This window comes from Zophobas morio, unplaced genomic scaffold (genome assembly GCF_036711695.1).
Source record: "Zophobas morio isolate AGI-343-1 ecotype UQ-CSIRO unplaced genomic scaffold, CSIRO_AGI_Zmor_V1 ptg000021l, whole genome shotgun sequence".
NCBI classification, from domain to species: Eukaryota; Metazoa; Arthropoda; class Insecta; order Coleoptera; family Tenebrionidae; genus Zophobas; species Zophobas morio.
The window spans coordinates 3,389,554-3,461,402 of NW_026972126.1; the positions used below are offsets into that span (position 1 = coordinate 3,389,554).

Below are 71,849 nucleotides of genomic sequence, written 5' to 3' on the forward strand. Positions count from 1 at the left end.
GCCCTAGACAACATCAACCAATGACAAGTGAGAAGATGGTGACCGTCCCGCGTTGTGTATTATCAGGTCGCAACATACCTGAAACGAGTTTCAACTTGTGCATTTTCTCCATAACTTGAACTAATCTAACTCTAATAATTTTCCATTAGTTTATACTTCATATCAGCTGATCAACTTTATCATTCAATGATCCCGGGTAAAAACTCTGATGACCAGATCAGTTTAAAAGTTTAACAAAAGTAAACTCACACCAAACTGACAGTATAGACGTCACTGATTTAACACAGAGAAGTGTATAACCAAAAATGAACAACTAATACGAGACAAAAAGTATCAAATATAATCGTTTCAACCTCAATAAATTTAAAGTTAAATTGGTTTCTAAGTAGATCCAGTTCAATGAAAGTCAATCACTCACCGAGCCCACCTCTGGGACCAATAATAAGGTCACCATGATAAATTCACAGGTTCACCATTAATTTGTACTCATCAATTGTGTAGATTTCTAGACAATCGCTCTGCACATTAAGTGCATGCATCCATAAGAGAGATTTTAGCAGACATTAAAATTATTTTCAATGGGTTTTGTTTTTGAGACTTAGGGACATCTTCGTTTTTTTAAATGGTACGAAGATAGAACTCTTTAATTGTGCGTGTGTAACCATGAATTCCAAAAATTGTAAAAAAAAATAATTAAAATAAAATTTTAAACTAGTTGTCACGCTTAATTTGAAGTAATGATTTTATAAACTGAAACTGTTGAATATGATAGAGACTTCACCAGAAACAATGAAATTATGGCATCAGGAAATTTAACCAGCATTCCAAATTTTAATTTTACTTTGGCTGTGTGACCGTCAACGTGAATATTTTTAATAAAAAGAATGATAATGAAAATTTAAATTACATTACAATTAATGCTTCAATGTTCGTGTTTTCTTAATATTTGAATGTTATGATCCAAATTTATGGTTATTAAAAAAAAATAAAAATTTTCAAATATCGTTGAAGGAATTATGCACATAACTCATAATTGAAATAATGTTAAGGTCGTAGAAAAAGTATGGTTTGCACTCTCTGATCTGTCTAACTCGCCGTCATCTCATAATAGGATCATAGGAAACTTTCCTTTCATGTTCAATATAATGATGTTACGGAATATACTATTTTAAATCAGGATGTTGTAAAACGAGACTTATTATGTCTAGTGCAAAAAGCATTTGTTATTTTATAATTTTAGTCTAGAAATGTTCTGCACGTTAACGTTTTTCATCGAATAATTTCTGCTTACAACACAAATCTTACCTAGAACTATTCCACTCTTGTTATAATGATTGAGAACCTTTTAAATATGCAAATTAAAGTCTCAGTTCTTGATACATATATTTTATTGTAAAACTAATACTGATTTTTAATTTTATTCTTATTACAAAAACAAACACATAAATATTCAGTTTTTATGAGTAAGCTTTTTTTTACACTTACATGTTTAAAAACAATACATGCAATGATGAATGCACTAACATCCAAGTTGAAAATTTAATTACAACATGTGAAAAATGAGTGAAGGAAAATAAATAATTTTTAGAGTCATTGTGATTTTCTCTTTTAATTTAAGGCCCTGACCAAATTCCATGCGTTCTTTCATTGCAAAAAATACGTAAAGAACAAAAGTAGATGATTTCAAGTAACGAAATCAACGAAAATCCTGTAAATAAACCTAAGAGACCTCCGAAGTTGGATATTAAATCAGAAGTGCCATATAATTCGTTTCTTTCCATTGTTTTAAATTGCTCTTCTTTGAAATAAACCTGAAGAATTGACCAATATGAGCTAAAAACAATTAATTTTTATTTACGCTATAACGTAAAAAAGTTATCATACCCATCTTGCGCAAATTTCATTTGCAAATGCGTTTCAAAATACTCCTCAAAGTAAAAATCACTATGTGAAGTTTCCACACTAAATTTCATATTTGTGCAAGAAGGTCTACAATTGCAAAAGTGATTTCCTTCTAATTTATACTCTAATTCCTTCACTTTTAATTCACCTAAAAACTAATAAAATGAAGATATTTACAATTATTGTAAACTTATTCTTACTTTCAGCCTGTTCTACACATTCGGATAAACCGTTGCCACATATTGCCGTTTTGTTATTTCCTGTTGTCGAAAACGATACAAAGACTTTTCGTAAAATATATGTAATGTACTTACTTGGCATAAAATATTCAACACAACCACATTTTTTCAACGTATAATTCGTTTGACATTCAAGTAAACAATTACGCTGACTATAAAATTTGAAGTGTTGCAAGGGACGTTCATCCTGCATGAAACACTTTCTTTTTTCAGGTTTGAATTTTCTGACAGTGTCAGAAGTAATAATAATTTCAGGTTCCATAGCTGCTACGACAACTTTACTGAAAGGTACACGAAAGAAATGTTTTGTGAGGCGAGGTACATCCCAAGGGTTATGAATTAGAACCTACAAAGTGCAGAAAAGCAGAAAGAAAAATTGATAAGTAGTGATTTCGATGTGACCTTCAATAAATAGGTACGTGCTAATATTACACAGTCAAATGACACTCTGACCTGTAACAGTTATTGCTAAAATTTAACTTTCAATTTCACATAGAGATAGCCGCTTTAAAAATCAGCAAAATGGTTCGTCTTAAATAAGGTGATAAGAAAACATATATGGTACATTAAATCACTGCGAATACTTACTCGAAATCCTCTATAAAGACCATTACATATGGAGTCAGTATAATTTGTATCAAAGTTAAAAAATATATGCAACGCATTGTCAATGCCAGACATCAATGCTCTTCTAGGATACGTGTTCACACCAGCGTTCTGGTTGTACCCGGTTTCAATATTAAAATTATCTGCAGATTTGTTAGGAACGTGGTAATATTGTGCATAATTATAGCTACAAATAGTCGTTAAAACAAAAGTTTGAAATAAATGCAACTTACACGTGATCTTTAAATATTTCATCTCGCCCTAAAATGTTAAACGAATAACATATTCCCCCATCTATTATGACAGGCGTAAAAAAATCTTCACACTCAATACTTTGTTTGTAATATATACAAACTATAAACGTTTGATTGGCCTTAAATTTCACCTAAAATTTAAAAATAATAAAATTAAGATGTACTTATTAACAATTATCGCAGCTCAACAAAAACCATTCTAACCTACCAAAATATTTCATTTCATAGTAACGTATCTTACGTCACATTTTTTGAATAGTCCTGATTGTCTTGCTAGCATTACACTAATTTATATATTTTTATCAAATTTAATAAAAAAAAAATCATGATAACACTGAAAGTCAAGCACTTTGGCTTCTCAGGGAATCCTCTGTACCTAGATACTGATAAAATGGAAGAATGTAACATCACATGTCTAGCAGAAGAATATTTATTACATACTTACCTACAATTTTCAACATGGAAAAATTCAAAAGCAAACACAATTGTAGTTGCAAACAGCAAAGAGGGTAATAATGGACCCACAATGTTTCCATTTCAAGTGAAAATAAAGAAAGTAGCCAGCAATAGTTTCCATAGCTTTGTAATTTTTTCTGTCTATATTATGCAACGCAACTTCGTTAATTATTGTAAGTGCTAAAATGTATTGCGTAGTTGTTTCATTAAAATCCGAAAAAGCATGTTTTTCATTTTCTTTGTTGTTGGTCAATTTATTAGCGATTTTTGGAAGTTTTCTACACGTAATAACACAATGAATGCTGTGTTTATCGTATAATAAGTTTCAGCAATGTCGACCCAGTTTCTTTTAACGACGTTGGTTACACTTAATTTTTCCTTATTTATTTGTCCTCATAAAGCGCTGTGGGTGTTACAAATGTATAACAAATCCAATTTGACAGATCCACACTAGTAGAGGAAGGCGGGGTAAAGTGAACATAGATATGAAAAAATGAACTTTTATATGCATTATAATGATATATCCACTCTCCACGGTGGCCGTTAAAGACCGCTAGTTGTGACGTCATCAAATTGAACTAGTTATATGAAGTAGGTACTACTTAATTTTATTTCAGATACACTCCTTAATAATAATGAATGAATAAAAAATGAATACACAATAGTCAATAAACTTTTACATTCAGATTGAAGTTTTATGTAATTTGCTAATTTTACAATTATGATTATAAAGAAATTTTCTTGAATATGTGTTTGCTTTATTTACGGGTTTTTAAATATAATAACTTTAACAGTCAAAAACAATAAACAAACGCATCATATCCAGCCCTTCTCTGACGCCACAGTCTCCATTTTTCCTGTAAGAAATGGTATGATCGGTCTATTAAACCTCAAATTATTATCAGACGTAACCTACGCCATACGCTCACAAAATATTTGAGTATCGAAAGGTAACTAGAGGTTTTTTTATTTGATCACTCGTTATCGTGGGTTCGAAAATAAAATTAATTCGAGTATGTAAACTGTGCTTCACTGAAAATAGTTCGTTCTTTTAATATGATATTTATGAATTAAGATATACTCAGGGCTAGGTTCAAAAGCATGGTAACGATAGTCTCAACTGACGATTGTTGCTCTGTTTGGGACTTGCTTATTTTTAGTTTTCAGACTTTGTTTTTAGGATTTTTTTTCCCCATTATTCTTTCATTTATTTGTTGTACACACGACTTAAGTTCACAGAATTACGTCAACAAAAATATTAAATTTAACGTAAAAGGGTAATTTATCAACTTAAAAATAATAAGTAGGTAACAGTGGTGATCATCGTTTCAAATTTTTAAAACACTTTTCTGGCTTCTATGCCGTTGTAGTTGAAACAAATCTGCGCCAAGTAAAAATTTAATGTAAACTATTATGAAATAAGTTAAAAATTTCCACCATTTCTTGTCCTGTGTATTATTTCCGTGGTTTCATATTTTTAAGTATCTAGGTACGTATTGTATTTAAGAATTTGGAATTTTGTAGTTGGCTTTTCAGTAAAAGACAAATAAAAAAATGAATTGCTGTTAATTTAAAATATTATTCACAAAGTACAAAGATTAGATTTGTCTAGAATGGTAATAATTTTTGTATAATTTGTAATATTGTTACTCATACATAATGCCGACTTACTTCTTCTAGGGTTTCAAAAAATTCGTGGCCCACCGTTTTGTTGGCAGTTTTTGAAATAATATTAAGGTCTTTGCAGACAAGACGCAAATGTGAAAACTTTGTAAAGCTGCAAACAAGATTGATATTCTTCACTAATTTACCGGACGTGTCTAAAAAAAGCCCAGGCCTGTAGTTGTCCTGTAAGCTAGGGAAGTATTTTAATCTAATCATCGGGCGATTGGTTACTTCTGTTTTCTCGACCTTTCGTGATCCTTAGAGTACGAAAAAATAGAGCTTCCGTTTCCATCTGTCTGTCTGTCTATGTCGATTTTTATTAGACAGATAAAATTACTGGGCCGATTGTTGGTCAGATTTTATTTGTATGTTAAAAATATTGTGTAGATGGTAAAACGCTAACCAAAATTTGGCTAATCATCCCTATTAGCAAATTTACAACAATAAATCTTATTTAAATTTTATAAAATAAAAAATTCCTACACCTATGGTTTATGGATCCGTCTTGCGTCGTTCCTCTAGGCATCCAAAGATGTTTTTGAAAAAAAAATCAAAACTACATTCTGCAATTAAATTTTGAAACTGCAAAACCGAATGCTCTGAAATCTTGCAAACGTTTTAATGTTATCGCAAACATCGTTAATTGTTAATCAAATCCTTTTATCCGCTCCAAAAAATTTGACGACGCTATTTCAAAATTTTACATGTGTGGTTTATCACTGCACTCATATTTTGTAGAATTGTTTACACAGGCGTCTCAAAAAACTAATCAATTAGGCAACATATTTTATTGTTCTAATCAAAAACGGTTCACTCCATTTGCTCGAAAATTTTAGTACACGATATTCTTATTATTAGTATTATACGGTACCTATTTAAAGTGATATATGTAGTTGAAACGTATTCACAGCATGTTCCTTGACCTGTACTTCAATAGTTCCCACATATTTTTATTTTAACTTATACGGACTATCATAAAAAAATAAAATTTGCAAAATTTGCTTTTATAATTTTTCGAAGAATCTGTATTTGTTCCCCTGTACTTCAGGGGGGAGGGAGATTCTGACTGAATAACTTTAGACTCATGTTTTCGAGTATAGCAGTGTATATTACGTAAAATCAAATTGTTTTAAATATACTATGACCAGTTTTGAAAAATTAATGTTTAGAGTTTTTGAAGTAACCTATATGTTTTTAAAAATTCTTCTTGAAATTTTCTGAATCAATTGATATATCACACTGTAGTATTTTTAAACATCCATAATTTTACAATTGCAATATTTTTTCTTTACTTAATTACTGTTTTCGGGTAAAAGAAATTTTATTTTCAAATTTAAATGTTTCTGTACCTAGATTAAAAAAGTTACAAAAGGTCTCAAGCTTGCTAGCATAAATTTTGGCATAATAACCAGGATCTTATGCGCAAATACTTATGTTAATAAATTCATGGCAACCGTCGTGGCACAAAAATGAAATTAACTTTTACTACAACTTTTTAACAGAATATGATATAATATAGCGTTTTAATTAAAAAAAAGCTAAATGTAGACAAAAACAAATGGAACCTAAAAATTAATTTTTCAAATCAGATCGTAGTATATTTAATTTGACATCACATAAAGCTATATACTCCAAAAAATAAGACAGCTACGGGCTTGGGCTTTTTTTTGAAACACACGCTATAAGTAAATTAACAGATTGTATTTAAAAACTCCCTCGCAGTTAGCATGTATTTGGAAACAGCAATGAAAACAATAAAAAAATTTCAGTAAACCAAATATTACAAGAATAATTAAAAAAATTACCCGTGGAAAAATAAAGTATGATTGAACTACTTTGAAATGGTAGCTAACTGCGAAAGAGTTTCTTACCTGTAATCTTCAATCTACGCACTTCGTTTCATCTACTTCTTCGTTTCTGACTATTTGAAAGTGGATATCCCTATAGTCGAACACTCGTTTATTATATTTTGCTTCCGGACAAATAGTAATAGCAGGAAACGGAATCTGATACAATGGGGTATCTTCAGTTGCAAAACTGACAACCACTGGACTATTCTCATATTTATACATAATTTTACAAATCATATAGATACAACCACCTAATGAAAGGATAAGAAGCAAAGCCCAAACAACCCTTAAATGTGTAATAAAGTAAACAAAAATTATGTAAGGAACTCACGCACTTTTCCGTTCTTGATCGTTTTTCGGTGACATACCGAAGTCCGTGGATGCCTGTTAATTGAGTATATTCCCTTAAATACTTTCTCAGATTGTGCCAAAATCCTCTTTGTTTTGTTGTACGCACGCTTGAAATTTCTTCATTCGCTCGTTCATTATTTACGAATGCCATTATTTGTGAAGCACAAAACACACTTCCGATTGTGAATTTATGACATGTGCGACTAGTTACATGCTAGTGGAACGGATAGACAAGGCCACCGGCGTCGTATTTAGGTGTATGTAAAGTTGAAGCGATTTCATCCACTTGTTACATGACAGCGATTTATTTCACTAAAGGTGTATACCTGAAATGAAAACTAAGCGTACGTAGGTGCGCCTGAAACAAATAAGTTTTGTGTCTGATCTACTATAATATAATTCTTACACTAAAATTTGCTACACTTTAAGATTTATGACGTGCTAGGTATGTACCTATTGATTATGTGAGTAATGCGTTCGTGTTCCTTGCAAATTAGTTTAAATAAATGGGAGTGGTTGGATTCGCCACAGTGTTAAGATAAGAAAGAATACAGCAATGTGATAAAAGCATTTACAACCCTGATGAATCCTACTTTATTTCATTTTTTCTCAAATGTGTTTTTTTTACAAACATTAACTTAGATTATTAAAAAAACATAGGTTTGAAATTATGCTGAATTTTTGTTTAAAAAATTGGTCTAAGTAAATTCGGCAGAACTTCCCTCGCACTTAAAAATTATATCCAATAAATCCGGCCTCTTTGAAAAATTATCAAATTTGATTTTGCGATTTTTGTTTGGTGATAACCCGTATAAAGTAAAAACCAGCGGCATAATTAACACCCTGCGCCATAGGGACACAAATTCCAAGGGGACACGGTCTGCACGAGTAGGGACAATATTAAAGCAGATAACCAGCAGGAAAAATTCCCTCTCAGTAATAATAACATGCTTAACTTCGTGTGTTTATGTTGATACATCGAAAGAACATAATGTTGAAATTTGTTTGATTTGAATGAGTTTGTCTCCTCACAACAGAGGACTATAATTATTGCTTAAGCAGTTGAACAAAATTGTCGGATATTATTATTATTCTTATTTTGTTATTATTAAATAAAAACGTGCGTATTCTCACATTTTCGAGAAAATGGGGTGACGCGTTCTTAAGTGGACCAATGCAAAATTAGAAAGTGACTGATTTTATTAAATTTATTTCATCTAATGAAAAAAGAGGTGCCGTCTACCAGCTCCCAACGTTCGACCTTAGAATGCGAGGGGGGGGTTTCATACAAATGAGCCATGTTAGCTGTAACACGATTGCGTACTATTTCCAATTACAGGAAACAATTAAATAAAATCAATGAACAAACCGATAATCTAAGCATTAGTACAGCAATAAAGAAAAAAAAAACAAAGAAAATAATTTAAAAATAAACAAACATTATATATCTCCATATCAAGATAACTGCTTAATTTTCTAACATATCTAACAAAATCAAAATTTATAGCGCATGCATTAGTGATTATATTAAAGTGATTGCACATTAAGTTTAAGGGCGATCTGCTTAATTATGGACAGTCAATATTGTTATTAAGTACATTATATAAAAAATTTAGTCTCAATATTACGCGCCTACTCGTAGTACTTAACAAATTACAATTGAATCTACGTAATAAAGTAGAATGATTACAACTTCTAGGTGCATAGGTCTTATCGATTAAATAACAGACGACTTTTAAAAATTTTCTCTGAACAGCTTCAATTTGTTGCATGTGGATAGCATAAATAGGAAACCAGATTAAAGCACAATATTCCAGTCGAGAGCTAATAAGTGACTTAAATAATAGAATCAGTGAACTTGCATTCGTAAAATCGCGACAGTTTCGGAAAATAAAACCATATATTTTATAAGGTTTTGAAATACAGTCCGATATATGATATGTAAAATACGAGTAAAACTTATTGTCGAAGATTACAGCAAAGTCTTTAAAGCGATCTAATCGAATTAAGTGTTTGCCTTCTATACTATAATTGTAAATAATGTTAATTTCTTTTCTAGAATAAGTTACAACGTAACATTTATCTTTATTTAGACATAGCCGGTTGTTGTAACCTTAGTTGGTGAGAATTTTTGCATCATTTTTGCAATTTTATGCAATCACTTAGCGATTTTACATCGAGGAAAAGTTTCAAATCGTCTGCAAAAAGTAACTTATTACTTGATATAACATCAACTACGTCATTAATAAAGATTAAGAACAATAGCGGACCTAAATTTGACTCCCGATATCGGCGAGAAAGAATTAGAAACGAAATTATTGTATTTAATACTCAAATTTCGTACAATAAGGTATGATTCCATTAATGATAATAATGGTTTAGTAAAGTATATAATGAATTCAAAAACTTTGGCAAAGTTGCACAACAAGCAGATAATAATAGGTCTATAAATTTTCTATACAAGTTACATCTCCCTTCTTAAAAATTGGTGTAATTGATGTTGTCTTCCACACATCAGGAACAACAGATGAAGTCAATATTAGATTGAAGAAATAAAATAGAGGTTTGGCGAAAACATAGGACAATCTTTTAGCAGGAAACTTGGTATCATATCAGTACCGGACGTGGAAGAGTTTTTTAGAACATGGAGAATTTCGTCTTCAGATATATGGGAGACTCATACAATTATTAAGTTCGATATTTCTTGACCCGGAATTGAAATGGACTATTGGGATTTGTTGCTATGTCTACGCTGCTGAAGAAGGTGCTAAAGCCATTGATAATATCAACTGGTGAGGTTAATTCAGAGTTTTCATACTTCATAGAACTTGGGATTCTCGAGCGGTCTCTCTTATTTTGTATACCTACCAGGACCAAAACTTTTTCGGTTCAGTAGAAATTTGGGCTTGAATATTATCAATATAGTATTTATGAGCATTAATATGTAGTTAGAACTTTGCATAATGATCTGAAAAATTTGAATTTATTAAGGAAGGACTGGCTTTTGCATTATTTGAATTTCCTGTGAAAATAAGTTTTCGACAAATACAATTAATTAATTCTTGGTTGAACCAACATGGACATCGACGATTACTCTTATTAAATTTAAAAGTAGGACCTCAAGCTTCAAATATTTTATATACTTAAGATGTCGTAAAAAGTAATGCATGCGTCATTAACCATATTTGAGTTATAGATGGCCGACCAGTCCGTGGATAGAAGAGTGTTATATAAATATAAAAAATCTGCTTTTTTGAAATTGAACTGTTTGGAGTTTGGGTTCATCTGGAAATTATTTACTGGTTTTACTTCAATTTGATACTGAATTTCCAAAGCTGGATTATAACGATCTTCAGCAACTAGAGGGTTGTGTGACTTATAAACAAGAACTGTTGAATTAGTAAATATTAGATCAAGAGTACGGTTAAGGATATTAAGAATGTGATTAAATTGAAATAAGTTTAGGAAGATCGCAAAATTGTTTAAAAGTGATGAAAACCGATCATTGGAATTTGCAGAAAATGGTGGAATATTAAAGTCTCCAACGATGAATACTTATTATTATGAAATTCTTCCAAACTACTTAAGAGATCTAAAAGCGGTTCATAGTCTTCTTATGAAGAAGTGGAAGGTGGAATATAGATCACAAATACATAGAAGAAACTTTTAGAAGTTGAAGAAATTTTCACACAAATAATATCAATAGTAGGCAGTGTATCAGTAATTGAAGAAAGGTTTACCATTGAAGCATTCAGCACATTATAATTTCTATCTTTACGGAAGACAACATAATCTTGTGTGAAAAGTTCATTACTCGATATACTCTCAGACAATCACGTTTCTATGAAATCGAAGTTGCAGGCAAAAATATTTCTATAAAACATATTGACTTTAGAACGTAAACCTCGTACATTTTGGTAAAATAATAGAGCCCGATGTTGGTAATTGGGTGAATTAATTAGTTTAAACGAATGATACGTGGTGAACAGTTGTAGTACCGAATTTTCAGCTTATTTTCACCTTGTTTAATTCTGTCATTCATGTCTCCTGTTTGAGTTATTTGTAAAAATCTAACTCTTTTGGGGTACGATTATAGGATAAACGAATATATTTGTATTGTTCGGTCGTAATAAGATTTTTAGCCTTTGGAATAATATTTGATACATCTTGCTCACTCCTTAAAAACACTTTAATAGGTCTAATACGTGATGCATTGAACTTGCCCCATCTCTGACAATGAAAATTAGTCATACTCGTGATCGACAGAATTTAAGACTTCTGAAACAAATCTTATGTTCTTATCAAGTCGTTCAAATTTAGGTATGGATTCCGAATGTTCAGGTACGTTGAAAACTATAATATTGAAACTGCGTTAGTGTCGTTTTAACACTTCTTGAACAATATCTTGAAATGATTGTGACGCTGGAGGCTGTTGATTGATGATAGATTTTGCGCTATTGATTTGCTCTTCCAACTCACGTTTAAGATCCTCTATAGATGACGTAAATTCAGTACGAAGATCAGTAGTCAACATTTTGAGATTTTTAGAAAAAGACATATTACGTTCACAAGAATTACATACTAGCTTGAACGCTTTCGATTTGGAACATGTAACTGCGATATCTTATTCACACACGCAGTGTGTGTCAATAGTGTTACGGGACCGGCTTCTGGACGTGGTGAAACTCCTCCACGACGACGTGCTCCGTCTTGAGAAAGACGTGCGCTCGAAGGTTGCGAAATTAGGAGCGGGAAAAAAGGTGGTGAAATAAAATGCAGATCTAGCGTAACGAGTCACGGGGGCCCCTGGAGTCGATTCTGGGGTCGCCGGCCGGCTGCACCAGCGCCGGAGTGGTCTTCCTCCAGGTCCCCGAGGTGGTTGGATGGCTTCTTCTTGCTCTAGTCCTCGCTGTTGACTGCCACGAGTCTTTTTTTTTTTTTTTTTGGTGGAGGGGAAATGTCTACGCAGACCACCGTAATGGTTCTTGGCCTCTTCTGCGGCCTACGGTGGTACTGGGGGAATGGTTACCGCCCTAAAACCCCTCCTTCTTCTGCTCGGGTACCAGGACATTGTCCCTTACACCCACAACGCGCATCCCGGTAGACACAGCGGGAGCTGCGCTACCGAGCTCGGTTGAGCTATTGATTGCCTAGGAGTTGGCCCCCATCATCGGCTCTTCCTCGCGGTCCTGCGGCCGGTGGAGAGATCTGAAACAGAAAAAATGCGCTATGCGCTGGCGTTAGATGTGCAACACCTTGGAGGCGATGCGGTCGGGAAGTTGGGAAGGCCGGGAAAGGCCGGTCGGTGGAGACGGCAGGTGGTGTTACTTGCCGATTCGGTCTTCAAGCAGCGCCCTGCGGGGCCGCTTGCGACTAGGGGGGGCTTCCTCGTCGAACTCGTAGTCGACGGCTTCTCGCACCAGGGGGTTGGGGTGCTCTTCAGCTTTCCTGAAGGCTCGGAGGGCGACTTCGTGCAGGAACTCCTTCAGCGGCGGGAGGTTGGCCTCTCGGAGCAGTTGGGCGTTTCTGACGAACCATGGGGCTTTGAAAACCTGTCGGAGAATTTTCGTCTGGATGACTTCCAGACGGTGACACTGGGTTTTGGAGGCTTCATAGCTCCAGGCCACTGAAGCATAGGACATGGTGGGGCGAATGATGGCGCGATACAGCAACAACTTGTTCCTGATCGACACCTTACTGCGCCTTCCGATCAGCGCAGACAACGAACCCTTTATCTTGTTCGTATTGGCCACGATGTAGTCAATATGAGGGATAAAGGACAGCCGTTTGTCGACGATGACACCTAGGTATTTTGCTTGGCTCCGCCAAGGGATGACCCGGTTAAACATCGTGACGTTTCCTTCAGGCCCAGTACGTCTTTTCGAGATAAGAAGCGCAGTGCTCTTTTCTGGATTGACTGTAATGAGCCATCGTTTGCACCACTCCTCCAGCGCATCCACGGCCTCCTGTAAGTAGGAGGTTACGAGGTGCGGCATTTTGGAGCGCGTAAGGATTGCCGTGTCGTCTGCGTAGATTGCAAGGCTAGTTCGGGGGGGTTTGGGTATGTCCGCGGTGAAAACCGCGTACAGGAGCGGGGAGAGCGCCGAGCCCTGGGGGACTCCTGCGCTAATTGGATGCTCCGCAGATAAAGCGTGCCCAATGCGCGCTTTAAACGTGCGGGAATCCAGGAAAGATTGGATGAGCTGCACCATCGCCAACGGCATGCCTGCTTGGTGAAGCTTGTAAACAAGTCCATCATGCCAGACGGTGTCGAAAGCCTTCGCAACGTCGAGGAACACCGCGCCAGTCAATTGTTTCCATTCAATTGATTTTGCGGCGAATTCGACTACTCGGAGGAGTTGTTCGGAGGTTGAGTGTTGGGGGCGAAAACCGAACTGTTCATCGGGGACTACGCCTCGTTCGTTGACGAACTCAGCTAGCCGTTTCCGAATCACACGTTCAGCGATCTTCCCCACGGAAGAGAGGAGACTGATGGGTCGATGATTTTCCGGGAAAATGTGATTTTTCCCCGGTTTCGGGATGAAAATGACGTGGGCTTCTTTCCACCTAGCTGGAAAAATACGGAATTTAAACATTGCATTAATGATACCTGCTAGTGCGACGATGGCTTCGTCGGAGAGGTTCTTCAATGCTTTGTTCGGGATGCCATCTGGGCCTGGGGCTTTCCTGGGTTTGAGGAGTCGGATGATTTCGCGGATTTCGTCGGGATGGACTTCGCGGATCTGGTCGTCTTCGTCGGGTTCTGCCATTCGAATTTCTTCGACGGTTTCCTCGACGAGGTCCAGGTGCTCGTCATCTGCATCAGGGTCGATGTTCGTCTGGCATTGGTTCTCCAGACTGTGAGCGAAGGCGGCGGCTTTGTCCTCTTCTGTGAAGACGATGCCGTTGTTCGCGCTGTGGATCGGTGGAAGTGGCCGCTTGTCGCTTCTCAGCGCTTGGGCCATTTTCCATGTCGATCCGTCCACGGTGTTCAGGGATTCTAGTCGTTGTTCCCACTGCTCGTTCCTAAGATTGAGCAGTGCTCGCCGGACTTCCCATTGGAGGCGGTTCGCTGCAGTCCGGTCGTCCTGTTCTCCAGTTCGTCGTGCTGTTCGCCTGGCTCTGTTCTTTTCCCTGATGAGATTCGCGATACGCTGGGGTATCGCGGGCCGTTTGAATGGCCGCACAGGGCGTCGAATTGAGGTCGCGTCGATGGAGGCCCGGATACGATTTTCGTAGTCCAGGGTTGCTCTTTCGACTTGCTCGCTGTCCTGGAAATTCGTTACAAACTCACCAAAGTTGCCCTTGATATGTTCGGCGAATTTCGTCCAGTCCGTGGTCGTGATTATGTTGGCCGCGGGATCGTTGGGTTCGTTCCCGATGCGCATAATCACCGGGAGGTGGTCGGAGTGGAGCTCGTCGACGACGTTGACGTCCACTTCGTGTCGGAGATTCTTGACGAGGGCAATGTCCAAGACATCACCTGGTGCATCTGGTCGGGCTCGGTGGTAGAACGTCGGTTCTTCGGTGGAGATGACGTCTACTTCCGCGGTGTTATGGAGGAAGGTTAGGAGACGCCTTCCGTTCGCGTTGTTCTGGCGGCTGTGCCAGTCCGAATGCTTGGCGTTGAAATCGCCAGCTGCGATAGTGGCCTCTTCGCCTGCGACGAGGTCAGCGATGTCTTCAACCTGGAGCGTGTTGGAGTTGTTGTAACAAGCGATTAGGCGCAGAGGCCCTCTCGCAGTCACAACGGTTACCGCCGTCGCTTCTAGTTGTCGGAGATCGGGGACGTAAGAAGAAGAGTGTTTAATCTCTTTTCTTACGTAGATGGCCGTTCCTCTCCCGTTTCCGTCCCGGCGTTCCGTTCGGTGCAGGGTGTAACCCGGCATCTTGGGATCTCGGGAGTCCCACAGGAGGTTCGTCTCGTTGACGAGGATGGCATCGAGCTGATGGTCTTCCATGAACTCTTCGAGTTCATAACGCCCGCTCCGGAGTCCATTGGCATTCCAGAAGGCGATCTGTAATGAATTTACAATTAGTGGCGTACTACCCATCTAATTTTTGAAAAGGAGGGGAAGGAATGCCGCCATTTTCTCCGCCATGGACTGCGAGTCCTTGGCGGCGGCGATGGCGGTCATGAGTTGGGTCTTCTGGAGCTGAAGGTCGGCCTGTTGGCGAGCCGTGAGGGCGACCTTCTTGGGGACGGGAGCGGGTTTGGGTTTTGGGGTGGCCTTGGGGAGGGCACCGCGTTTGGGGGCGGCGGTCCTGGGGCGGTCGTCTTGGACGATGTGGAAGGCTTCTTGGAGGCCTTCTGTTGCTGCGGTTTGGGGAACTTGGGACACCCCTTGTAGCTGGCCGGGTGTGGCCCGCTACAATTGGCGCATTTCGCCGGCTGCCTGCGTTGCTTCTCGCAGTCGCTGGTCTGGTGATCAGCACCGCACTTGACGCAACGGTGTGCGGCCCTGCAGTGCCGCTGGGAGTGGTGGAATCGCTGGCAGCGGTGGCACTGGGCAGCATCCTTCCTCTTGTGGGGCTTCTCCACCTTGACGGAGAGGTGTGTCTTCACCTCGAAGACTTCGGCCTTCTTGGCCATGGGCATCTCGGCGAGGACGAGGGGCATCGGGCGGTCGTTTCGGTTCATCCGACTGACCTGAATTGGTTGGAGACCCAGAGACTCCAGGTCTTCCAACACCTCCTGGCTGGCAACTCCTACGGCGATGCCGCGGATGACGACGCGGAGAGTTTTCTCCTCCGGGAGCGTGAAGGTGTGATACTGCACCTTCATGTTGTCCAGAAGTCTTACCAGGCTTCTGAAGTCGCTCACCTCGACCGGCTGAATCCGCACCCCTTCCGGGGTGGATTTCGCCTTCGAATACCGGATGGAGTTATCCGTCATCCGACGCGAAACTTCTGACCATCTCTGGCCGTCCCGCAGGATTATGGGCGGAATCCTGCTTTTCGGGGTGGTTGGGGGACGTGGTGTCACCACGGGGACCTCCGTCTCCATGGTCTCCTCCTGGGGCTCGGGCCGGGGCTCGGCGGGGGTCTCGTCGACGACCGGGGTGGTCTCGGCGGTGGTGGCGGGCTTGGCCCTGGCGGTGTCCCGGCTTGGGCCTGCCGGGGGCTGGGGCTGGGGCTTCTTTTGCTGCTTGGCAGCAAGGGGGGCCCTCTGGGGCTTGGGGTTGACCTGCTGCTTCTTGCCAGCAGCAGATGGAGCTGGCTTCTCCGTGGCCGCGGGCTTGGCTGGTGGCTTGGGCTTCACGGTCGGGGGCGGAGACGCAATTTTCGGCTTTTTGGCCGAAGTGGAAGGCGTGGGGGCTTGCTCCTCGCCGCTAAGGGCGGAGAACATATTGCCAGTCGTGAAGACTGGCTGGGGGGTGGGGGTGGCTGGCCTCTTTGCGCCAGCTCTGGCGGTGGGGACCTCCTCGAAGGGGGACTCCAGGGGGGCCTCTTCGGACGTGATGTCCATGGACTCGTCCGAGTCCGAGGTGTCATCGTCGGTGGAAGTCTCGGCCGGGGTGTAGACCTCCTCCATCTTCTTCTCGATCCTCGAGATCCTTCTGGCATGCTTCTTCAATGCTGCCTCCATCCTGGTCACGACGGCCAAGATTCTCGACAGCATGGCATCTCCTGGGGCCCCTGCCTGCGCCATGGTGGCACTGACAGAGCCTGGGACGTGTTGTGGTTGCGAAATTATTTGTGCCACATCGGCCACTAAACGCTTTGAAAAAAGCAGCGTAGCCGATGAAAAACGTTGCGAAACGTTCCACAAGGGATGCTAGCGATAGCGCGCTGAAAAGCACAGTAACGCAGCGAACTCGGTGAACTTCACTGGAGCGTTGGGTCACAGCACGGCGGCGAATTCACAAAAGCAAGTAAACAAGCAAAAGCAAACTCACCACTGGAACAGACAACCTTCCTCTCCAACTGACGACTCCCGAACCGCGCCACTTTTATAGACTCGCATCGGCCCCGCCCACTAGTTCGGCACGAATCCAGGATTCTCATTGGCTGCAGTGCTTTCGTAGTTTTGATCCGGTAACAATAGACGACTGCCATGCATCACACTGCATATTTGAAGCGTTTGATCTAATATTTTTGCACTCATGACCTTTTTTGATAGCTTTCGCGCATTCACCAGAGTGCGGGAGGTCGAACTTCCCGCACACGTGCATTTAACTTCCCGTTGCCATGGTAACCTTAAAATACTCGGGTAGTGTCAACATTGTGACGTGTTGACGGCGCTGTCAATGGCGTTGTTTATAAATAACTCACAGTTAATCTCTTCAGTTTAAACATAACATTTTGTACACAACACGTTCGTGAGCCTGCTTCCCGCATTCACGCAAATGCGGCACTCCCTTCGGTCGTGCCTCAAACAAGCGTTCATGCGGGAAGCAGGCTATCCCGAACTAGTTGCGTAAATTACTATTCCACTACAGTTCCCACATTTACTCATGGCTATTAATGAAAATAGGATTTAGGTGAAATAAACAAAATATTTTCACAAAAATTATTAACAAGGACACGAGCTTCACACCTTCGGGGTTTATCGAGGTGACTGACAGATTTGGGATTAAATAGAGGAATAAAATCAATAAATTGCCGTGATGTTTTACTACAAAAAGTCCTATATCGGTTACGGAAAAAAAGGAAAGATAAAGCAAGTCTACACACTGAATTAGAATCACGGAATTCCAAAAAACAAACTTACATTTACGTATCGCACTAGCTAACTGATTCCTGTAGATACGACACCAACTATAAGGAATTCACGTTCGGTAGATGTAACTAGATTTGGTAACTTTTTTTTTTAAGCTGTGTAACTGCGGACATAATTGTTCTAGTGTATAATGTATTACTGGAATGTCAGAAAGTAGGTATCAAAAATGTGACATGTAAGTAAGTAAAGGTCAAATATCGAAAATGTGATGGTTTTGTGGTAATCTGGTGAATCTATTTTTGAACCAAGGAGAAAATCGCATCCCTCTAAAAGCCCAAAGAGCAACCCGCATGTAAAATTTTGAATCTTTTCCCTTCACTAGTTTTTTTAGGAGGACAAGCTTTGATGTCATCATCATGGATCCACAATTTCACCATGGATCCGTTCTGGTATATCCATGTCTCATCCAAGAAAATAAAAAGTAAATCTTCACCACAATCACGCAATTGGAGATAGGTACCGCCTTAGAAATTTGATTCTGGCAGCTATAACGTGTTTAAAATGTGAAAAACTTCGCCTTCGGAAACCTAAATTTATACGTGTATTACGTACAATTATTTTCAAAGCCGAGTGTTTTACCTCTTACAAAACAATAACGATTATATAAAACTTAAAAACCAATTGTAGAACGGAACCAACAAAGCATGTAGGTATATAAATCTGCGCAGTCGTCTTTCTGATTCTGATTATAATATTAACGGCACAAGCGCCGCTGTATCTGTATTATTTTAAAATTCGAAAAACACTCGACAACACTAGCGAACTTTACGGAGAATATTTCTGCCACCAGTTTAACTGTTTCCGTTTTACCCAATTTTTTGAAAACCACGAAATATTTCTTGTTTCTTTTCCTTTAAAATGAGCTTTCTCGTGATTACTTTTATGGAAATTGTTTCCATGCTGTATTTAAGGATTTTCTTGAAACGAAGCGTGTTGAAATTAGAAAAACTTCGGTTTTTTTTCCACACAATTCAGATTTGACATTTGAATTAGAAAATTAGACAGTTGATGCCAATCTTAAATTTCTAGTGATCTTAAGATTGCAACTTAACCACAGAAAAGTTTCTGTCAGTTACTTCTACCGAACGTGAATGCTTATTATGTGATATACAAGTTTGGCATCAGAAGCACAATTATGAATAGCAGTTTAACCACCGAAAACTAAGAAAAACTACGGAGCACAAAATTACCAACGCCGAGTAAGACTTGAATAATATTAGTATTACAGTGAATATGTAAAATACTAACAATAATAATACTGTATATCTACTTAAATTTTCGGGAAAGTGATTGATTTGATCAATAAAATAGATATCCTGAATCATAATTATTTTTTTGGGTCACTTCGTATAAGTAATTCTTCTAAAAACTATGAATACATTGATAAACCACACTACTATTTTCCATATTTTAGATGGGATTTATTGGGCAATACCTATGTTGAGATGGCGTTGGCTTCACCATCAGTTTGAACATTTGCGGTCTTGTTTTTGTTTTACTACAGGTTTTAATATGTAATCGGTAATCGTTTTCCAATAGGATGTTTCAGTAAACTTGTGTGGAAAAATTGATATTCGTACAATAATGTGATTAATGTCAAAGAAACAAAGTCAAAATTCATGAATAAAAAATATGGAAGAAGAAATGGAGATTTGATTAGTTGATTTAGGTGTGGGTTAAAAAATATATGATAAATGTAATAGGAATGACTGTGATAGTTTGTTACGTAAGTTTGAAGTTTTACTGTTTGTTATGTTCTTGAGTTTATATTATTAATAATTTTGAGAGTGAAAAAGATGAAAATTATCTAGCTGTTTTTCTCGCTCACTTTGGTCCCAAACTGTGTTAGTGTGAACACATAGAAATATATAAAACCAGCACTGCAAAAATAATGGAAATGTTCATAACCTTTTCATAAATATTTCGAAAATATTCTGTTGCATTTTTTCAGTCGTTTTACGACAGCAACGTGTAATTTCATTTTTATTTCTTCTGAATTCCTCTATTAAATAACCGAATAATTTGAAATCTAGTAGAGCAAGGTTTGGGGAACGTCATGAAAATCCTGAATTAAGCCGCAGGCTATATGCTTAGATCATATAATACACTCCCCCCAAAAATTATCGCACCACCTCCAGTTCTAGCGAACCGGAATACATGGGGTTACCATATACATAGTAGTGATAAATATATGCAAGACAAGGCCAAAAAATGACAATATTTAAAAAATATACATATTCTGGGCCTGATTTGGAGACTGTCTTAATGTAGGTAGGTACATAAGTTTATTAGCGTTAATTAAATTAATATCGTGTATTTCCACCCCTGGCTTGAATAACGGCTTCCATCCGTCGCTGCATACCTTCGTAAGAGTGCACAATATTGTCTTGAGGAATAGGACCCTTAAGAAGATTTTTTTATATTGCTTCATAAGATGTACGAATTTTTAAGCCATCTAGTAGTTTATACAGGGTATTATTGAAAGGTACGTACAACAAAATTGACAGTTCTGCGCGAAGTCTAAGAAGTCTGAAAAACTTATTTTGTGTTATCAAAATTATAAGGGGAAAATTAACCCTTATCCAACCTTTTTAGACGCTACTGAAGGAAAAATAGGTAAGATTAATTTATTTTAGTTAATCCTAGCAACTAACACAATAAAACTTTTGTCAAGACTAAATGTTGCTATAGAAACAAAAGATGATCTTTTTATCAGAAGCGTACAACAAATTTGGACATAAATTTTAATCATTTTTATCTCTAAAAGGAGAACACTTTTACCTAAACTTTTTTTTACTTTTAGCATCCATACTTCGAGACCAATTGTCGATGTATTTTGTACGTACCTTTCAATAACACGCTGTATATTATTGCATTTACATATTTCATTCGTTGATGACCACCTTTGTTTTTCATGATTAAATAAATTTTTGGCAATTCAATAATTTTTTCCTTCAATTTATTTAATGTTTTGTTACCGAATTTCTGCTACTTTTTTGGTTATTACACACGTGACTCCAAATTTTAAAAAATGCGCGCTTGATTGTGATATAAAATGTTGGCTTTGGCCAGACTCTCTTATTTAGGGTCTCTAGTCATATGAAGCCCCACCCACCTCTATCTCAATTGTGATGAACTTTGTATTTATTGTCAGATGAGTATGTCTGAACTAACTTCGTAGGAAAGATGTTGACAGCTTGACTTTATAAATAATTCACAGTAGATAACAAAAAGAATAGTAAATTATTGGACAGCGATTGTCATGCGTTATGATTAAAACAGAATCTTTGTTTTACATTATAAAATTGTTTTTCTTATAAAGAACTGGAAAGACAGGTTAGAAGAAACATCTGTCAACAGCGATGTGCTGCGCTGGTGCAGTATAAAGATGGAAGTTAAATAAACATATAGATGAAATGCATATAACAAAGATGAAGATGTGGTTCATACTAGAAATAAAGGATACCGTAATTTTTAGATCTTGGCGGGAACTACAGTGACTGTTCTTTCTCAGTCACCCTTTTTTTAGAAAGTGAGCCTGATCAGATTTTCGTCAACCCAGTTTACACGACAAGTAATATCACGATGGTGCGGAAACAATGATTCGATACTTCGGTCATGGGACGTTTTCCATCGACGATCAAGCAAAATCACGGTCACCAACAAAAAAATACATCACCGTTAGTGAAATATCGCTCATCTCCAATTCTTATCTACATTGTACAGGTCCATAGGTTCAGAACGTCAGAAAATACTAAGCACACTCCAACTTTCTGGGACTGTAGAGGCGTTTTTGCCAGTTAACACAACCAGACAAATGAAAGCATGTTTCGTTACCAAAGAATCTCAAACTTAGTATTATATCGTCATTGAGGTTATTTTGAAAACAGTTAGAATATTCACGGCAACAAATAAATTGTGTATATTCATTGTGGCTTCATACAGGTACGAGCACCTCTGTTGCGTTGGCCTCTGTTTTTGGAAATCACAATGGTCGACACTGAAAAGATATTTTGTTCCAGACACCGGTTACTAAGTTGGTGTTATATACTCATATGTGGTTTTGAAGTTGTTACAGCTATATTGTTTTAGTACTTCTTTATTGACTTGATCGATGTCCATACAACCTTTGATTACAACAAATTCTGTGTTACAGCGATATTGATTTAATACTTTATCGACCTGACCAATGTCCAGACAACCTTTGATTACAACAAATTCTAAGTGTCAAAAAGTAAATCATTTCAATTAGTGATATCAGAGAAAATCCTGTAAACAATCCAAGAAGTCCTCCGAAGTTTGCGACGAAATCTGATATTCCATAGAGTTCACGTCTCTCTAACGTTATAATCTCTTCTGATTTTAAATATATAGATAAAACAGACCAGTGTGTCCTAAAATTACACAGTTTTTACTATCCTAGTTAAATATATGTATTTTTTACTCTTCTCCAAAGTCCTCTGAATCTTCCGCATTATAATGCTTGTACACTTTAAAATAATTTCTCCAATAGAAGTCGCTGTGTGAATTTTCAACGTGATACCTTAAGGCAGTACATTGCGGTTTACAATTGCAATAAGTTTTTCCTGATATTTTTGTTCGTATGTCTTTCATTTTTAATTCATCTAAAACTCGAAGATATTATTTCATTATATTAAAAACTTCACCTACTTTCAGCGGTTGTTGTACAATCATAACTACCTGTTCCACAAACAGGAGTTGACTTATTTCCTAAAAAAATAACACAAAGTAGATATAAAAATACATCCATGTTAAACACCTCTAGTTTATAATAAAGGACAGGAAGTAGATACTTTGAGTATATTAAGCTATTTTACAAAGTTCAAAAAACACATAAATTGAGTTATATCATTTTGTGAAAATAAACAAATTTAATAATTACACTCAGGAATATTTCTTTGTTCTAAAGTTGTAGTTTAGTTTCGAAACTTTAGCCACGTGAAAGATTAAATTTGAACATCATAATCCTTTTAAATTTAACGACGTACACACTACATTATATTTTTGCAATTTACAAGCACTACATTTTTTTACCACTCGCGACATTTAAAGCCGCTTTAAATATGAATAGAAACTTGTTCTATCTGGCCATATATTATTTTAATATTATAAATTCTTGTAGTTCTCCGTTTAACGCTCCCTTATGCTGTAACGTACACAGGTCCGACTTTCATCTTCAAATGATGTTTTAATTCCAATTTCGAAGTTAAACTAAACTTCTGTAAGGTGTTATGCAAACAAGGTTTTTTAAATATACCAAATAATTTAAGCATTATATTTATATGTTCAAAAAATGAAGAACGATCAATCAAGCTAAACTAACTTACTTGGCATAAAATACTGTACACATCCACATTTTTCCAAGGTATAATTTGTCAAACATTCAAAAAAACAGTTGGATTCGGTGTATATTTTAAAATATTTCAAAGGCCTTTCATCTATCATGTAACATTTTCGTTTATCTGAATGAAACTTTTGCACTTCCTCAGAAGTAATTATTAATTCAGGATCCACAGCTGCAAGTACAGCTTTATCAAGTGGGACTCTGAAATAATAACTTGATAAATGTGGTACATCCCATGGACTATGTATTAATATCTGAAAATTCGCTTTTATTATTAGCAGAAGATCCCTAGAGTTAATTCAGAATTAAACCCTGTATCCTTGGTGGAAGGCGTTACAAATGTAGTCAGTGTCATTGGAATTGTACTTTAAGTAAATGTCAAAGGAATTGTCCGCACCAGACATTAGTGCACGTCTGGGATAAGTTTCCATTTCTGCTTCTTTACTATAACCCCATCCGGCATCAAAATCATAATCATGAGACTTTTGTCTGACGTTATAGAAGTTTGAGTGGTGTACCCTAAAAATATTTATAGAGGAATGTAACAAAGCTAAATACTTACACATTATCTCTGAATATATGTGATCGGTCTAGCATGTTATAAGAGTAACATATTCCTTGATCGATTAGAACTGGAGTGAAGACGTCTCGAGCCTTAAAATAGGTTTCGTTCATAGTGCAGTCTAGCTCAAAGCTAGGCGCCAACTGAAAAACATATCTTATTATTTACCAACTAGAAATACATATGTTTTCTTGTTATTTTGTTGGCCGTTTCACTTCCCCTGAACAATAAAATTATTTAAAAACTATTACTGTACTAACATAGAACTTTTCTCATCTCTAAAACAGAATTAAACAAGTCCAGATGCTTAAATACTTTAAAAAAGATTATCCTGCTATTATTATCTTTTCTTCTAAATGCAGCGCCTATAGATATCAAAATTAAATTTGGAACTTTCGAAAAATTAGGGAACAAATATTTTATTTAATCAGCGAAAATAAGGAAGTCGCCTTTATTTTTTTAAATATTCGGTACAAACGTTTCTAAAACAGGTAAATATTCTACTAAACCAAAATAACGTTTTTAATCCATATGCATTATTAAATTACAAGCATAGGCACATTTTCTACATTTTTCATAGGATTTTGACATACCGCCATTGAATTTTTGATGAGAATTATCATACAAATTTTGGTCAGTTTTGGGAGTGAGTAGTTTTAAATTACCGTTAATAAACCTAAAATCATAGAATACAGTAAAACAGTATTTGAATTATTCGAAAAGTGTGGATTTCATAGGTTTTTTTGAAATCCCAATTTTTTTTATTGTTTATATTTTTTACTTCCCGAGCGTAAGCAAAGGAAGTATTATAATCGAGTTCGTCGGCCGACTCTCTACTTTTACATTTTCTCGATCTCTCATTACCCCTAGAGGACGAAGAAGTAGGCCTCCCGTTTTCGTCTGTTTATCTGTCTGTCCGTCTGTCCGTCTGACTGTCACGGATTTTTATTAGACAGATAATTTCCGAAAGTACTAGGCCGATTGTAGTCAAATTTATCTTAGGAATATCATGTAGATGGTAAAACGCTAACCAAAATTTGTCTAATCATCCCCACCACTAATGCGATGACGTCACTACACATGTAATTTACAACCCCGAATTGATTTTTTACCCGATACATCCAGATTTTTGGAAAAAAATCAAAATTATAAAACAACATTTTCAAATTTAATTTTGAATCTGCTAACCCGAATGCTTTGAAATGTTGCAGATGTTTTAAGGCTATAAAGAGCATCATAAATCTTTAGTCAAAATATATTTGATTATCCTCTCCAAAAACTTGATGACGTCAGCTCAAAAGTTTGCCGAATAAATCGTATCTAAAATGTACAAAATATGATGAGTCTAGGGTGCTTCAAAAAAATTAATGAATGCGTAAATTTATTTTACTGATTTATTCAGGAACTACAAAACCGAATGCTTTGAAATGTTGAAGGTGTTTTAAAGTTATCATAAGCATGGTAAATTTTTGATCAAAACGTATATGCTCACCCCCCCCCCTCCCCCCCCACCAAAATTTATAACGTCACCCCAAAATTTTGCTGAATAAATCCTGTCTAAAATGCACAAAATATGATGAGACAATACTTGTGATTCATCATTCCATTCATATTTTTTGGATTTGCATATACAGGGTGACTCAAAAAAATTAATGAATGTGGGAGTTTATTTTATTGATTTAATCAAGGACCACAGAACCGAATGCTTTCAAATCTTGGAGATGGTAAATAGTTAGTCAAAATGTATTTGTTCATCTTTCCTAAAAAATGTATAACGTCACCTCAAAATTTCGCTGAATATATCCTATGTTAAATGTGCAAAGTATGATGAGACAATACTTGTGATTTATCACTACATTAAAATTTTTTGGATTTGCTTATACGGTGTGCCACAAAAAATTAAGGACTGAGTCAATTTATTTTATTTATTAAATCATGATTTGCAAAACTGAATACTTTTAAATCTTGTACACGTTTTGAAGTTATTGGAAGCATGGAAACATTTTAATCAAAATGTATCTGTTTATAAACCCCAAAAAATTGATTAAGTGATCTCAAAATTTTGCCGGATAAATCCTTTCGAAAATGTGCAAAATATGGTCAGATTATACTTGTAATTTATCATTCCATTCATATTTTTTAGATTTTCTTATACAAGGTGACTCAAAAAAATTAATGAATCAGTCAAGTTATTATTGATCAAATTACGAACGAGCCATGACTTCCAAAGTGAAAGCGAATTTATTGAAATATCCCGTCACAGAACTCCAATGAGACATAAAGACATGGTTCTGAAAGCGAGGGAAGCACTGTCTAAACTCTTTAGACAAATTTTTAAATTACATGTACGTAATTTTGTAAATGTGTAAAATGTTATGGTTTAGAAGCCCACTATAATCTTGTCTTTATTTTTTCAACAGTAATATACCCAAATAATTGTTATTTTAAAAAAATTGCTATATCTGCAAAAAAAAAAAAAAAATTAAAAATGATTATGTTGGACAGGCCAATCAGAACAATTGTGTGAAACTTTTCATTAAACTTTTTCTTTTGAACAAGTCAGCGAAATAGTTTTTTAAATGTAAAATATTATAGATTTGATGTTAATGGAATGAGGGAAGAATAACCTTTAAAATAGTATATTATTAGCCAAGGTTGCAGAGCCAAGCATTCTAGACCGAGCGCAAATTAGAACCCGAGACGCGCAGCGTCGAGGGCTCTGAAGCGCGAGGTCTACAAGTGGCTTTGCGTGGTTAATATACTATTTTTTTCACTAGTAGAAACCATAAGACAATAAACTGAAAAAATAAACGTTCAATTTTTTGACGCAACATGATTTTGTTTTGATTTCTAATCAAACTTGATCTAAATCTTCAACACAAAGAAAACCGTTTATATTTGTCGCTGAGTTAATGATTTTATCTTCTACCGTCTACCAACTACCATGCGTATACTCAAGTAATGTTTGTAGCACACATTTGTTCATTTTTTAAGAAATAATCACATCAAACTTGCGTACATAACCTCAATTTTTTTTTTTTTGGAACCGGTGGTCGCAAAAGTTGAATTTGCTACCTCTAAATGAGTCGACATTTGCATGCGTCATGCCTGCTAGTGAAAAAAAATTATATTGTACCCACCTCTGTAATGACTTTAAAAAAATCTTCTTCCACTGTTTTGTTTCCCTGTTTCCATGGATCATCACACAACAAACTCAAATAAGTAAAATTGCGTAACCTACGGAAAATAATGTAATTTTAAAACAGTGAAACCAATTTTAATAAACTAAACATTTATTTTATTAGAAGTGGTATTTTAGGTGAGGAATATGGACGGTTAAACGCCGAGTGATAGCGAGGCGAATTAAGTCCAGACACATCACATAAAGTAACTTAAACTCCGAATGAAATAACAATAGTTTACTTTCAAACGATTAATATACTTTTGCAACGTTTATTTTTTGCCTCTGTTCTTCATTAAAAAGTTAATCTGAAATTATGAAGTAGCCTTGCATTGACTTACCATGGTTACTACGGTTGGCAACCACGGTGATTTTCGTATGAAAGTTATTTCTACTCCAACGGTGTATAACACTTACATGTCTCTCAAGCACGCTGTCATAGAAATGACACTAATAATGTCCCATGAGTGATATACAGGGCTTTTATAAATGATTCTAAGGGCGTAGTTGGCCATGGATTTCAAAAATTCTGCTTCGCTGAAATTATGCCCGTGCATGGCCGACTAGTATAAAGATTATGGCCTATCCAAGAGGTACCATACGTGTTGCCATCTATTTATAATTACACTTAATAATTTAGCAAAATTTTAATTTGATTTGACATTATGAGACTTTAAAACATGTAATGGTGGTTTGTTTTGGTATGAATGCCTTTGTCAAAAAGTTTTAATAATTCTTTTGTCGTTTTTGAATTATTAATAGATGGTAGCACGTATGGTACCTCTTGGACAGGCCATAATCTTTATACTAGTCGGCCATGGCCCGTGATTATGCATCATTATGACAGTTCTCACTTGTCATATTAATGTCTAATGTCATTTGTAACCTGTCATTTGAAGTCGTCGTTTTCATTGTTTTAATGTTCTTCAAGTGCGAATTACAGTAATTCTCGTTGATCCAAGCTCAAAACAAAACAGTCATTTTCAGAACTCTTGGCGGTTTCATACGAAAATTTTGTTTTTGTGCTAGGAAGCGACGACTGTGTAAATGGTTTATTCTGTTGAACGTGCTGTTGAACAAGACACTTTCATGGTTATGTCTTATTATCGCAATGGGACTTCGTAAACGAAGCGTGGGTGCATTCTGTAACCGCTTGTAAGCAAGAATATCTGGCCAAATACCGTGATTTAATAATTCAAGAAACATCGTTGAAGGCCCACATTAGAGATGTAGTCAACAGATTTGTTCGAATTGGCAGTATTAACAAAAAGAAATGTAGAAGACTTCATCTGAGGAAATTGTTGATAATTTGAGACGACTTGAATAGAATTGAACAATTGAACAAGATTGACGAAAGGATGTTACAGAACATTTTTGAAATTAAAAAGAGAGTGAACATGTGCCTTGAACAGAATGATGAACATTTTCAACATTTACTGTGTTGTTTAACCGCAACCAATTTGTTTCTTTTTATCGTAATGAATTAGTTTTACATATGAAGCAGTTATACACATGTGTGTGGTCCATGTGTGATCTTTGTTATGCGTCCTTGGGCACTTAGTATGGATCTCCGTACAGTTAAATCTGAGAGGCGGCACGTATACATGACCTACTGCGACCCTATAATCATTTATAGAAAAATAAAAGCAATTTTTTAAGTGATAAATAATCTGTAAGATTTTTTTTTACATTTTTGTTTCTATTATATTAGTCGGTTTCCCTACAACACGTACTTCATTATCGACCAATGGACCAAATTTAATACAGTTTTAAAAAGAAACAATATCCTTAACAAGTTGGTTACATAATTTGAGTTACTCTCAAATTAAAGACATGGGGTAGTGTTATTTTTCTTTCGTCAGGTCATTAATCCATTATCTAAAATTGTGGTTAAAATGAGTGACAAAATATGATAAAAGTATCTACCAGAGAAAAAAAATTAACAATAGTGTCTAAATATTAATTCAAGGAAAATAATACGGACCATTAAATATAATCGTGAGCAATAAGCAAATTGAACAAATAACTCTTCATTGTTGTATTATCAAATGAAAGTTTTGGTTATTAAGTTTTACGTGACTATTAAAAATGTAATCACCACATTTTGCAAACTTATTATACATTTAAAATAAAATAAAAAATAATAATTACAATAGCTGTGTCCTACAAACTTAAAAATTATCCAAATTCATCGACTTCCGTTGTTTTTTGGAGGATAAGAAAAGTACTTATACAGCGCTTGAATGCTGTATTAGATATTTCAGCGATATACAGCATTAGTTCTCTGGAAATCCGCTTTTGAGGCGCTATGTGTATAAAAATACTAGATTAATCATGCTTAACCAAAAAGTAAACCGCTGGTATTTTTATCGCTAGTATACTAGACGCAAACATTTTGTGCGTTTATGGCTTCACACCAATTTAACTCCCATTGTAATTCAATAGGCCGTCACAGGCGGATATCTTAAACCCGCTTACTGATAACCTACCTGAAAAGAACTTTTCTGGTAATACCAGAGGGCAGTACAGTCCCGGCCGTCCCTGACACGTGGCATGGTTTGCATTTGCTAAGTTTTATGAAGGGCCGGTTGTAAGTACTCTAAACGTCAAAGCCATAAACGCACAAAATATTTTGCGTCTAGTTTACCAACTACCGTGTCGTATACTGCACGTCTATCTGGGTTTTTTTAGGAAAAGAAGTACAGCGACACCCTTAACAAATCGTTAGGAAGTTTATCGTTAAGCTAGAAATCTAAAATACCAAGACACTTTTCAGAACCGACGTGCTCTAAAAGCTATACTAACTACAGAAATGCATTGATGGTCTAAAAGGTTTTGCAAAAAAAGTACTAAGTAATACATTTTCCTCAATTTCTCTCAAAAATTTGTGGCAAATTACCATCCAAAACTTCACCTAACTTGACCAAACCTGACCCGGCCTGACCAACTTTGAGGTAAATTTTTTTCTTAAAAATAAATATTTTTTACAAGCTAGACTTCTATGTTGCATTCACAACGTTTCAGAGAATAGATCATGTCAAAACTCAGAACAGGAATTTTAAGCGTTCAAATTTCTTTGAAAATGTTAAAAAACATTAATAAAGTGACAGAAGTTTTTTTGCCTTCAAGTAGGGCTAAGTTGGAAGTCTACTACTAGGCCAGGGCCGATAATTTTTGAGAACAAAAAAATTTAGAACAGGATGATACCCATTGGAAAAGGAAGAAAATATAAAAAAAAACAAAAGGAAAAATAATTTACTGGCGATCTGAGGTCGGAAAGTGGAAGAGGTATTAAGGGTAGAAAACGGTTTATCACGATTTTCGGCAAAACTACAAGTCCTATCGAAAAAAGTTAAATGGCAAAATTCTAGGTAATAAAAGGGTCTACAACTTTTGTATAATTTAGACTTTTTTTATATTACCTCAAAATTTATGCGAAAAATGCAAATAATCGAGTTTTTGGTTTTTTATTTTTATCTCCCACAAAAAAGTTTTTTTTTCACAAAATTTGGTAAAAACTTACCTATGTATGTCCCAAACTTACTGTAATTTTTTTGATTCAAAATAATTATTTTTCCCCCTTATTTTGATTTAATATCGAAAAACCACCCTAATTTTCAATCGAAAATTCTCACGTCAAAATGTTTGCTTTTTTAAACAAATCGGTGTGCTTTTTGTTCGCTGAAATCTCTACTTTCGGATGGTTTAAAAAAAATATACATTGTTATGTAAAATTTTCGCAGGAAATCTAAAACAACGAAAAAACTCGAATTCAATTTTTTTTTTCATTTAAAATTTTGAGCTATTTTTAAAATTTACACTTTAATTACTCGAAAAAAATAAGATTCCATGTTACACTGATAAACTAAAAAATTGAAAATCCATGAAACAAAAGCCTTCTGTTGATGGGAGATTTGTCAATAAGAAAGATGATTTAATTCTTGCCAATTGATTTTCGAAATTTTAATTGATTCAGTGTTATATTGTCATTTTTACATTTATAAATATATTTGATTAATTGTAATCCATTTTTTGCGATATTTTCTTTGTTTGCATGTTTTTTATAAAAAATATTCGCCAAATTTGACAAATTTTTATCGTCTTACTAGCAGACCCAGCAAACGTTGTTTTGCCATATAATTTATTTCTAGTGAATATTTTAGTAGCTAAAGAAAAAATTAAATTACAATAAATAAATAAATTATAATTAAATTAAATTATAAATTATATATAAAAATTTATCGTACGACAATGATTATATTCAACAGCCATCTTGCAACCCTATTGCGTATGTGTGGACGAAAGTAAAGATACTAATATCGTTACTACAAAATGGGGGTTGGTAGTAGAAAGGTGAAAATTTAGGGTTATATGTATTTTTTGAAGCCAAATCTTAAAAAAATAAAAATAAAAAATTTTGTCCGGAAAAAAAAATTGGGTGGGCCACCCTTAACACCTAGGGGTATAAAAAATAGTTTACGACCTATTCTCAGACCTACCGAATATAGAAAGAAAATTTCATAAAAATCAGTCAAACCGTTTCGGAGGAGTTTGGCTACACACACTGTTACACGAGAATTTTATATATTAGAAGACAATGAATTTACGATGTTTTTCTTTCATTTTCCGGCAAATCCAGATGTTGTATCGCAACCAGAAAAACAATACAGAAATGCAACGATATGTTTGAAAGATTCATATTTGAAACTATTGGACGTGTAAAAAAGATCTTTTACATTTCCATAACCTGGTTTGAGAAAATAAGTGTCATAATTATTTGAATTCAATTGATTCAAAAGGACCAAAAGATCAATATCTTGACCCACAACTATGACAGTTGTATTAGTATCTTTGGCAGATCTTAATTATGTCAGCATCAGCATCTTCGTCTGCTTGTTTACAGGAAAATCCTTGTGACTGTAGATTCCAAAAGTCTCTTTTAAATAAGTCAATTCGTCACGGTTCTCTTCAAGTAACTCAGCCTGCACGTGTATTTTTATAAACGATGTTGTTCATTCTTCTGATGGGTTAAAATTTTCCGTAGGCCATTCAGGTATATAAGTTATCTTAAAATAGCAATAAATAGGCACCTATGCATATAATTTAAAAATTATCCTACAACTGTAACAAAATTTTGTAGATGTCTTATAAAGTATTAAGTTTATTAACTTTCTTGGTTGTTAATTATAGTAGTATATTTCGATTTGCAATTTTTTAATTTATCAATGTAACATGGAATTTTACGTTTTTAGAGTAATTAAAGTGTAAATTTTAATAAACACCTCAAAATTTTACATGATTAAAAAAAATCGAATTCGAAAAATCGTTTTTTTAGATTTCCTGTGAAAATTTGCCATAGTAATGGTGTAAAATTTTTTTACACCATCAGAAAGTAGAGATTTCAGCGAACAAAAAGCACACCGATTTTTTAAAAAAGCAAATATTTTGACGTGAGAATTTTCGATTGAAAATTAGGGTGGCTTTTCGATATTAAATCAAAATAAGGGAAAAAAATAAATATTTTGAATAAAAAAAATTACAGTGAGTTTGGGACATAAATAGGTAAGTTTTCACCAAATTTCGTGAAAAAAAAAAAATTGTGGAAGATAAAAGTAAAAAACCAAAACCTCGGTTATTTGCATTTTTCGCATAAATTTTGAGGTTAAGTGTAAATACAAAAGTTGTAGATCTTTTTATTACCTACAACTTTGCTATTTAACTTTTTGCGATAGGACTTTTGCCGGAAATCGTGATAAACCGTTTTCGACCTTTACAAGCTCACCCTTTTCCACTCCCCGACCTCAGATCGGCCGTAAATTATTTTTCCTTTTATTTTTGTTATATTTTCTTCCTTTTCCAATGGGTATCATCCTGTTCTAATTTTTTTTTCACTTTTTACCATTTTCAATCGCTTCGGCACTGGCCTATACATACTTTCTTTGGGCCTAATATTCAGTTATAAGATAAATACTAACTCGGCTAAATTCTCTGTTGCGTCTTTATCCAGTGCTGACAGTTTAAAGTAAAAATCCGTATAATTAAATACATTCGAAGAAAATTTAGCTTCTGGACAAATTGTAATAGCTGGAAATGGGATCTCGTACAGCGGGGTGTCTTCCGAGGCAATATTCACCACTACTGGAGTAATTTGGTATTTCCTTGCAATACCAGAAATCATGTAAACACATCCAGACAAAGAAATTAACAAAATTATACTCCACACAATTCTAAAACAACAAGATCAACACGGTTTAACAAACTATCTTACGTATTAGGTACTTACTTTTCGGTAAGCGATCTTTCCTCCGTCAAATAATGAAGACCATGAATGCTCGTAGAATTATTATATTCTTGTAGATATTTTCTTGCTGTGTGACAAAAATTTCTTTCTTTCAGTACAGTTCCCATCTTATACACGTTTACACATGTGTGTGTAGACTCGTGAATGGCTAGTTATGTTGTCTCGAATCGGTTGGAAAGAACAGTTTGTGGCAATGGAGAAGCTATTTTTGCGGTTGTAATGGATACGCGTCACGCGCGAACGCCAGTAGCAAGGGTAATAGATTTAAGTTTTATTAATATAATTGATCACTAAACATAAACTAGTCAGTTTTATAGTGTAGAAATTCGACGAAATAACGAACTTATGCAGCTTCCTATTTAATACTGATATCCTTGCCAAATGAAAGTTATTTATAAAAAATGTGTTTTAGCGCACAGGGAATATCAGAATGAAGTAAAATTAAATTTATTGCATTAATTAATTCTTTGCCAACTCTGAAATTGTGCGTCGACGTTAAACATTAATTAAATACCTTTGATTAAATAACGGGTGGTCATTTGAAAAATTCATCAAGTTGTCATTGATTTTTTTTTAAGTATGTCTGCGCCGTAGTCTGCACTGAAATTCAAATTTATGATCGATGACAGCGATCCACTACAACTTTTTCAATGCAGTACGTGAAGAGAGTAAATAAGACTTTTTTTTAATTTATTTTGAAAACAGATTTGATATTACAATAAATGTTGAAAATGTTGGCCCTTTGCGTCAATGAATCGTAAAACCCTTCTCTCAAAATTCCTGAAAACATTTTCTAATATAATGAGATTGTTTCTATTAGGAAAATTAAACTTTCTTGTACCTCTTCATAATTCACGTCAACCATTGGTATTTTATTGTCAAGCAAGTTATTTTTGTCCTATATTGCTGATCTTAGCTTCCAGATTACATCGGATCACATATTCTATGCTGATGATTGCAAAATTTATGCCAATCCGTTAACTGATCACAACTCCTTACAATTGGATCTGCACTCTGTGAAAAAATGGTGTCAAAATTGGCTAATCCCATTAAATCTGGATAAATGTGTCTTAATGCACTTAGGAACCAACAATCCTTTACTCACGCTTAACATTGCCAACCAACAGTTAAAAGTTGTTAAATATCACTCTGATCTTGGTATTACCATCACACCTTCCCTATCCTGGTCTCAACATATCGGTGAGATAGTGAAACGAGCTAACAGATCAATTTTCCTGTTCTCCAAGGCTTTTCGCAATCTCGATTTCCAGTCTTTCTGTTATCTGTTTAAATCATATATTCGTCCACTTCTCGAACACGCTGCCGTGATCTGCGGTGGGATTTTGTTTCTCACCGAAGCCGAAGCGAAGCGATAAATATCGGTTGAGACGTCATAGTTTTCGGTGCCTACCGTAAAACGGAATTTTGTTTTTCATATTTATCGCATCGGTGTATTAATTTTTATCGGTTGGTAACCCCCAACCGATAAAATGACATAACCTAACTTTTTCACGTTATGCTAGGCGACGCCAAGCGAAGGCGCCAAAAAGAAGATTGATTGAGCACCAGACGAGTGTGGTGTTCCTTCTTTCAAGTTTTATTTGCGTTGTTTTTGGAAGGTTGAAACCGTGTGCGAGGTAATTGCAGTATTTATTTAACATATCGTGTATATTATAAATAAAACATGATTAACATAAACATTTTTTTATTTAAAGAACAGTTTCAGTTTAATTAAGTTGTAGAAAGATATTTAAACGAATTTCTGATATTTAGATGGAGCCAAAGCGAACTGCAAAGGCTTCACAACAACAGAAGGCAATAATGCTGGAGTTTATGCATGACCATTTGCCTTTTGCCAGGGGTCAATTTTCAGATTCGGCCATGGTATCAAAACTGTGGAGTAATCTAACCATTGAACTAAATGCGGCAGGAGGTGCCATGAAGGATCGAAAACAATGGCAACGGGTTTGTACTCCTATTCCTTAAACAAAATAGACCTTCATTCCTACACTCACTTATGTAAACATGCCTCATTCATCCACTTAAAACTACATTCCCTATTTTCAGTAATACACAAACTATGATACATTTACAAAATCAATTTACCTATAAATTTTTAAATATAAAACTTAGTGTTGGAGTGACTGGAAGTCAGTCGTTAAGTCTAAAGCTGCACAACTGAAGGCAAAACAGCAAAGGACTGGAGGTGCTGGGCCATCAAATGATTCGACTCTCTCTGGTTTAAGTGAAATGGAGTGCCGAATTTTAAGCATCATTGGCCCAGATTATTGTGGTGATGGGAAAACTCCAGAGTTTCCCTCTGTTTCAATAGTAGAAGTAGGTATTTCGTATTTGATGTTCACATGGGTTGTTACCCATAAGGAGTCCTGAAAAAAAAAATGTTTTATACTGATTCACATTCAATTAACTTAATTTTAAGCTTTCATATGCGACATTTCACACACATACAAAATAAAATAACTCACTCATTTTTAGAATATTCCTTCTGTTCTTGTTATAACACCAGTCATACCATCTGGCTCCAAAGCTCCCATTGTTGTACCAACAGCCATACCATCTGGCTCTGAAACTCCTCCTTCTCCTCCACCAATGTCAGGTTCACCAGTGCCTCCTGAAGAAACAGCAATTGTATTGATTTATGCATGCAAAGTTTGACAACAGTAATACCTTTCATTTCTAGAATTCTGTTAACATCTCACCATCCCCATATTTGTCCTTACCTTCACGAAAAAGAAAGCGTCCAAGCCCAGAAACCCTACCTGAAAATCTGCTCAAAGCAGAGAAAGAGGCCAATATTCTTCGTGAACGGCAAGCCATTGCTTTGGAGCGAATAGCTGATGTCAACACCAACATTTTGCAAGCGTTGCGGGAACTAATTGATGTGATGATGTTGCGTTAATTAAGCTTCGTTTTTTTTTGTTTTTTTTTTTCTAACTGTAAACTCACCAATGTCTTGTAGTAGTTTCTCTGATTGCAAATTCATTTCGAATACTTCCTTTACACATTAAAGAAAACGTGGTCTGTGAATACATGTAACCACCAATTAACCAAGTAGGTATAAAATATGAATCCTGAGTAGATCTAAAATACAATTCGGAAAAAGTGCACGTACAAGAATAGAGAAAACAATCACTCACCACTTACGGCCTGCAACCCATTTTACACCTTTGTATTTAGTTAAGTTATCTTCTGCAATGTTTAATCTTAAGAGTCTTTAAACAATAAATATTAAGCTAAGAAAGTTAAAGAGCATATTTTCTGCTGCACACACAATAAGAAACTAAAGCACTTTTAACAACAATGTTGTTGTAGAAGTGAAATTTTTGTTATTTATATCTGCGCGGTTACACGAGCTGGTAGATACCGTGAACCGCTCTCGTAGAGATAATTTAAGACATTTAACAAACAAACAAAAAACAAAGAAAGAATATGTCGTGTTCTGTGCGTAAAACAGGGAGTAGGGGGTAAAACTAACGGAAGTAATTACGTGCAATACGTGCACGATTTTGCGCTGCAGCAGCTCGGTTCTCAGGGGCTTCAATTTGATGGTCGGGGTGGTCGTCATCTTCGTCGGCCTGGTGTTGGTAAATTGCATTTAAAATATCAACCTCCGGAGGCAACGGCAAATCGCGCTCAACCATAATGTTGTGCAGTATCACACAGGCATTGATTATGGTGCCGGCTTTTGGTGGAGAGTACCGTAATGCGCGCTCAGACAGAAGGCATCGAAATCTGGCTTTTAGAATCCCAATGCACTGCTCTATACAAGAACGAGCCCTACGATGCGCATTATTAAATCTCGATTCTGGGGTGTTCTCAGGTGGATGTGGAAAAGGAGTTAGTAAGTAGGGCATGAGAGGATACCCAGAATCACCTGGAAAGGAAAATTATAAATTTACAAGTGATTTAGTGTACTTGTTTATAGATTACCCAAAAGCCAAGAATTTCTGTCACCATCTTCTGTGAGACGCATTTGTAACATGGTGTTAATGTTACTCGTTCGCCAAATAAATGCATCATGAGATGCGCCTCCGTGTGCTGCATTTACTGCATATACTCTGTTGTTGGGACCACAAATCTGAATGAAGTGTAGAAGGTAGTTAGAAAAGGTGAATATAATAAAGGAAAACAGTTACAAGTTGAACATTCTTTGAATGGTATCCCTTGCGGTTGAGGTATTGGTGCTCTCGATCTCTACCTGGATTCAAAATAGCAACGTGCGTGCCATCAACAAACCCAATGACACCTGGCAAGTTAAAACGTTCCATTACTCTATATAGACAAAGTAAAATAGAGAAAAAGTTCTTATAGAAAACATGAGACTTTCATACGTCCGTTTTATGGCAGGGTATTCTTCTTGACTTGGGAAATTAATAAAATGGTTCAGATGGCGCTCAATTACATGGGTTACTTCATTAACAGCAATAGAAATTTGAGATTGCGATAAATTAATGAAGCAGTCCTGTCCCACGCAACGTTGGTAACTTCCACAAGCCAAAAACCTTATTGCTGCCAAAATTCGAATTTGCCTACTGATTCGATGACCTCGTTGGCCTGGCATCATGTGAGGCTCGATCATGTCAATCACCTCACGCATTGTACGTTTATCAAATCGAAATAATTCAATAAATCTGGAAAATTGATGTATCTTGTGTAATACATAAGTATTAACTAAAATTGCTTTTATTACCGTTGATTGGGCAAATCGAAAGGATCATTTGTGATTCTAGCGCGTCTTTTAAGTCTCCGTAAATAATTACGGTCGTCGTTGACGAAATAAGGCAGAAAACGTGCCATTTGAAAAAAAGCGCAAATCTAAATTAAATTCGAAACTGTCAAAAAACAATAATGAAGGTAGCTGCATTATCGGAATATATGTGGCAACACTGCACAAAATATCGGTGCGGTCGAAACGTCAAATCATTTATCGCTTCGGTTGCCCACGAGAAACAAAATACCGATTTCGTCGACGAACGTTAGCAGCCTACGATATTTTAGCGGTGACCGATATTTATCGGTCGAGAAACAAAATTCCACCCCTGGTCACCGATGCTTATAAGAGACAACAAACTAATTGAAACAGTTCAGCGTAGAGCGACAAGAATAATGTTACCATCCATTCGTAATTATTCCTATCAAGAACGACTTAAATTATTACATCTCCCAACGTTGAATCAACGTCGCCTCCGTGGAAATCTGATTTTCGCCTATAAAGCTCTAAATGGTTTCTTTGACCAGAAGACGCAACATCTTTTTGTCTTAAATCAAGATAACCGACTACGTGGACACCCCTTAAAACTGGCTAAAGAAAGGTTCAGGACCAAACAACGTCAATTCTTCTTTACAAATAGAATCTTCGATTCCTGGAACTCATTGCCTTTAGAAGTGATATCTGCTCCCTCTATTAACAGTTTTAAGAACAGATTAGACTCAATACATGAAGTTGGTTTAGACACAGTGTAACCTAAATGTAATTAATTTTGTTCTAACTGTACGTTTGAAGGTAATTGTTATTATTTTTATTTATTATTATTATTTTTTTTTTTTTTAACTTCATTAGTAATTAATTTTGCTTTGTATATTTCATTTTGTAATTTATCTAGATACTTGTATATGATTATTATTTTTCACACGAATTGTATTAGGAGAGCATCACAGGCTTTGCCTCTGCTCCATTCTTATTGCATAATAATAATAATAAATAATAAAGTAGTACTAACTTGCTAATAAAGTTTACCATTAATTATATGTGTGATTTGAAAGCGGATTCTTTTCATTATATAAAACATTGTATAGTAGAAGCTTTTGTTGAAAATAAAGACATTATTATTATTATTATTATGGTCCGTGTCAAAAACTAAGACAAAAATTTTGAATAGTTTTTGAAATCTGACGTGATAAAAAACTAAAAAAGAAAATTTTTAAATTATGAAAATTCAAGTAGTAATTTAAAATCGTCGTGGGTAAAACTCAACAATCTATTTCTTGGTAATACTAAACCACACGACTATACAGCGATTATGTACAGAATAATTCCAACTCGACTGGAATGGATGTGACTACACTCACTCTCTCACTTACTGGACTCGACTCGTAGACTGAGACTGATTCGTCGCCGAAGGTGGCCTCTATTTAAATTCATACATTCCTCTGGATCCTTCGCAAACGCCGCTTCGAAGTTTTTCTGGACCCCGCAATCGAGACTTCCGGCAACCCGCTCCAGCTTGCTTTACGCGAACGCCACCCGACCGCCGTTACCCATCATCCCCGCACATACTTGAAAACCCATAGGCGTCGTACCGGGGCGGTGTATGGGTGTATTTCGTAACAATATTTTGATATTTAAAAACCAAATTTTATTTAATAATATGCGGAATGACATAAATTCGATGATAAACTGTAAAAATCTATTAACTTCTTCTGAAATCCCTAGGTAGGTTTCTGATTAGTGATATCTGAAAAGACCACGGCGAATTCTGGCGTTTAAAGTGCATTGTTTACGGGTTTTCTACGCTAACAACGGACAATAGAAATAACATTTCGTGTATTACTCTTTTATTAATAATTATATATATACAACTAATGCATCTACTGAATAAGACGCTTTAGACGAAAATTATCAAACTAATAACAATTAATTATTATTACACGATCATTCATCTTTTCCTAATAACTACTTCAGACATTTCTTGGAGTGTTATTTCGTCCTTCAATTTAAGGACCTGACCAACGGCCATATATTTTTTTATTGCAGAAAATACGCAAAGAACAAAAGTAAAGGATTTCAAATGTCGAAAGCAATGAAAATCCTGTAAATAATCCTAAAACGCCTCCGAAGCTGGATATTAGATCAGAGATACCATACAGCTCGTTTCTTTCCATTGTTGTAACCTGCTCCTCTTTGAAATAAATATGCAGAAGACTCCAGGCAGTACTAAAATTTAAATGTTTTTATTCATATATCTACCGCAAACCGATTTAATAGGTACCTGTTATTTCCAGTGTCAGCGTATTTCAATGATTTCAGAAACTCTTTCTCATAATAATTATCTTGAGACGTTTCTATACTAAATTTCAAATTTGAACAGGCAGGTTGACAGTCACAATAGCTAGATCCATTTATGTTATATTCCATTTGCGTTTTGATAAAGCTACCTATTTAATTACCAAATTAGAAAAATGTTTACATATATCTTAAGGTGATGCTTACCTTCAGCTTTCTCTAAACAATCCAAAAGAGGATAACCACAAATCGCAGTTGTTTTATTCCCTATTGTTAAAAATTATACAAAATTTTATATTAAAATATATAGCATACTTACTCGGCATAAAATATTCAACACAGCCACATTTGGTCAATGTATGATTAGTTCGACATTCAAGTAAACAGTTAGATTGAGTGTACATTTTAAAATATTTCAGAGGGCGTTCATCATGCATATAGCACTTTCTTTTCCTAGGCCCAAATTTTCTGAGATCTTCAGATGTTTGAACAAGTTCAGCTTCCATTGCAGCTGCTACAACTTTATTGGAAGGCATACGAAAGTAATGTTTTCTAAGGAGAGGTACATCCCAAGGGCTATGGATTAAAACCTATGAATAGAAAATACTAATAATAAATAATACAAATAATAGTGTTTAGAAAACAACAGATTACAATTTTATCTATTAATTACCAAGTTGTGTAGTAAACTAGTTAGACACGATTCTTGAAAATAATTGATTCTAATTACTAATTTTATTAAAATATTTTTGTGTTTTTTTACTTCCCGAACGGAAAATAAGGAAGCATTGTAATAGGGTCCCTTCAGCGAATGGCTGCTTTCATATTTTGTCATAGTCTGGGGGTAGACTATGAAAAATATGTCCTCAGATCTGCTGTCTGCGTGTCTGTCGTCTATCTGTGTCGATTTTATTAGACAGATATCTCCGAAACTACTGGACCGATTGTCGTCACATTGTACGTGTATTTTAGGAATATCGTGTAAATGGCAAAGTGTGTGATGTGATGACGTCAATTCAAAATTTAGCATAGTGAATATCAGTCAAATTTTATTACATAACTTGCTGTTATACTTGATATCACTATATATCGAAATTTCTCAAAAAAAAGCAAAATTATATAACAATGTTTTACAATTCAACTTTCAAATTGCAAAACCAAACGCTCTGGAATTTTGCAAACGTTTGAAGGTTCTCGTAAATATAGTAAACCTTTAATAAAAGTTTATCAGTACATCCTTTCCCAAAAAATTCAAGGCGTCATCTAAAAATTTTGCCGAATAAATCTTATCTAAAATGTGCAAAAAAGAATGAATATATACCTCTCGTTTATCAGTGCATTCATATTTTTTTAATTTACGTATAGCGGGTTACTTAAACAAATTAATGAATGAAAAAAATTTATTTTACTGGTCACATCAAAAACGGCTCACCTCTTTTTCTCAAAAATTTGAGAATACTCGTAGAGTAATAACTATTATTGCTAGAATTACACTGCATCTATCTAAATAGACATGGGCGCCTTGTTGAAATGATGAGAAGTAAGAGAAGGAAGTATTGTAATCTAATTCGTCTTACCCGAAATCCGTGGAGAGGACCAGTACATAGAGGATCGTCGAATTTTTCATCAAAATTAAAAAATACCGTAAATCCATTATCAACACCAGACATTAGCGCCCTTCTCGGATACGTAACGACACCGACATTTTCTTTGTATCCGGTTTCCATATCAAAATAATCTGCAACTTTGTGAGGAACGTGATAATATTGTTCATAATTATACCTGCAAATAATCATTTATTTACATTCTTAAATAGTATTCAACTTACACGTGGTCGTTAAATATGTCATCTCGCCCAAAAATATTAAAGGAATAACATAGTCCCTCATCTATAATAACAGGCGTAAATAATTTCTCACATTCAGATTCGTCATTATAGTAACATATCGCAAACATATCCGTTGGGTCAATTTTAGTCTAAAATGTAAAAATAGTTACTTACAAAATTAATTAACTTTTAACTAATAAGTATTACCTAATAATAATTTAACAAAAATATAAAAAACTATTTTGACAGAACTCTGCAATGGATCAGTTTGTCTATTTTGTAGTAATCGCATTTAAGGAATTTTTTAATGAATGTAACGATGGTTTGAATATTTACTGCCTGAGCGTAAGCTATCCAGTGACAGGTTAATTTAAAATGTTTTCTCTTCGTTTTCGTCTGTCTGGTTGCATCGTTGGGTACACCAAGTTAATGAATTTATTTAAAAGTTAGCACCTCGTTGTTCTAATCTAGCACCAGCTAGCACCATCTAGTTACGCTAGCCCTCCGACATTATTTAATTCGCGTGAAAAGTTAGTTTAAGATAGTTTAGACCTAGCACAAGCTAGCACCATGAATCTCACAGCTAGCACCACTGATGTTAGAAAATTTACCAAAATAAATATAAAATGATGGAGTATTTTAGGTTACGAAATTTCTAATTGCTCTAAAACCTTATTCTTATTATCCTCAATAATATAAGGACTCCTAGAAATACAAAAGAAATCCTTTAATAAAAATGGAACAATCCGCTATTATTTTTCAGTACAAAAAAAGAATGCAACTATAAAGTAGTATAACTTCTTCCCGCCTTAACTGAATTCTCATTTAGAATGTATTTACATATTTTTTTGGAAAAAATAGGGCAAAATAATTTCAGAATTTATTTTAGAAACGAAAAAATCTATCGCTGAGATTTGAGACACGCTTAGCTAAACTGCAAACTAATGTAACATGTGTAATAAAAAACAATCAGAATTTACCTTGGTCCCAACCAAAAATTGTATGCTGTCATTACAAGATAAATTGTTTATGTTATAACTTCACAATACAATGTCTCTTCAATGATACATCGAATTTTTTTTTACTTGTTATAACTTATTATAACATACTGATATAGTAAATACTTCTTGGTACTTTAATAATCTTAAGCCCCCTCTCACAACTTTGGGAACGCTACAGATACTGCTTTGAACTGTCAGAACTACAGGATATAGGCAAACAATTTTAAATGCTATGAAGTGACCCCTATTTTACGAGTTTATTTCATTCTACAAATGATCCAAATTCTAAAAAATGAAATATCTTTTTTAGAATTAAATGACCTTATCATGTTCAAAGTAGAGTGTTCTCGAACATGTTTAGTAAAACTAAAGCTGTTATCAAGCATTTTTTGAGACAAAATCATTTTTAAGTATTCAATTAATATGTTTGTTTTATTTTTTTTTTGCATCAATAACTTTTTTTTTATTCTTTGGTATCATCTGTAGAATGAAATAACTTTTCAAAAAAGATGTTACACGACCTTTCTTTCATACCAGTCGTAATTTTTACTTTTCGAGCGAAAGCGAAGGAAGTATTGTAATCGTCTCAGTCGACCGACTATCTATGCTTTTACGTTTTCTCGACCTTTGCTGACCCCTAGATCTCCCGTTTCCGCATGTCTGTCTGCCCGTCTGTCCGTTTGCCTGCCATCCCTGACAGATAATTTCCGAAAGTACTGGGCCGATTGTTGTAAAATTTTGTATTTATATTAGCAATATCATGTAAAACGCTAACCAAAATTTGTCTAATCATCCCCACTAACAATGTGATGATGTCAATTCAAGACTGTACATAGTAAATGGGTTTTAAATTGTATAAAATAACATAGTTCTACACTTGTAGTTTATGACTCTGTATTGAGTTTTTACCCAAAATGTCCATATTTTTGGGAAAAAAATCAAAATTATAAAACAACATTTTGCAATTTAATTTTGAATCTGCAAAACCGATATAATAAGCACGATAAATTTTTAATCAAAATATATTTGCTTATCCCGTTCAAAAAAACTGATGACGTCAGCTCAAAATTTTGCCCATCTAAAATGTCCAAAATATAATGAATTTATACTTGTGATTTATAAATCCATTAATTTTTTTGGATTTGCTTATGCAGGATGACGAAAAAAATTAATGAATTCGTGAATTTATTATTTATTACATCAAGAATTGTAAAACTGAATACTTTGAAATCTTGCAGACGTTTTGAAGTTATTGTAAACATGGTATATTTTTAATCAAAATGTATCTGTTTATCAACTCCACAAAATTGATGACGTCATTTCAAAGTTTTGCCCCATAAATCCGATCTAAAATGTGCAAAATATGATTCGTCTATACTGGTAATTTATCACTGCATTCATATTTTTTAGATTCGCTTATACAGAATGACCCAAAAAAAAAATAATGTATCAGTCAATTTATTTTATTGAATAAATTAGGAATTGCACTTACTTCACTTATGGTTTTAAACAATTGGTTGTCCAAGGTTCCATTTTCATATGTGACATAAACATCCGTATCTTCACAAACAAGACTTAGATGGTGAAACATTGTTAAACTAAACAAGATTAAAATTGGCATAATTTAGAAATACGTAGCACAACAAGCAAAAAATAACTAATATAAGCATAAATAAAGCTAAACTGAATTTAAACTATCTGTCAAAGAATTTTTTTAACTTGAATTTTGTAAACTACTCACTTTGTTTTGTCCACTGATTTGCCACTGTTTAATCGATAATAGACATCGCTAAAATTGAACACCTCTTTACTATATTTTCCTTCTGGACAAATAGTAACAGCAGGAAACGGGATTTGATACAGTGGTGTATCTTCAGTCGCAAAACTAACAACCACCGGACTATTCTCATATTTATAAACAATTTCGGCGATCATATAGATACAGCCACATAATGAAAACATTAAAAGCAAACTCCAAATAATCCTTAAATACACAATAATTTATATAAAAATTGTTAATTTGCTAAGACAGTCACTCACTTTTCAGTTGTTGAACGTTTTTCGGCAACATACCGGAATCCGTGGATGCCTGTTACTTCAGCATATTCTCTTAAATACTTTCTCAGATTGTGCCAGAATCCTTCTTCACTCTTTGTACATGATGTAGCGATTTCTTTAGTTTCTCTTTGATTAATTTCGTAAACAGTCATTTTTGGGAAACACTGGCGCACTAAATTCATTTCTGAATGTGTGGGATAAGTTTAGTATTACTAAAGTTAAAAGCAGAGTGCAAAGACAAGGCCATCGTATTTCGCTCTTTGTAAATTTGGTGGGATTTTTTCCGGTCGTTAGGTAGTAGTGATATCAAGCATTTGCAATTTATTTCAGCGAAGATTTATGTTAGCAGTAGTTGGACTATCGCTGCCGATCTATTGTTTTCAAATATTTATTAAGTAGTGATATTCGAAGTGTTAAGGGTTCATCTTGGAGTCAGTGTCCCTTTAGGTTTTATCTCAGACGTGCAGCATATTTCGAAATTTTTGTAACCTATTTATTTGACTACTAATTATGTTTGGTGATGATATTCAGTTATGTTTGAGTTTTTATCAAAGGGATGCTTAAGTGCATTCGCTAAGATCTGCCATCGATGCTGTCTTATTTCAAGATGCTTAAAGCTTAAGTAGTTACTAAGTGGTGCTGTGATAATAATATGCTACTAAATGACGGCCAGTGTAAATTAATTAAGTTTTTATTAATTATTAATCGCGATTTTCCGTATAAGTTAAATAATTCACAGTTAAAAAAGGTGACTCAGGTCAATGATTTGGCTGTTATTATAGATTTGGAACTACGCTTAGACAAACAATTTGATAACATTTTATGTAAATGCTTAAAATGTGTGGTTTCATAAAAAGGCATACCAAGTTTTTTCACAGTGTGGATGCCGTTCATGAATTATATACATATTTGGTAAGACCTATTCTCGAGTATGCCATTGTAATTTGGTATCCTTTTTATGTAATTCGTAAACAAGACTCGACAAGGTTCACAGGAAACTTAACAATTAAATTTAATTTTTTCAACAAGGATACTACCTACAAGGAACGGTTACTTATTGTGAAGTTTGACATATGTTATTGACAAAAAAGTTTAAAAGTAAAGTTCGTTTTGGTTTTAGGTTAGTTCATTATAAAATTGACTGTTCTGAACTAAGGTATTAGGTTAGTTTAATTTTCGTATTTGTAGCTTCAATTTTCGCAATCATTAAGTTTTTGTTTCGCACGATTATACCTAACCAGGGTGGGTTAGCCCCATTCAACTTAAGAATAGGATCTTATAATTCCTTTTGTGCAGCTGATTACCGGCTCAATCCTAGCCTCATAAATCAAGAATTTGTCTCAATATTTTGTCACCTCAATATCTACTGCTGGGTAACCTGCTTAAACATTTTTGATACATTAAACCTACACAAACACAATTTACAACGGTGGGTTTTGTCTTATTAACTGCTGCATTGTTGTCTTCGCAATACCCTAATTTTGCAACACCCATATAGGTTTTGACATTTGGATGCGATGTTCCCATGTTATTTCAATTATCTTGAAATTTTTTCGCAATTACATCTTTAGTAATTTTCTCTTTTGAATTTTAATTAATAACCCTAAAGGAATCATCCATTTTTACGACATCCATTTAGTTATTTATTACTTTGTTGTGATTTCAGCTGTTTTTTTTTATTATACTCTAAATTGTTTTTAAGTTTTCCAATTATTATTATTATTCACTAAATTACCTAAGCTTTTGGTTAAGATTATTTATTTAATTTGTTTTTGTATTTGTGCTACACAAAACAGACCACCAAAACTAAAGGTATCTAAACGTAAAAATTTAAGTAAATACGGGTTTTAATAATTAAACAATAGGTAATTTATTAATGATATGAAATCAGTGTAAACGAATGTTGCAAATATTTTCAAAACACTTTAATTATTATTTTAGTACATATTATAATTAAACCTGCTGTTGCATAATTCGTTGCTAATTGTCCGTTTTCCTTTTTTTCCACTAAATAAATTTTTGTCTGTGGGTTTCCTGCTTCCACTTTTCTGCTATTTGTCTGTCTGAAGGCCTACCGGTGCGTGTTATTTATATTATTAAGGATGTAATCTTTAAAATTATCGCGTTCCGAATTTTTATGCGTACTTTGAGGTAACGTTGAGTTAATTAAGGCGATCAAAATTTTTTTATCGTTACTTTGTAAAAACTAGTATGAAGTTGGAAGGTCAGCCAGTTGTAATTATTAATTAAACATTCATTTCGAAAAATTTTTCCTTCATATATATATATATATATAAAGAAAATATTTTCCGCCAAGGACGTGATTGGAGAACTTGAGGATAGCGTTGTTTTTAAAATGTATTCTATTGTACTGAATAATATGTAGTTTCCAACAAAAAACTCAAATATAACCGTAAAACATTTTCAGACTAACATATTAAATAAAACAGAACATGCATCGTAGTAAAGCCGAAAACAAAACTTAACTAAAAACCATAACATTGTTACAACCAATTGCAAGGTATGAAAATTTGAATTTTAACCAATAGCTAACGTGTACACTGATTAAACACAATCTTATCTTTAAGCAGTGATTAAACGCAACCTTACTTTTTTTAATCACTGTTCAGTGCCGAAACCAGCTATAGGCCGAGTAGGCCCTTGCCTAGGGGCGCCAACGACAAGGGGCGCCAAATTCGTCCAAAAATTTCATTGTACCCTAATGGACAGTAATACAATAGCAAGAGATATTTACAACTTAAGTTGTCGCGTGCCGATAATTCCCAGATGTTAGAAACCAGAATAATCCAGGTCCGGGCAGGGGCCTTCGTTACTTATGAACAGAAATGACCATTATTTTATGAGTAAAACTACCTGGCAAATGTTCTAGACAAATTCGAGTGAACTGGTGTGAGCCATAAATATTTCTTACCATTGTCCTACTGTCCGTCTCGTTATCGTCAATAAAATTTTATAGGGTAAAATGAAAATTCCAAAACTATACCAAGAATTATGTCATATTAATCTTTTTTTATTTTGAACGGAAACTCAGAAACATGTAACCAATGCGACCGGTTTTTTAATGTTTTTTTATATTTTATCAGAGTATCTGTTTTGCATACTTATTAAAAAATATAAATAAAACTATTCTGTAAAATTGCATTTTTATGTGTAGAGGAGGAGCGCCTAACGCAAGGTTCGCCTATACCTAAATATTCTTTGGTTTCGGCACTGTCACTGTTAGACTTGACACTGCATAAGTCAAAATGTTGAAAATCTAATACGAAGTTCATTAATCATTATTGATTTTGTTATTTAATATGTAGGTATGTCATTATAACTTTCACGTTTGTGATTTAGAATTCTGCCAATACAATTCTTCCCTGAACCTACAACATCTCAGAACCAAAAGATCGACCAAAATATGCTCGGAGAAGGCAAACCTGGCCCACCCGTTCACCTCCCTTGGATAGCGTGATCGATAGCGGCGGAAACCAACTTATTCTCCTATTAAGTTATTTTATTAATTACTAGCCATTACCCGGTATGCTACTTAAAGAAGGTACTCGTGTTTTAATTCTGGTAATTAAAGTGCGTAAAACACACAAACGAAATGATTCACAAACCTTGGCGAGCGTGTGAACAACTCACCAAAGTTTCAGAAGAATGCGTTTGGGACAAAAAAAACATTCATTTTTTTATACAGGATGATTTAGAAAAATATGCAATAATTGTAACCTCGGTATCACGTGCCGTAATAATGTGGAAATATAGAAAAAAGAAAATAAAAGTCGAAAGGGGCAATGAACCACCCACTGGTCCACCTTTTAAACAATAGGTGGAAAACGTTCGAATAAAAACGATAAACACTTTCAGATGCAATTAAAAATCACACCGGCTTTTTGCTGGTTATCATTCGTTCATTCATGTATTCATTCATTGTTAAAGGTTAAGGCGAAAGATTATTAGTTGTAGAAACAAATGGTGGTCCTGAGAAACACCGATTTTTGATAATGCTTCATGGTGATCGACGTGTTATTCTGACGGATGTTTGGTCCTTAACAAAGATTCCACATCGTTTATTAGAACAAAAATAAGAGCAACTTAGAATGCTACTAGCTTTTTACAATACCTGTTGAAAATGTTGTCCTTGACTAGCAATACAGGCTTCAGCACGTCACAACATGTTTGCACGGATATGCAAAAAAAACTCTGGGAGTTCCACGAACTGTAGCGGCTGACAGTTCCACTCGTTGAACCTTTTCGATAGTTTCTGGTCACTGTTGATTTCCATAAACTAACTCTTTCCTCCAACTCCACAGGCAAAAACCACACGGATTGAGATCGGGTGAAAACCGCCACTGAAATCGTACTTGTTGAGGAATCTGTGGATTTTCATTGGACCAAATAATACGAGTGTTGTGGCTATTGAAAACAGAATTGCGAGTGAATCCTGCTTCATCCGTACACAGAATGCAATTTAGGGCGTTCACGACATTGCTGTAACAATCATTCGCAGTAAATTACACGACGTGGAAACTCAGAGGGCTCCAAAGCTTTCACTTTTTGAACGTGGTATGATTGGAGGCCTTGTTTTTTTAACGTACAATGCACTCAAACTGTGAAACTCCAATTTCATCTGCAAGTCCAAGAGTGCTGAAGTCGGACTCTTCTTCGGCGCGTTCCAAAATTTGTTCTTCACCTTGGAGTATTCTTTCGGTTACGATTGTGAGTTAGGTAATGTAAATGTTGGCGCACATGCAATGGCCCGATTTGGAAAGCTCTCGATCCACAATTCGAGGGCCAACCTGGCGTTTCCATCAGCCACACCATAAAGCATTACCATGTAGACACGATCTGAATTGGAAAAACACACGATGGCAACCAACTGAAACATGACTGGCCCTTATCGTGTTTTTACACGTTGCTTATCTGTGCGCCGCTTTTTTGGTTCTTAATCCTAATCTTTCAGTGCCATTCAATAAATAGTAATTATGGTAAATCAAGAACTGCTACCAGTGGTGTGTATAACAATTTATATTTAATTTCAAATAATTTTTTCTAGACATTGGTACCACTCAGGAATGTGAATCAAGAATCTAATAAATACAGAAATAAATATCCTTCTGCATTTGCTTTCGCAAAAAAATTGCTCATAACCAGTATCTCTTTTAGAAACTGATAACAAGCATAAAGCAGCTTGGGATATCATTAAACCTCAATCAATATAGTTATAACTTAACATGCAATAATTTTATTGATTATGGTACTAATGCTCATGAAAACATTATAAATAACTTGCCTTACTCGAATGTGGATCTATGCAACTATATGTCAGTTGTTAATGCATTAAAATTTAAGTTCAGTGAAATCACTTTTTGTCCAAACGTCAAAAAATCTCCGTTTTTTATTACTTTTAGACAATAGAATAGGAAATGTATCCGTTTGTCAACCCCAAAAAATTGATGACGTCATCTCAAAATTTTGAATAAGAAATTATACCCAAAATGTGCAAAATATTGTTACGTTGAACGGGTCATTGAATTCTGCGTAAGTTAAAACTCTACAATTTATATCTTAATAACTCGCATTTACACAACTAATTATTGCGATGATTATGTGCAGAAATTATTCCGGCGAATTTCACTGGACGCTCTTGACTCAACTAGGTGAATAATAATTCGTTCCCGAAGGCGGCCTCTATTTAAACCCTTACTTCGCCGATCCAGGTCTTTCTCGAATTGGGTATTCGCGACTTCCGCTTCCAGGCTTTTCGAACTTCGTTGGGCCGCGTCACCAACGATGCGTCACCCGTCATTGCGGTCCTGCCTAGAAAGTTCTCGACGGTCCATAGGCGTCGTACCGGGGTGGCGTATGGGTTTATTTTGTAACAATATGATCAGTTTTAACTTGTGATTTATCACTGCATTTATATTTTTTAGATTTACTTAAACCGGAACGGCTCACTCCATTTTCCCAGAAAATTTTGGGAAAACAATACTGTTATTTTTAGTATTAGACTGCACCAATCCAAGTTGATATACGTGTCTTTGCAAAAATGTTTTCATCACAAAATTGTGTAAATAAAAAACTCAATTCCAAAATTGGATATGTTTCATTGTGCTTTAGGTGCGAGGGAAGTTCTGTCGAAACAACTTTCAACCAATTTTTTAAACGTTGAATCTCGATTGATTCACGAGTTAACTATGAAGAAATTTATCGAAATAAGCTTCAACTGATTTTTGTTTGAAAACAAATTTTGTTCTTATATCTATTTAATAGCAATTAAAGATAGTGGTGTATCTGTATTTTATTATTCACATCTGTAGTCGAAATGGAAGTGCATTTTGTTATCTACCTATTATACCATAAAAGACCATTTACATAAGTAATAAACTCTACACATATGAATTAAAATATAAGTGCACGCGCTATAGCATGATCCATTAGTCTATCTGGGGCATAATTTACATTTCAGGTCCTGCCCAATACCCATAAAGGCGATTATTACAAATCATTCTTATAGATAAAAAGTATAATATTTCCATTAAAGACAATACAGAAAATCCAGTAAACAAACCCAAAAGGCCACCAAAATTTGCTAAAAAGTCGATAGGTCCATACAGTTCATTTCTCTCTGAAGTGACAAAATTATCGGACTTGAAAAAAATCGTTAACGACGATAGATGAGAACTACAAAAATGATAGGAGTTATATTTTATTTACTAAAATATTTATTTCTTTACTCAACTCGTTAGTCGGTTTGAGTAAATGGGCACTATATGACTTCTTCCAGTCCCAATCAGTTTGTGATGTTTCTACGTCATAAGTAACGTCCGTACAGATTGGCAAACAGTCGCAGTCATCTGCCCTTTTAAAATCCTTTTTTGACAGCTTCCTATGCAAATCTTTTATTTGCATAAAATCTAAAAAAAATTAGCTGACATTAAAATGGAATTGTCATCTCTAAAAACAGATAATCTCCCCAACTACTGGTCTAATTGTCGTGAAATTTCGGATGTATTTTAAGCATATCGTGTAGTGATAAAACTTTGACAAGAACTTATTTGAACTTCCACATCAAAAACTGTACGTTACCATATTAAAATTAGTCCAATTTAAACGTGTAAAAATTATATGAATAGTACTCCTATTTTTAGACTAATACATGCAGGCTTTCGGACAAAATTGTACAACAAAATGTATTAATTGTACTTCGAAACTAGCAAACTACAGAACTTGAGGACATCATTCTAAATTTATAGGTTGTATGTTCCTTCTTGCCTTTTTTTTTCAAATAAAACATATTGTCTTTTTATTATAAGAAAACCTACATGTCATTAGCAAAGGACAAATTAATTTAAATTTAGAAAGTGGATATTATTCGCCATAGATGTAAATACAATTCAATATTAACGAAACCGAAAATACTCTAAAGATGCTAATTTCAGAAAATTAATAACGTAGTCACTGCTAGTAGAAAAAAAAAAAAGAAATGAAAATATTACAAACAAGACGGCATATTTTAATAAAATAATATGGAGAAAGCTACCGATTAATGTATTTTGAGAGAAAAAAAACTTACTTTCTGCATTTCGCATACAAGTGATTTTACCAGTTCCACAAATTCTGGTCTCATTGTCCCCTACAACATATAGTAAATTAAAAAAATATTACAATTACTTACTGTTCTTACTCGGCATGAAAAAATTAACACATCCGCAAGTTCTCAATGTAAAGTTTGTAAGACATTCTAATTTGCAATTTAATGAAGTATAGATTTTAAACAATTTCAGACGACGTTCTGATGGAAAATAACACCCCCTTCTTTTCGGATTATACATTTGAACTTTATCGGAAGTACTTATCATCACAGGTTGTACTGCTCCTACAACACTTTGATCCAAGGGAACTCTAAAGTATTGCTGGCTAGGTCGCGGAATTCTCATTGGAGAATGAAGTATAACTTTATAGCCTTGAAGAGAACTTTTCCGACAAGCGAAGTCTAGGTAAGTTTTAGGAGTTATAATATTGAAACTTAAACCATTTACTGCTCCTGCAAATAAAGCTCTTGCAGGATATGGAAAAAGACCTGCATCTGCCGCGTAACCCTGTTCTACGGACCAATTGCTCATATTACGGGGAGCACGTTGATAATTTCTAAATTGGACTCTGGAAGACGTGCAATGTTATATACATACTTATTTAAAAATTGTAAAACTATTTACACATTGTCGTTATAAATTTCACCCCGATCCAACATATTGAAAGTGTAGCACACTCCCTCATCTGTCATTATTGGTATAAAAAATCTGCTACATGTATCAGTATTTCCTAAATACATGCAGTTATATAGTAACAACTGTGGTTTTATTTTGTGAACTGTTTCAAAGAAATCGTCAGGAAATATGTCAGGCTTTGAATAAGAAGAATTGAGTTTATCCTGATATTTACAAATAAGTGACATATATTCAAACGTGGTATGTCTAAAAATGAATATCTCTAAATATAAAGTGGATCTATAAGAAGTAAGACTTACTCTGCCGGTGTTACAGAAGCATTACTTAACATTTTCTGCATTGTACGAGTATAACTGAACACAGGTTGAAAAGATTTTGATTCAGGGCAAATTGTGATCGCTGGAAAAGGAATTTGATAAATTGGAGTTCCTTGATTAGCGAAATTGACAATAACAGGACTTCCTTCCCATTTTCTGTACACACCATAAATTGCTGATATACAAGCAATCAAACAGATGAGAAAAATTATAATCCACCAAATCCTGATAACAATAAAACCCTACAATAACAAAACATCAAACAATAAATTTAGTATTACCTTTCAAAAATTGTTCTTTTTTCTCCAAAATATCGAAAACCGTGAATACTGGTACAATTACAGTATTCTCTAAAATATGTGCGAACATTCTTAAAAAAGGAATTCTTTCTTGGAGGAGATTCGTCGTTTCCAAATTTTGTTTCCATCTTTTTTTAATTTTGCAAGTTGTTAATAAAAGCGCTGTTAAAACAATAATGAGTTGTTTTATGTTGAATTAATTAAAGTTGTAAACACCTCTAGCAATTTGTCACCGTGCGCAATTATTTGTTTAAAATGTGTGTCATGCGAATATATGAGGTGTGATTCTAAAGTTAATTAAGCACGAAAGTTCACAAGCAGCATAAATAAACATCAAAGCGAATACTGTTAATTAGGACAATGCATTTTGAATTGGTATAGAAATTCTTTTTCTATCTGCGATAACAAATAAATTAAATACAAAGTAACTATAGAGTTTCGAACTTGCTTTAAATGTAACATAGGGGATCTGTTCTTGTAACGCAAAACCAAAGGTCTTCCTATTATTATTTTACTTGATGTGTTCTAATTTTATGCACAAAAACACTGTTTCAGGCGTCGAAAGTTAATGATCGTACAAATTAAATCTAACTACGTTTGTGCCACATTAATGATGTAAAAATGACAACAGACACGGAATATAAAATTAAGAAAACAAAGTTCTAATTATTTTTATTTGCATATGTTATAACATCGTGTAAGAGAAATATTTCTTTGTATTTTTTTCATTAATTAATTGCATACATATGTCAAAGTTATAAGACATATTTTGCACATAAAAAGTGAAGTGAATAAGTTTAACATTTAAAAACTAAAAGACAACTAAGGACCAACAACATAAATTAAAATATAAAATTACATGCCTTTATCGCTAAAGTCATCACACAATTCATTATGTGTATTGGTGTAGTGGAGTATTGAATTCGGGTAATAAGACCAGTCCAACTCTGTACTCTTACGAATTATTAACAGTTGCGGGTGCGATGATTGAATACCCGGTGAGAAAAGCAGTACACATACGAGTATGTACATAAAATTTTATGAAGTGCAGTCGCAATAACTGAATCTTGGGAAAGGTTGTCAATCAACTGTCATAAACTCTAAAACATCCTTTAGACAGAATCTCCGAAACTACTGGACTGAAGGTTGTAAAATTGTATAATGTGTATTATGAATGTCATGTGGATTGTAAAACGTTAACTAAACTTAGTCTGATCATTCCCACCAATGAACGAGAAAGCAATGTGATGACGTTACTTCTAAATTATACATAGTAAATGTGTTTAAAATTGTATAAACATATCTAGTCCTATACGTGTAGTTTATGGATCCGTGCTGAATTTTTACCCGAAATGTCCAGATTTTTGGAAACAAATCAAAATTAGGTATAAGTATATAACAGCGTTTTTCAATTTAATATTGAATCTGCAAAACCGAATGCCTACGTTTTAAAGTTCTTGTAATTCGCAAAATCAAATTTTATTATCTTTCAAAAAAAAAAAAAAAAAAGTAACCACGCATAATTCTGACTATAATAATAATCAAGCAAATTAAACCTTAAAGACAGATAAGTATATTTCGTTTTACTTCAGGGACGTGGGAAGTGTGGAAACAATTTTTGATTGTTCGTCATTAATGTCATTTTGTGCGTCGACTTGTTTAAGTAAATATATGGTAATCTCTATAAAGTGCGTTTTGCTAATTATATTATGGCGACTTTATTGCATCGCAGATAAAACAAATTTAGAAAAGGCCGACCTTCGGTCCGATCTAGACCAATGCGTGATTCTGGGAGTCTTTTTGGAAACCAACATCGCCAAAAAAGAAAACAATCACTCACTGTACAACATGTCATGCCACGTATCGGAAATTGCCGCCAACAGACCTCTTCTGTCACGAAATATCAAGCGTCTTTGTGCTATATTCCTCACTTAAAGTTCCCACATGTTTTCTATGGGATTTAGATCCGGGCTTCTACTAGTCTAGATAAGGGTGCTTATATCGTCTAACCATCTCACCGGATCCGTTAACTTGACACCACCAAGTTAATAAATTTTACTCAAAAGCTATCACCTCGTTGTACTAACCTAGCACCAACTAGCACCATTAATCAAAAAGCTAGCATCATCTAATTATTAAAATAAGAGCCTTTTACTTTTGGGGGGACAAGTTAACGCTAGCCCCCGACATTAGTTAATTCTCGTGAAAAGTTAGTCCGAGATAGTTTAGACCTAGCACCAGCTAGCACCATTAATCTCATACCTAGCACCACTCTGCAAATATAAAAAAAAATAAAAAACCAAAAAAAAGTAGCCCCACTTTTTTTCTTTAATGTAAAAACTGGAACTAAAACTCGCTGGGTTCATTAAAAAAAAGTGTGTTTTTATTCAATAAAGCCATGTAATAAAGGGTTATTTAGAGAACAGATCAACTGTAACGTATAGGTAAGTAGGTAAATATCTCGCAAACATGGGGGCGCGAATTTGGTCATCTGTCTCACGTGAAAAAATATGTAGGCACGGCTCTGAAGTTCAGTACCTCATAATTATCTCGTAAAATAATCTTAATTGGTCTATATTTGTCTTCGGAGCGTCGGCCTAACCGTTGAATGTTTAAATTGTCATTGTCATTGACATACGTTGGTACAATGTGGTGAAATACTTCCTTAATAGCAGAAAGGTCGTTTATCAGGTGCCTGTGATTGACTGAGGCTATTCTGTTGTTCAGAAACCCCAAACATGATTAGGTTTGAATTATCTGGTCGCTTAATGCTTGTTGACTTTAAATTAGACAACTGAGTCTCGAAGTCTGTTTTTATTTTATTTAAAATTTTTAAATTATGAAAATTCAAGTAATACGTAATCCGATTTACACTATAGTATTTGCTGAAATTAAAAAACCACTAAGCATTTTACCTTGAAAATACAACTGACAACACTGGTATTAAATTTTAAGTTAGAAATGGGGAGAAAAAAAGATATTATAGGTTATGACATGGAGGTCCATGTTAACTAATTTATACTTAGCTGCAGATTTTGGAAGGGTTTTGACGTTTTAAAGGGAGATACTAAACTCAAATTCTCCAAACGTTAGTATAATTGACTCAATTTGTTTGTGCTTTCCTGCTATGACATTTGTTGACGTTTCAGTGGCATAATATGAAAGTCACCACTGGACTTCTTTTTGGAACTGAAATCAACAAGTGGTAGTTTTTTTACTTTTGGTAAAAACTGTATGATATTTTGATATATAAAAATCTAATTTTAACGTGAATAGATGCAGAATGACAAAACTTTTATGATAAACTGTAAAAAATTCATCTATGAACTTTTTATGAAATCCGCAGGTTTGTGATTAGTGATACTGATAACGTGATAACACTGATAACAGTGATAATTGACAAGACTACGGTAAATTCTCGCATCTAAAATGCAATGCTTTTTCTAGGCTAACACCCAACAATAGAAGAACATTTCGAACATTACTCTTTTATTAACATACAAATCTTAAAACTAATGCATCAAACGAATACACTAAAATAAAAGAAAATTAGATTGATGTTTTCCTACTAAACTGTTTCAGGGATTTCTTGGAGTGTTATTTCGTCCTTCAGTTTAAGGTCCTGACCAACTTCCATGTATTTTTTTATTGCAGAAAATGCGCAAACAACAAAAGTAAAGGATTTCACAACTCGAAAGCAATGAAAATCCTGTAAATAATCCTAAAACGCCTCCGAAGCTGGAAATTAGATCAGATATGCCATACAGCTCGTTTCTTTCCATTGTTTTAACCTGCTCCTCTTTAAAATAAATATGCAGAAGACTCCAGGCCCTACTAAATTTTAGAGAGTATATTCATATAACTATTTCAAACCGGTTTCATAGGTACCTGTTACTTTCAGTATCCGCGTATTTCAATGATTTCAGAAACTCTTTCTCATAATAATTATCTTGAGAAGTTTCTATGGTAAATTTCAAATTTGAACAGTCAGGTTTACAATCACAAATGTTCGATACATCTTTGTTATATTCCGTATGTCTACTGAATAAGGTACCTGTTTAATTACCAATAAAATTATTAGAAATCAATTTACATACATCTTGAGATTATGCTTACTTTCAATATCACACTTGTGAAGAGGGTAACCACAAATGGCAGTTGCATTATCCCCTATTGTTAAAAATAATATAAAATTTTATATTAAAATATATAGCATACTTACTCGGCATGAAATATTCAACACAGCCACATTTTTTCAAGGTATGATTAGTTCGACATTCAAGTAAACAGTTAGATTGTGTGTACATTTTAAAATGTTTCAGAGGGCGTTCATCATGCATGTAGCACTTTCTTTTGTTAGGCCCAAATTTTCTGAGATCTTTAGATGTGTGAACAATTTCAGCTTCCATTGCAGCTGCAACAACTTTATTGGAAGGCATACGAAAGTAATGTTTTCTAAGGAGAGGTACATCCCAAGGGCTATGAATTAAAACCTACAAATAGAAAATACTAATAATATTTAGATAATAAAAGTAATATTGTTTAGAAAACAACAAGTTACTATTTTATTTTTTAATTAGCAAGTTGTTTACTTGCTAATTAAATAATGAAAAAAAATGAAAAAAAATGATGAAAAATAAAATGCTTTAAATAAATCATATACGATTGTTAAAACCAGTTGATACTAATTACTAATTTTATTAAAATATTTTTGTGTTTTAACTTCTCGAGCTAAGGAAGTATAGTAATCGAGTCCATCGGCCGAATTGCGACTTTCATATTTTTTTACTTCCAGAGCGGAAGCTAAGAAATGGTTACTTTCATATTTTCTCGATGTTTAGTTATTTTTTCATACTTTAGAGGCCGACTATACAAAATAGGTCCCCAATTATGTTGCCTATCTGTCTGTCATCTGTTTGTGTCGATTTTATTAGATATATAATCTTCGAAACTACTGGACCGATTGTTGTTACATTTTACTTTAGGAATATCGTGTAGATAGTAAATGGTGTGACGTGAAGACGTCAACCCAAAATTTAGGATAGTTAATGTCACTTAAATTTTATTACGTAACCTGCTCTTACAGTTGATGTCACTAGATATCAAAATTTCTGAAAAGAAATCAAAATTATACAACAATGTTTTACAATTCAACTTTCAAATTGCAAAACCAAACGCTCTGGAATTTTGCAAACGTTTGACGGTTCTCGTAAATATAGTAAACCTTTAATAAAAGTTTATCAGTACATCCTTTCCCAAAAAATTCAAGGCGTCATCTAAAAATTTTTGCCGAATAAATCCTATCTAAAATGTGCAAAAAAGAATTAATCTATACCTCTCGTTTATCAGTGCATTCATATTTTTTAAATTTACGTATAGCGGGTTACTTAAACAAATTAATGTATGAAAAAAATTTATTTTACTGGTCACATCAAAAACGGCTCACCTCTTTTTCTCAAAAATTTGAGAATACTCGTAGAGTAATAACTATTATTGCTAGAATTACACTGCATCTATCCAAATAGACATGGGCGTCTTGTTGAAATGATGAGAAGTAAGAGTAGTTCGTCAACCGACTATTGTAAGTCTGTCCGTCTGACCGTCTGTCTGCCGTCCCAGATTTTTATTAGGCAGATAATCTCAGAAAGTACAGGGCCGATTGTTATTAAATTTTGTATTTGTATTAGGAATATCATGTAGATGGTAAAAGGCTAACCAAAATTTATCTAATCCTCCCAACCAACAATGTGATGACGTCACTTCAAAATTGTACATAGTAAATGGGTTTTAAATTGTATAAAATAACATAGTCTTACACATATAGTTTATGATGCCGTGTTGAGTTGAAATCTTGGGGATGTTTTAAAATTATCAAAGCCATGGTAAATTTTTGATCAAAACGTATTTGATCATCTCCCCTAAAAAATTGATGACGCCACCCCAAAATTTTGCTGAAAAAATCTTAAATCTGCAAAGTATGATGACTATCATAAGTCTATACTTGTGATTTATCACTGCATTAATATTTTTTAGATCTGCTGATACGGGGTTTCTGAAAAAAATTAATGACTGAGTCAATCAAAGCGGATTCGTACACCACACCTGTAGGAGTATATTGTCACATAACAGTTAATTCAAATAAACAAAAAATTCTTCTACAATCTACATGATATTTCTAATATGCATACAAAATTTGGCAACAATCGGTCCAACAGTTTCAGAGCATCCAAGAAATATTAATGGAATGATAAATCACAAGAGTTCATGAACAGACTCATGTTACAATTTAGATAGGATTTATTCAGCAAAATTTTGAGCTGACGTCATCAATTTTTTTGGAAGGGGTACATAAATATATTTTGATTAAAAATTTATCATGTTTATCATAGCTTTAAAACGTCACATTATTGGTGGGGATGATTAGACAAATTTTGGTTAGCGTTTTACCATCTACATGATATTCCAAATATAATTACAAAATTTGGCAACAATCGATCCAGCACTTTCGGAGATTATCCGTCGGTCGACGGATTCGATTACAATACTTCCTTCTCTTACGCTCGGAAAGTAAAAATTAATAAAATTGCTTGAACTAATCTGTAAACTTTAACCGCATACAATACGACAGGTCTTACCCGAAATCCATGAAGAGGACCAGTACATAGAGGATCGTCCAATCCTTCGTCAAAACTAAAAAATACCGTAAATCCATTATCAACCCCAGACATTAACGCTCTTCTGGGATACGCAACGACGCCGGCATTTTCTTTGTATCCGGTTTCCATATCAAAATAATCTGCAATTTTGTGGGGAACGTGATAATATTGATCATAATTATACCTGCAAATAATTATTTATATAAGTTTTTAAACAGTATTCAACTTACACGTGGTCCTTAAATATGTCCTCTCGCCCAAAAATATTAAACGAATAACATAATCCCTCATCTATAATAACAGGCGTAAATAATTTCTCACAGTAAAATTCGTCGTTGTAGAAACATGTCGCAAACATATCCGTTGGGTCAATTTTAGTCTAGAATGTAAAAATAGTTACCTACGTATCAAACTAATTAATTTTAACTATTACCTAATGATAATCTAACAAAAACCCAGACAGCTATTTTGACAGAATTTTGCATTGGATCAATTTGTCCATTTTGTATTATTTAAGTAAATTTTTAACGAAAATAACGATGGTTGGAATGTTTACTTCCTGAGCGTAAACTATCCGGTGACCGGTTAATTTAAATTATTTTCTCTAGCTTTCGTCGGAATGTCTGGGGTCCTTTAACTTGGTAACACCAAGTTAATGATTTTTAGTTAAAAGCTAGCACCTCGTTGTTCTAGCCTAGCACTATCTATCAAAAGACTAGCACTATATAATTATTGAAACGGTAGTCCAACGACATTACTTAATACCCGTGAAAAGTTAATTCGAGATAGTTTAAACCCAGCACCAGTTAACACCATTAATTTTATGGCTAGCACCACTTTGCACTAATTAAAAAAATATGTTGAAAGTTGTTTCGACAAAACTTCACTCGCACCGAAAGTACAACGAAACATATCCAGTATTTTAGAGATGTGTTTTTTCTTTACACAGTTTTGTGAAGACGTCATCAATATTTTTGCAAGGACATCATACAAGATCCATCATACTTTGCACGTTTAAGACAGGATTTGTTCAGCAAAATTTTGAGGTGACGTCATCAATTTTTTAGGGGGGGATGAGTAAACATAGTTTAATCAAAAATGTACCCTGCTTAAATTTAGCATGTTTATGATAACTTTAAAACATCTCCAAGATTTCAAAGCATTCGATTTTGTAGTTCCTGATTAAATCAATAAAATAAATTCACACATTCATTACCTAGAGCTACAGAAGCATTATATATATTTTCATTATATCTCAAATGAGATTTACTTTGCAAAATTTTGCGATAACTTCATCAAGTTTGTGGAGTAGATGGCTGATAGATTCTGGCTTAAAATGTGTACTAAATTTCAGATCAATCGAATTTACCGTTTTTTAAATAAAATAAAAGTTTATTGTATAATTTTTAATTTTCGGCAAGTATTTTTTTTAAGATATCACTGGATTGGCAAGCAATATTTAAGGATATTGTCTTATCAGCGCTATTTCCGCGAATGTCTGATTGTTGCCTGTTTCGCAACTTTGACAGAATATGGAAATACGAGTTTTCCATTTCGGTAGATCTGTTGATCATGTGCTGTCCACGTGTTTGTAAATCGGGTGTCAATAAGTATGAGTGATTCCCAATGAAATTTAAATCTTACAATAATTATCATTTTTCTTTTGATCTTTAAGATTACTGTATACAACTCGTTATGTTCTCTTTATTTTAGAACAGCAAACAACGTCTGATTTTTACGTATATATTATAGATTTATTATATATTTGCACTGAATTATCTAAGCATTTTTAAACAGGAGTATAAAACCTTGTTATCGTCAATAATGTGAGGACTCCTAGAAAAGCAAAAAAAAAAAACATCTTATTAAAATGGCACAATCAATTATTATTTTTCAGTATTAAAGGAAAATGCAACTCTTTGTTCACCGTAAAGTAACATAATTTCTTCCCGCCTCAAGTGAATTCCCATTTAGTATGTATGTGTTTGTAAAAAAAAGTCGTACAAAACAATTTTAGAATTTATTTTTGAAATCAAAAAATCGATCGTTAACATTTGACACACGTTTAAACTTACTACTACAAACTAATGTAAGATGAGTAATAAAGAACGATCAGAATTTACTGTCATCGCAAGATAAATTTGAAATTTATGTCATAACTTCATAACACAATCCTCTGTGTCTGTGCTTCAATAAAAAGTATATGGACATTTTTACTGGTTGTTATAACTTATAACATAACATACTGATGGTAAATACTTCTTGGCACTTTAAAGTCGAGCCCTGTCTTACAACTTTGGAAACGCTACAGGTACAGCTTTGAAATGTCAAAACTATAGGACATAGGTAAACAATTTTAAAAGGCATGGGGTGACCCCTCTCTTACGAGTTTAAATTTAAAAAAATGAAACATCTTTTTTAGAATTAGACAACCTTATCATGGTTCAAAGTGGTGTGTTTTGAAACACGTTTAGTAGAAATAAAACAATTACTTCTATCACGAGTTCCAAGAGGTATATATTAAGCATTTATTGAGCCAAAATATTTTTTAAGTATGCAATAAATATGTTTGTTTCTTTTTATTGTATCTATAACTTTTTTATAATTATTTGGTATCATATGTAGAATGAAATAAGCTTTCAAAGAAGGGGTTGCATGAATTTAAATACCATTTATGATTTATTATAATGTCAATGTTTGGACATTGACACACATTCGATTGCTCATCAACATGCTTTAAATTTCAAAGCTGGATCAGGAGCGGTATAAAGCGGAGAGGCAGATTTTTACTAAAAATTCTAAATTATTAAAAATTGTCTTTATAAATCATGCGGAACTGTTTAGAGAAAGTAAATTTAGACTAGCTCTTGTTATACAGAACACGCTTTTTTAAGCACTTCTGTATTGATAATACTTATTTTAAATGAAAATTTTATATATTGTACATTTTTAAAACAAACAGTTATAAATAAATGGGTAGGCAATGAAATTGTGCATCATTGGTGTTTGGTGTAATAATATCTACTGAAGCACAAAATATTTTAGGTGCACAAATACTCGTAGTTTCCCTCTTTGTTCAGTTTGTTTGATTGGGGTGTTAAATAGTTAAATATAATTAGGTACTCCTACTTAATTGTAACTTACTTCACTTATGGTTTTAAAGAATTGGTTGTCCAGGGTTTCATTTTCAAATATGTTAAAATGATCTTCACACACAAGACTTAGATGGTGAAACATCGTTAAACTATAAACAATATTGGCATAATTTAGTAATAAGTAGCGCAATAAGCAAAAAATTATTAATATAAGCATAAATAAAACTAAATTGAAAAAAAAATTAACTTAAACTTTGTAAACTACTCACTTTGTTTTGTCCACTTCTTTGCCATCGTCTATCCGATAATAGAGATCGCTATAGTTGAACGCCTGTTTACTATATTTTCCTTCTGGACAGATAGTAACTGCAGGGAACGGGATTTGATACAGTGGTGTATCTTCAGTTGCAAAACTAACAACCACCGGACTATTCTCATATTTATACACTACATCGTTAATCATATAGACACAGCCACCTAATGAAATCATCAAAAGCAAACCCCAAACAATCCTTAAATGCACGATAATTCACATAAAAATTATTGTTCATATGCTTAAGGCAATCACTCACTTTTCAGGTGTTGAACGTTTTTCGGCAACATACCGGAATCCGTGAAGGCCTGTTACTTCAGCATATTCTCTTAAATACTTTCTCAGATTGTGCCAGAATCCTTCTTCATTCTTTGTACATGATTTAGCGATTTCTTTAGTTTCTCTTTCATTAATTTCGTAAACAGTCATTCTGTGGAAACACTTGCGCACTAAATTCATTTCTGAATATGTGGGATAAGTTTAGTATTACTAAAGTTAAAAGCAGATTTCAAAGACAAGGCCATCGCATTCCGCTCTTTGTAAATTTGGTGGGATTTTTTCCGGTTGTTAGGTAGTAGTGATTTCAGCAAAGATTTGTTAGTAGTCGTTTGAATTTCACCGCCGATCCATTATCTTCAAATATTTATTTGTGGTTTTCGAAGTGGGATATGTCAAGGGTTTATCTTGGGGCCATTGTGCTTGCAGGTTTTATTTCATACGTACAGCATATTTCGAAATTTTTGTAACGTACGTAATTACTAATTATGTTTGGTGACGATATTCAGTTATATTTGAGTTTTTATCAAAAGGATGCTTAAGTGAACAAGAATTAATCAGTTCAAATTATCAGAACTTTTTCAGTGGATTATGTAACACCTTATGCCTTAATTTTACCAACTGGTACGTTAAAGTACTTATAATATATGGAGTACGGACTTTTGGTGCAAATATTAAACAAACTGAAAATGTGAAATCTGGAAAACTTTAGATTCTCACGTTTTTACTTGACTAGACGTCGTCCACTTCGCTCTGTTCATAAAAAATATGGTATAAAGTAAGATCTTACACATATTTTAATTTTTTTACCGGTAAAACAAAAACAACATATGTATGAACGGATGCATGTTTTCAGATTTCTTTATTACTGTTGGACCATCCTGTGTTTAAATTTCAACACTGTTAAAGGAACACAAAATACCAAAAAAACAATATATAATTTTTTGTAATTCAGTTAACGCTTTGAGGGGTGGAAATATTCTGGCAGAATTTTTCTTCACAACAAATACTTATCTTCAAATGCTAGACCTGCTGGTTTATAAAAAATTGCACATTTTTACCCCCTTTAAGAATTTGGAGTAGCTTTTTCCCGTCCGTATCAGTTGCCAGAATGGGTGTTCCTTATTCAGTAGGTACACGAGACTTCATCAACCGATTTTTATAAGTAGGTACTGAAATATATAACGTAAATCGGTCGGTAGCTCTTAGACAATTTGTATAGATCGTAAGAAGTTTGGTTACAAAAACAATTTCTGAAAAAACAAACCGAACAACAAAATCACCTTTATTACTCTCACACTTTTAACATTAAATTTTTCTACTTAGAGGTTTGTTTTGGGCAACTTTTTATTGTTTTTTTTTTTTTTGGCTGTCAATTCTTTCTAAACAAACATTGTCAATAACAGGTTTCATCACGGTTTTAATAATTAAATTAGAGAATTCATCGTTATGTTCTTTGCAGATAATTGGATTGTTAATTAATTTTGGTTCTATTAGTTGGACTAATTGTTGACAAGCCTTTTGATTATTTACCAAAGGCAACAGCTCTTGCATAGCATTGGCAATTTTTTCAGCCAGTCCGACGAAAACTGGCGAAGGATAAACTAGTTTGCCTCTATCTTGAAAGTTTATAATCTTCAGCAGCGGTCCTGAAGTAATGATTGGTAACAACGTTTCAACACAACAACTGCACATCAGTTTTTGCTGGATTTTTCTGATTATATACCGAGCGGGAAATATTACAGAAGCAATTTACAACTCGTGAAATAAATTGCGATAGCTACCTGAAGTGCGGTAGTAATGTTTTTAAATAGAGATAGCAATCTTATCTACAACCGGCCCGCCGCACTGCCTCGCGTCGTGTAGCGTGCCACTCTTTTTCTTTTTTCTTTTTTTTTCAGAGAAAGAATAGGAACTAGAAATTATATTCTAAAAAGGAGGACAAGTGATTACAGTTTATCCTAAATATCATTGTTCCATGTGGTATCTGTCTCACTGTCATTGACGGTAAATCGTCTTCGGTTCCTTGTAGTGGTGTCTGTAATAAGCGATTTTACCTCCAGTGTGTAGATATGACCGCTACAATTCTAAAATATTTAAATTCTGTTTCCGGTCTCTCATGGAAGTGTAAGGAGTGCGATAGAAACTGTTTCCCAATTGATCATACGGGATTAAACAAATTTCTTGAGGGAAAACATACTGAGTTATTAAATAATTTGAACAGTGTATTTGACACTTTGAAATCGGATTTTAAGAAAGTCACTGAAGAAAATATGCAGGTACTTCGTAAGTCGGAATCAGACAATGTAATTCCCCCACCTCATTCGCAAATTTTGAAAAACAAAACCCAACCTGCGATTATCGTAAAACCTAAAAATACTGTCCAAACTGCTACACTTACAAAATCCGATATCAAAGCTAACATCAGTCCCTTGGAGTCTCAGCTGTCTCTTACCAAAGTAAAGGACACTCAAAGTGGTGGTGTTTCAATCGGCTTCTCTTCTAAAGATGAGAAACAGAGGTTCAAGGAACGTGCTACTGCGAAACTTGGAGTAAATTATGACATTCACGAAATCAAAGGTTTTCAACCACGTGTTAAAATTGTTGGACTATCCCAAGAGTATCCTGATTCTGGAATAACTGATTTTCTTGAACACTCTGTTAAAACCAACAGTACAACATTCAACTATCTTCCCGAATGTAGGGTGCTTAAACAGTGGCCCACGAAGAAAAATCAAAAAAAATTTCAAGCGCTGTTGCAGGTAGACCAAACAACTTATGATGTGGTTATGAAGGCTGGGGGGTATTTATCGGTTACGATTACTGCTATGCTTATGATGCTATCGATCTGATCCGCTGCTTTAATTGCAATGGTTTCAACCACTCTTCCAGGTCATGTACTCAAAAAAAATCCTGTCCAAAATGCGGATTAGATCACTCTGTGTCAGAATGTAATTCCACGGTCCTTAATTGTATTAACTGCAAAAAATTGTTAAAAGACAACGAGCCTCAAACTAACTTAAATCACGCGGCATGGGACACCAGATGTCCAGTCTATATATCGGTTGTAGAACAATTCAAAAAAGACAACTTCCTACGAAAATAGCAATTAATTACGAACGCAACCAAATTCGTGTTAGAAAGTATTACCACCCCAGTAATCAACAACCCCATCTCTCCACTGTCTAATAAACCAACCGCCAAATTAATGCAGTTTTCCCTGGCTTACACTAATATTGCTTCGGTACTTGCAAAATTAAACTGTCTTATTTTATATGTACAAGACAAAAAACCCTCATGTATGGCAATATCAGAGTCTTGGCTAAATAACTCAATTGACAGCAGCGTAATCAACTTACCTGACTACGATATTTATCGTTCAGATCGTAAAGGTAGAGGAGGTGGCGTGTGTATCTTGTTAAACAAAACCGATTTTCAAACTTTTAGAATTAGCGAAATTGCCCATAATGTTATTTCATCAACTATTGAATGCCTTTTCCTCTGTGTAGCGTCTAAGGAAGCATCTTTTCATATTGGTTGCATATATCGCGCTCCGAACTCTTCATTGTTAGATGATAAAATCCTAATAAACGAACTTTCGGCATTATCTACACGTTATAGTGACTTAATTGTTTGTGGTGATTTCAATTTCCCTGATATTAGTTGGCCGTTATCACATATTCCCGAAGGAAATAACTCCAGTTCTCTTTTTGCTGAAATGTACCTTAACACCAATTATTACCAATTGGTGGAAGAACCTACACGTTTCAGACTTGGTGACACTCCTTCTCTCCTAGATTTAATCTTAATTAATGATGATTCTCTTCTGTCTGATATTAACGTATCTTCTCCAATTGGCAAGTCTGATCATGCCGTGATAGAAACGATTATTTAAATTATAGCTTCTCCTCCACAAAATATTAACGAACCTATCAAAGTAATAAACTATAATGAAGTGTCTATTTTCTTAAATAATCTTAAGTGGGACGAGTTTTACTCTATTTCCGATGTTCATGTTTTATGGAACATATTCAAAAACACCTTACATAATGTGATTGCTAGTAATAGTAAAGTGCGATACCAACGAATGAATAAAATGAAACCTTGGATCAATGGGGAATTATTGAAGCGTATTAAATATAAACGCAAACTATGGCGTACATACAAAACCACTAAAAACAACGATGATTTTAAAACACATCGTGTTTTCTCAAACAAGCTAATAGATGATTTAAATAAATCTAGACAGATATATGAAAATGCTGTGGTAAATAAAGGACCAAAAGCGGTTTACAAATATACAAAACGTCAACTCTGCGTCAAAGTCTCTCGACCTGTTGTAAAAAATAGCTGTGGTTAATTCTGTAATTCTAATTTTGAATCTGCTAATGAGTTAGCAAAATTCTTCGAAAACACATATAGTAGTGAAAACCCAAATGATATTTCCAAGTCTTCGTTAAAAGAATGTATCTCTTCTCATTTAGATACCGTCGAAATAAGCGAAACTGTTGTGTACCATGAACTTCTTACCCTCTCAGAAAATAGTGCTCCCGGCCCTGATAGTATATCTCCTTCTTTTTTGAAAAGATATGCCCTTCAATTAGCCGCACCACTCGCTCACATAATATTGCAGTCTCTACTCTTCTCATCTCTTCCATCCGACTGGTTAATATCATCTGTAACACCTATTTTCAAAAAAGGTGATAAAACTTCTTACAGCTGTGTGTTGTAAAGTAATGGAAAGAATCATTTGTAAACAACTAGTTGATTTCACGATGAAAACTGATATAATCCCTACCACACAGCACGGTTTTCTGCCTGGTCGCTCCACGGTTACGTGCCTCCTTAGTAGTTTAGATAAATGGACCGAAGAAATTGATCGCGGCAATTCAGTTGATGTTATTTACTTTGATTTCCAAAAAGCCTTCTATAAGGTTCCCCATCGAAGATTAATACATAAACTGAATGAAGCTGGTATTGGAAGTCATCTGTTAGAATGGATTTCAGCCTTTTTATCAGACCGGCAGTTTTATGTCAGAATCGGTGACTCATTTTCTGATACTTACGCCGTAAAGTCTGGTGTCCCTCAAGGATCTGTTCTCGGACCAGTTTTATTTGCTATTTATATATCAGATCTGAGTCGGCTCTTAAAATCCAACCACACATTTTACGCTGATGACCTTAAAATCTTTAGTGATCCTAGTAGTAACTATGACATCCTCACTGACGACATTAAGACGGTATTGCAATGGTGTGAAATTTGTTTAATACCTGTCAACAGACAAAAGTGTGCTGTCCTTCATCTTGGAGGAAAAAAACCCTGTTTACCTTATCAAATTGAAGGCGAACCCTTTAGAGAGGTCGAAAAATACGTGGATCTGGGTGTCACTATCCAAAATGATCTCAAGTGGTCAGAACACATTTCAGTAATTGTAAAAAAAGCTAACTCCTTAATATTTTTGTTATCGAAGTGTTTTCAGACTTTAACTAAAGATTCATTCTTAATTCTTTATAAATCTCACGTCAGACCCTTGTTGGAATACGCTGCCGTCATTTGGTGTCCATACTTTCAAAAAGATATTGCCCTACTGGAACGGACTCAACGACGAGCCACTAAGATGGTTAAAAGTATTCGTGACCTCCCATATTCTCAACGGCTTCAAGAACTATCGCTCAACAGCCTTTCGGAAAGACGTTTAAGAAACGATTTAGTATGGACGTTTAAAATATTAAAAGGCTACCTGAAAATAGATTTGTCCACCTTATTTGACATTAACTGCGAAGATCGCCTGCGTGGTCACCGTTTGAAATTGAAACACGAGAAGTACAAATCCAGATCCCGAGAACATTTTTTAAATAACCGAGTGTTTAATGCTTGGAATGCGTTGCCGGCTAATATTATTGATTCCGAAAGTGTCAATATCTTTAAATCAAAGCTTCTTCTGGTTTAAGCATACGTCAGCCTTATCATTTTTTTTTTTTTTTACTCAAGCATCTGAAGAACCTTTCGTGAGCCCAATAGGCGCTAGCCTCCGCTCAAAGAATAATAATAATAATAATAATATTAATTGTGTTTGCTATTTAAGACCAAGTAATCAATACCAAGAATTACAGAAAATAAGAAACGACTGCTGTCGCCTCTGCAAAGCAAAACCTGAAACGATCCAGCACATAATCTCCTCCTGCAGCATCCTAGCACAAACTGACTACAAAGCTAGACACGACAACGCCACCAAAATCATTCACAAAGAATTAGCAACACTTCTGAACTTAATCGAAGATACGACACCCTATTACACTTACATTCCATCTCCGTTCTTTGAAAATAACAAGTACAAATTATACTGGGATCGCACAATACTTACAGACTTAAACATTACAGCTAACAGACCAGACATCATACTTATCAAAAAACACACGAACGAAGCCATTCTCATTGCCATTGCTACTCCTAACACAAACAACATTATTCAAACATACCACACCAATATTTCAAAATATGTATCTACAATTATCGATAGAAATGAAATCCATGTTGAATCTTAAAAAAATTTCAATTCTACCCCTAGTTATCTCTAATGTAGGTGTAGTTCCAAATAGCTTAGTTGAGAATTTAAAGTCTTTGCATTTGAATGATTCAATAATTGTCAAAATTCAAAAAGCTGTCTTGTTAGGAACATGTCATATTGTTCGTAAGTTTCTTGAACAGTCTGATCATGTCAGTCAGATTAGATTAGCACCAGTAGGTCAGAGTAGTGTAGGTCAATTTTCAAGTGATGCGCGGATAAATGGTCGGTAGTTACGCTAGACTTTTGGGGATGGGGTTAGATTAGAGAATAATAGCAGACTAATTTGTATGCTGTAATTCTAGAATCTCGAAAGTTGTTCTGTTAATCTAATCAATGCATATCATTACTTGGTCTTAGTACCCGTAATGATAGAAGTCTTGCCTGAATGCCGGTCATTTCCGGGTCAGTGGTGGGTCTTAATCTTAATAATAAAATGTATTTTATCTTCTGGGATGTGGTTATTTTGTAAATCTCCTAATTGAACGCGGTTGGTAGCAGGTATCAAAAATTTGTGTTGTGTGGTTGTTTATGGCTGCTGTAATTCTACTCTTTGACAATTTGTGAGAAGAATTGACAAACCTAAATCGTTCTGCGAAATTCGATGATTCTGAAGTTTTTACAACACCACATCTGAAGAGCTGACGATCTGATGCATACTAGACAGCTCTAGCATCTGTGGTATCAGCGGATCCAGCTCTCAACCGTATATGCGAAAATG

At 34.6% G+C, this 71,849-nt stretch overlaps 6 protein-coding genes and 1 long non-coding RNA gene across 7 annotated transcripts in view; 1 reads left to right on the top strand and 6 right to left on the bottom strand.

Moving 5' to 3' along the window:
- The window catches only part of LOC135133261 (uncharacterized), a 611-nt gene extending 259 nt beyond the window's left edge, over positions 1-352 (bottom strand). The window contains exon 1 of the long non-coding RNA XR_010281162.1: positions 79-352. This is a non-coding gene — a long non-coding RNA (uncharacterized LOC135133261). The remainder of the gene's footprint in view (positions 1-78) is intronic.
- A 1,199-nt stretch (positions 353-1,551) lies between these two features.
- LOC135132299 (pickpocket protein 28-like) lies at positions 1,552-7,765 on the bottom strand. Its single transcript, XM_064060347.1, has 10 exons — positions 7,730-7,765; positions 7,308-7,681; positions 7,016-7,258; positions 5,129-5,234; positions 2,981-3,132; positions 2,730-2,934; positions 2,217-2,487; positions 2,103-2,162; positions 1,885-2,050; positions 1,552-1,833 (listed from the first exon to the last, which is right to left on the bottom strand). Exons 2-10 carry the CDS (start codon positions 7,472-7,474, stop codon positions 1,614-1,616), a joined length of 1,590 nt encoding a protein of 529 aa, XP_063916417.1. The 5' UTR covers positions 7,475-7,681; positions 7,730-7,765; the 3' UTR covers positions 1,552-1,613.
- A 14,403-nt stretch (positions 7,766-22,168) lies between these two features.
- On the bottom strand, positions 22,169-33,612 carry LOC135132866 (pickpocket protein 28-like). Its single transcript, XM_064061079.1, has 9 exons — positions 33,438-33,612; positions 33,130-33,381; positions 27,114-27,210; positions 23,974-24,116; positions 23,723-23,930; positions 23,395-23,665; positions 22,718-22,777; positions 22,491-22,671; positions 22,169-22,440 (listed from the first exon to the last, which is right to left on the bottom strand). Exons 1-9 carry the CDS (start codon positions 33,560-33,562, stop codon positions 22,221-22,223), a joined length of 1,557 nt encoding a protein of 518 aa, XP_063917149.1. The 5' UTR covers positions 33,563-33,612; the 3' UTR covers positions 22,169-22,220.
- Positions 33,613-34,791: 1,179 nt separating this feature from the next.
- On the top strand, positions 34,792-36,411 carry LOC135131584 (uncharacterized). The gene is made up of 4 exons (XM_064059395.1): positions 34,792-35,420; positions 35,589-35,792; positions 35,952-36,104; positions 36,157-36,411. The coding sequence occupies exons 1-4, from the start codon at positions 35,229-35,231 to the stop codon at positions 36,373-36,375; spliced, it is 768 nt and encodes a 255-aa protein (XP_063915465.1). The 5' UTR covers positions 34,792-35,228; the 3' UTR covers positions 36,376-36,411.
- A 535-nt stretch (positions 36,412-36,946) lies between these two features.
- On the bottom strand, positions 36,947-38,495 carry LOC135131586 (putative nuclease HARBI1). The gene is made up of 4 exons (XM_064059396.1): positions 38,167-38,495; positions 37,613-38,107; positions 37,407-37,554; positions 36,947-37,350 (listed from the first exon to the last, which is right to left on the bottom strand). Exons 2-4 carry the CDS (start codon positions 37,742-37,744, stop codon positions 36,947-36,949), a joined length of 684 nt encoding a protein of 227 aa, XP_063915466.1. The 5' UTR covers positions 37,745-38,107; positions 38,167-38,495.
- A 13,253-nt stretch (positions 38,496-51,748) lies between these two features.
- LOC135131587 (pickpocket protein 28-like) lies at positions 51,749-54,350 on the bottom strand. The gene is made up of 7 exons (XM_064059397.1): positions 54,205-54,350; positions 53,906-54,148; positions 53,595-53,852; positions 53,063-53,538; positions 52,952-53,011; positions 52,118-52,292; positions 51,749-52,059 (listed from the first exon to the last, which is right to left on the bottom strand). The coding sequence occupies exons 1-7, from the start codon at positions 54,348-54,350 to the stop codon at positions 51,834-51,836; spliced, it is 1,584 nt and encodes a 527-aa protein (XP_063915467.1). The 3' UTR covers positions 51,749-51,833.
- A 2,048-nt stretch (positions 54,351-56,398) lies between these two features.
- LOC135131588 (pickpocket protein 28-like) lies at positions 56,399-64,745 on the bottom strand. Its single transcript, XM_064059398.1, has 9 exons — positions 64,546-64,745; positions 64,243-64,485; positions 64,023-64,122; positions 61,109-61,257; positions 60,858-61,062; positions 58,445-58,715; positions 58,339-58,392; positions 58,111-58,276; positions 56,399-56,495 (listed from the first exon to the last, which is right to left on the bottom strand). The coding sequence occupies exons 1-9, from the start codon at positions 64,743-64,745 to the stop codon at positions 56,399-56,401; spliced, it is 1,485 nt and encodes a 494-aa protein (XP_063915468.1).
- Positions 64,746-71,849: the final 7,104 nt, after the last annotated feature.

Coding starts and splice junctions, on each gene's coding strand:
- LOC135132299 (XM_064060347.1), bottom strand. CDS start 7,474: ATGGCATTCGTAAATAATGAACGAGCGAATGAAGAAATTTCAAGCGTG. Junction 7,259..7,307: donor AAACGATCAAGAACGGAAAA/GTGCGTGAGTTC, acceptor TACACATTTAAG/GGTTGTTTGGGCTTTGCTTC. Junction 2,163..2,216: donor TGTTGAATATTTTATGCCAA/GTAAGTACATTA, acceptor TTTCGACAACAG/GAAATAACAAAACGGCAATA.
- LOC135132866 (XM_064061079.1), bottom strand. CDS start 33,562: ATGGGAACTGTACTGAAAGAAAGAAATTTTTGTCACACAGCAAGAAAA. Junction 24,117..27,113: donor TTTTTAAAGTCATTACAGAG/GTGGGTACAATA, acceptor TATGTTTTTCAG/TTGGCGCCTAGCTTTGAGCT. Junction 23,666..23,722: donor CCTTCCACCAAGGATACAGG/GTTTAATTCTGA, acceptor GCGAATTTTCAG/ATATTAATACATAGTCCATG.
- LOC135131584 (XM_064059395.1), top strand. CDS start 35,229: ATGGAGCCAAAGCGAACTGCAAAGGCTTCACAACAACAGAAGGCAATA. Junction 35,421..35,588: donor ATCGAAAACAATGGCAACGG/GTTTGTACTCCT, acceptor TATAAAACTTAG/TGTTGGAGTGACTGGAAGTC. Junction 36,105..36,156: donor CTCCTGAAGAAACAGCAATT/GTATTGATTTAT, acceptor TTTCATTTCTAG/AATTCTGTTAACATCTCACC.
- LOC135131586 (XM_064059396.1), bottom strand. CDS start 37,744: ATGGAACGTTTTAACTTGCCAGGTGTCATTGGGTTTGTTGATGGCACG. Junction 37,555..37,612: donor ATTCAAAGAATGTTCAACTT/GTAACTGTTTTC, acceptor CACTTCATTCAG/ATTTGTGGTCCCAACAACAG. Junction 37,351..37,406: donor CAGAAATTCTTGGCTTTTGG/GTAATCTATAAA, acceptor TTTCCTTTCCAG/GTGATTCTGGGTATCCTCTC.
- LOC135131587 (XM_064059397.1), bottom strand. CDS start 54,350: ATGGAAACAAAATTTGGAAACGACGAATCTCCTCCAAGAAAGAATTCC. Junction 53,539..53,594: donor GAAATTTATAACGACAATGT/GTAAATAGTTTT, acceptor CACGTCTTCCAG/AGTCCAATTTAGAAATTATC. Junction 53,012..53,062: donor TGTTAATTTTTTCATGCCGA/GTAAGAACAGTA, acceptor TATATGTTGTAG/GGGACAATGAGACCAGAATT.
- LOC135131588 (XM_064059398.1), bottom strand. CDS start 64,745: ATGAATTTAGTGCGCAAGTGTTTCCACAGAATGACTGTTTACGAAATT. Junction 61,063..61,108: donor GACATATTTAAGGACCACGT/GTAAGTTGAATA, acceptor AATTATTTGCAG/GTATAATTATGATCAATATT. Junction 58,277..58,338: donor TCACAAGTGTGATATTGAAA/GTAAGCATAATC, acceptor GTAATTAAACAG/GTACCTTATTCAGTAGACAT.